The sequence below is a fragment of the Siphateles boraxobius genome, unplaced genomic scaffold (assembly GCF_051911475.1).
Source record: "Siphateles boraxobius isolate OS27281-9 unplaced genomic scaffold, OSU_SipBor_1 20, whole genome shotgun sequence".
Classification (NCBI taxonomy): Eukaryota; Metazoa; Chordata; class Actinopteri; order Cypriniformes; family Leuciscidae; genus Siphateles; species Siphateles boraxobius.
This window is the reverse complement of record NW_027508811.1, coordinates 5,717,469-5,789,557: the sequence shown is the minus strand read 5'-3', so window position 1 is coordinate 5,789,557 and position 72,089 is coordinate 5,717,469. Positions and strand designations below refer to the sequence as shown.

General features: G+C 39.5%; 1 protein-coding gene across 1 annotated transcript; it reads left to right on the top strand.

Moving 5' to 3' along the window:
• Positions 1-44,804: 44,804 nt before the first annotated feature.
• On the top strand, positions 44,805-49,288 carry LOC143744785 (G-protein coupled receptor 4). The gene has a single exon (XM_077236434.1). It carries the CDS (start codon positions 45,672-45,674, stop codon positions 46,683-46,685), a length of 1,014 nt encoding a protein of 337 aa, XP_077092549.1. The 5' UTR covers positions 44,805-45,671; the 3' UTR covers positions 46,686-49,288.
• Positions 49,289-72,089: the final 22,801 nt, after the last annotated feature.

Sequence of the window (72,089 nt, the reverse complement as noted above, 5' to 3'; positions counted from 1 at the left end):
GGTAGATTTAAACAGTGAGAGATCTTGAGGCAGGCGCGACTCTAGGTTGTGGCTGGTGCGACGCTTAGTACCTAGGTGTCAAGACTCGCGCTCCAGATTAAAACGGCGAAAAAAATATAAAGTGGCCAATATGTAGGCTAAATAAGAGTGGAAGTAAACGCAGGATGCATGTCTATCTGTCTATTTGAACATATGTATCAGTCAGAGTGTCTTGTAGCTGTAAGGCAGGTAAAATGTGTTTAGTTAATGGTGAATACTGACCAATTGTGCGTTCTTGCCCACAAGCTACAGGGGATACGCGCAGCATTTCATTTAAAAAACACCTAATATATTGTGTAAGGTCCCGAGGCAGGCGCATATATCGGTGGCGGGTCCTCGAGTGGCCGGCGCATATATCCGTGACTGGTCGAGTGGCAATGCCCCTGCCAACCAGAGATTTTACCCCCTCTCACACAAAAGAAGATATTCTGAAGAATGTTGGTAACCAAACAGTTTATGGGCCCCACTGACTTCCATAGTATTTATTTGACATACTATGGAAGTCAATGGGGCCCACAACTTTTTAGTTACCCATATTGTTCAAAACATTTTATTTTGTGTTCAGCAGAACAAAGACTTTCATACAGGTTTGGAACAACCCGAGGGTGAGTAAATCATGACAGAAGTTTCATTTTTGGTGGGACTAACACTTTAACTAAATGTATTTGCCACTGAATCATTCATTCAAGAGATTCATTAAAATCATGATTTATATTAATTAATTCAGTAAATACTCATTAAATTACACGTGTCAGGAATCAGTCAGACTCATTTCCATCCACCACTCAGAGATCACTCTCCCCGGAGTATTAACCACACACACCTGTACATCATCAATTACCTCATCACCCAGCTCAATAAAACACTCACAGATACTTCAGTCTTTGTCAAGCCTCCAACAGGAATAGACCATAACCCATTGCCTCCCGAAGTCTCTGAGTCATCCAGAAACCACCAAGTAACGTATACTCACCTGTGAAATACTAACCTCTGTGTCCTTGTCCCGCTGTCTCCAGAAGTCCTGTCTGATTCCATGTTTCCCGAGATCTGGTATTCATCTGAGTGTCCGGTATTTCCGCTGAGTTCTACTTTACATTTATTCATTTAGCTGACGCTTTTATCCAAAGCGACTTACAATTGCTATATATGTCAGAGGTCGCACGCCTCTGGAACAACTAGGGGTTAAGTGTCTTGCTCAGGGACACATTGGTGTCTCACAGTGGATTCAAACCCGGGTCTCTCACACCAAAGGCATGTGTCTTATCCACTGCGCCATCACCACCCCGTGGTACTTGCCCGTGGTTTCGTCTGAAAGAGAAAAAGACGAGTATTAATGAACTGTGATTGCTTGAATTCAACTAACTTAAGGAGGATCTGCTCACCTGGAATCTGCCCTAAACGTAGCGATCGTCACCGAATCTTCACCTGAACTTTGCTTACTTACCTTTACTGGTCATGAATAAGAGTGTTAAAGCTTGTCAGAAAACTAGAAAATTCTATTTCATTAATTTATGAGGAGACAGAGACAGACTACATTTCCCATCGTACTCTATTTTTATGGAATCACAGAAATTCTAAAATAGATAAACATCAGTTTCACCCTAAATGTGCATATTTTGCTCTTCATGTTGCATGAGTGTTTTAGAAGTGAAAAAAGTATTTTAGAGAGAAATATAAAATTGTCTAGCAAGTCCATTTTATTCAGACCAAATTCAATTTGACTTGAAGGCATCATGTGTCATTTTTACTGAGGGGTTGAGTGTATATTGTTTGGATGTGGCATTACATAGCATGTGTATATATAATTTTATTACATAAGATATAATTAATACCGTACATGTATAATTAAAGGACTGAATTAATTAATATGGTCATACCGGTCTCTCGTTATTGATGTAATTCATCTCTTAAAACGTCAGGAACATAAAAATACCCCAGGAAATTAAAAAGAAAGATGTTTTTTTTATTGGATTCTTTTTTTCTCTAAACAATATGGGACACTGTTCTACAAACATTCTTCAAAATGTCAAGTCAAGTCAAGTCAAGTCACCTTTATTTATATAGCGATTTTTACAATACAGATTGTATCAAAGCAGCTTCACAGTGATAACATGAAAATAATATAACAGAGTTTGTTTCTAAAAGAAAATTGAGTCAACGTCCACCTTAAGTAAGGCAGATCAATAATATTATTGAATAGTAAATGTCCCCAACTAAGCAAGCCAAAAGACAAAGCAACAGTGGCAAGGAACCAAAACTCCATCAGGTGACAGAATGGAGAAAAAAACCTTGGGAGAAACCAGAATCAGTCGGAGGGCCAGTTCTCCTCTGGCCAACGAAGGAACAGTGCATGATTTATGATTCGGGCAGCATTACAAGGCAGATTGGATCGGAACCTTTAGAAATTTATCCATTTCCATCTTTTAGAAGTCCAAGTAATCACTCCGGTGTTGAGACGAGTTGTTGAGGATCAGTGCCGTCCACCATAGAGGGTCCATATCGCCGGTGTTGAGTCGTCTCTTCACAGGCTTTGTGATTGGGGTATCTGAAGTCTCCGTGAAAGGCTGGATACAAACTGGAGCTGACGAACGCCGTTTTTGTCGGGACTCGCGTCCCGAGATAACAGCAGAAAAGCAAAAAGGGAAAATAATTAGCGTAGCTGCTGTTCATAATGATTTCCATAACATGGGCGTAAATGATAAAAAACATGAAGACAGTGATTCTTGCGTCCCAGAGTCACCCCCCTCCGTCCCCCACTCAACTCAGCCCTGCTTACTGACCTCTACATCCCTCCTGCTGCTGAGACCTAACCACAATCTCACAATCTCTCCACAGCCCAACCATACGCGCCGACCCGTTTGACTAAGGCTGTCGAGCCCCACTGTCGTCGTTAAAGCAGGGTCAGTGGCAACGGTTCCGTATGGCATACCACCTACCGCAAAACACAATATCTACCCAACCACCCGTCATTCACGCAATATACACAGGAACGTAATGACTGTAAATACTATGCAACCTAACAAATACCCTACAGACTCTTCAAGTTTTATAATATTAAATGCATTTGATCTGATTCAGCAGTGGTATAAAAGGTAAGCATTATGTAAATGCTTGGCTAAAGAGATGCGTCTTTAATCTAGTTTTAAACTGGGACAGCGAGTCAGAGCCTCGAACAATATCAGGAAGACTATTCCAGAGTTTTGGAGCTAAATGTGAGAACGCCCTTCCTCCTTTAATGGACTTAGATATCCTAGGAATGACCAGAAGCCTCGAGTTTAGTGATCTTAAAGAACGCGATGGATTGTAGGGCGATAGAAGGTCCATTAAATACACAGGAGCTAAACCATTTAGGGCTTTATAGGTCAGTAATAGTACTTTGTAATTGATACGGAATTTGATAGGTAACCAGTGTAGAGATGATAAAATTGGTGTAATATGATCATATTTTCTTGACCTAGTAAGAACTCTAGCAGCTGCATTTTGCACTAACTGTAGCTTGTTTATTGAGTAATAAAATAAAATGTCTTTTATTTTTCCCCATGAAAAAGGCATACAGGATATGAATGACATGAGGGTGGGTGAGTAAATAAATGATGACTTAATTTTCATTTTTGGATAAACCTTATGGGTTAAACTGAATATGATGCCATGCAGCAGTACGAGATCCACCAACTGTAATTTTACTCCGAAAATTGGCAAAAAGGTCAAAATTCATAATGATGGCGTACCAGGCAGAACAACGACAAAGCTTTACAGTATTCGAAAAGGTCAAAATAAATGAGAAGCGTAATGAAATATAGAGATTCCTTTTCAGTCTCAAAGGAATTGTCTGCCCAAAACTGCAAAAATTACCCCTTACCCTTTTTTTCACTTTCGATCTTGTGAGGACGTTGTATATCCCAACACTCCTTCCTGCCCCCTTCTCCTTGTCTGAGAAGCATTCTCTTTAGATCAATTACCAGCTGGATCTATCTAGGTTGTTTCAGCATCATGGTAAACATGGGATTAATTATTGAGGACACACCAGCACCGCGGTACAAGGGCGCCTCACCAAAAGAGGGCTTCCAACCTCTCTGTGTGGGCCGGAGCTTGTTTGTCAAAAGAGGAAAATGAAATCCAGCCGAACCCCTTGTGTCATTAATTACACCGTTTCCGTCATCCAGAGCAGCATCTCATGAGTAGCGTGCCATACCCCTATTGCTCCCAATTTCGCCCTCTGGTGGGTGTCAAGCTTGTGTAAGTTTATATACTAGGACAGGCTTACTTTTCAAGCTTCACACGCAAGTTTTAAAACGGTTTCCGCGCTTCTGCTCACAACAAAGGCGTGTTGTGTCTTATTCAAGACACAATATTGAGGGTGACTTCCCTTGCATGATTATAGAGTGCCCATTATTTGGAGGTTAAGTTTAATTGTTATCCTCGTGGTGCCCGGGGTTGTCTAATTACATGGATTTGTTAGTGGCATTTGCGTGGCCAAAAGGTCATTCGTTTCTCATTTTTCAAAAGTAATTTTCCTTGCAGTTATTTATCAGCATTGTGAGGAGGGTAGCGATTTGCAAATGATGAAGGAGCTCTGGAGATCTGGCGAAGGGTCAAAATCTTCAGGGCTGCCGTCAGCTGCAATTTGTGCATCTGGTGTTAACTGTAATGGTGGAACTTAAATTACCTGTGTCTGAATGTGTTTCAGAGTTATGACATAAGCTTAAATCATTATTTGTTTTTAAATGTTATTTGCTCTGCTTTTTTCACCTGAACACCTTGAATATTCCATTTCCTTCACAACGACATACTTCCTTATCCGAGATCCGGGAGGTATCTCGGATTTTCAGGTAAAGTAATACATTTCTGCTTTCAGCAGGCAGCAGGCTGTTGGGATGTGACCTCACTCGTTCCTGGCACACCTTCATTCTGCCTTTATGAAAGTCTTAATCTAGTTGGGTGCCAGCATGCGGTCTCTCTATCTCTCTCTTGTTCTGTTTAAAAGACTGAATTAACGTGTGTTTTCACACATTGACAGCAAAGCTTACTTGATAAAAGCATAATCAGTAAACTGTATCTGCATCATAATGAGTGACATGACACTGACAAATATCTGGTTGGTTCTTGAGCTCTATATATATATATATATATATATATATATATATATATTAAAACTCAGATAATTCCATGTCCATATATATAAATATAGAGCCTATGGACATGCAATGATTGAGTTTTAATAATTATTTTACTTTTGTGAAAAGAAAGACACTGATACAAGTCTCAAATTTCCACCCTATTGGCCAAATGTTTTACTTGAATTGAGCCTACAAATCAATTGATAATTTTTGCATTTTAATGCCTTTTTTAATTGTATAACTTAATTCAAGTTTACAGTAGGGTTTGCACAAAATATTGATTATTATCAGTCGAATATTGGATAGTTAATTGTGAATAATTATTTCTTTTATTTTTACTTTTAGATTATTTTTGTTGTGATCAAAAACTCCCATAAAGTTTAAAAAACACTAATAATTTAAAAACACGATAATTCTTTAGCAGATCTCTAATTTAATATTAATTTTCATACTGCATGTATATTATAATGTTTTGATGTCTAAATTCACATTTCAAGCGTCAATTATTCACAAATGATTGATTATAGTATTTAGTGTATTATTTTTTTTTTTTATCTTGTTGATTTACTTCTATTTATTACCCATAATACTGTAAAATATAAAAATGTTCATATTTGTAAATACGCCTATTCTAACTCTGTCTTTATACTTCTTCATGTTTTTATTCTGTAATTTGTTTTATTGTCTGTCTGTCTATGTGTTTATATGTGTGCAGGGGAAGCTTCATTCAAAAAGAAAAAAATCTGATTCTAATTCTGATTTTGTTGAGTTTGAGACTGCTGTTTGACAGGGGCAAATACTTTAGTGTAGTGTTCATAGCAGAAAAATATTTGAATGCAGAATGACATGACTGTCAGAAAGAGTTAATATATTCAGTACATAATTCATTCCAGAGTTGATATACAGTATGTACAGAAAGGAGGTGTTGGAAGGAGCTAACCATGGCATTACTGGCATACTGGTTGTGCCAATGTTCTATTTGAAGATGGATGTGGTGGAGGTGTCTTATAAGAAATTGAACATACAATGGCCAATTTGGGAAATTATTGCAACAGCTGCTCCTGGGTGGGGTGAAAATGAGGAGAAATATGAGGGAATCTTTCTCAGCCAGAATCGTAAATATCTTCTTCATTAGTATGCATCTCTATGCTCTACCAGTGGGCAGCAATTTGTGTGTTTCCAGCCAAAACACCGTGGAAAAAAAATATGAAGGTATTGGTTGTTGATTGGCTGCTGTGGGGTCCGAGTAGAATTGTGCATGAAGATCTCATAAAGCCTCCATACCATGAAACATCAGCTGTTCTTCTACATATTACCAACATACTGAAGATAAACACTACCACAAATGAGATATGACAAAACATGTCACAAGGTGTTACCAAAAAGGTCATGCCATTAAGAGTTCATGGGGATAAAACTGATAGTTTGCATTTTTGGCCTTTGCATGACCTTTTAGTGACCGTATATGTGTTTAGAGTCAGTGTCTCGTTATCTCTGTTCTCCGTGGGATTCTGTTAATTAAATTTGGCAGTGAATAGGTACCATACTTGCCACCAAATAATACAGCATTACAAAAATAATTTTTTTTTTTAAATAGAATAATAGTAAAATGTGAATGGCAGGTTGGTGCATCTTGGACCTTAAATGTAAAATAATATTCAACAACAGGAAGTACTCTTTGTGTAATTGTGCTGCTGTAAGCCAAACTACCAACAAGCATTGATTTAATTTATGCAAAAATGTTTGGCACAACATACTGCATTTTTTTCTTAATTAGCATTTTTGTCTTTTTTCCCAGTATTTAAGTCTTCTAAACAAGATTCCTTGAGATGCAAATTTACTTGAGAAGCAAAAAACAGATATTAAGAGTTGTTTTCACGAAATAAGTTTATTTTTCTTAAACAAGAAAGAAAGGGGTATTGAAATAAACTTAATTCAAAATTCAAGATCTTACACAATTTAGATTTTTAATTACATGTATGTACAATATGTAATTTTTTGTAATAAAATATTTAAAAAAACATGCAGTTGTGTACATTATCCCGAAAGTTTCCAATGATTTGTGAATTCTCATCCCTTGTCATTGTCACATATCAATGATATAATATCCGCGCTATCCTCGGTTTCTGCTTGTAGAAACCATATATATAGATTCCTCATTAGCGGCCGTTTCGATGGTCCGCTATACGTAAGCCGCTAGTGAGGATCTATGTATATCTTTTATACAGTATCTCGCACGTCGCTGTTGTGTCGTTCAGTCATCATGGATCACGATTATTGATTGTTAGTACAGAAAAATAAAATAAAATAAAAAACGTAAAAGTAGATCAACTGAGGCAAGCAGGCTTTGGGAAAAACGGAAATAAAACAAGGATCAATATCGGTGTGGCGTTTTCAGGATGGAGAGAGCTTTGCGACAAACTTGGACTTGGCTGATCTGCTCTTGTATGTATTTTAATAGACAGGTAAGCAAATATATATTTTACACATACAGTTATATTGCCCTTTGTTTGTACTTCAGGAACGCTTCTTATCAAGTCTGGTGACCAAGTCTAAGGCAGATAAATTATTACAGTGCAGGACTTTTTTCCACTGAACTGGCTGCATACTATGTACCTGTTCAAGACCACCCAGGTATGTTACAAGTGTTTATTTAATTACAGTCTGCATTAATATATAAATAATTTAAATATTTATATTATACTACAAAATTGAAATTGGCCAGTTAACCTGACAAATGTGGCCAAGATTTGCGTGTGTTATTTTTTGGTGTGAATTGTGTTAAGAGGATGCATTAAGCTTCATGTGCAAACTCCATATTTACAGTCAATATTAGAGAGGACTCACTGAGCACTCAACATCCTTTCTGTAACATCACAATCTATATAAATATCACACAGCTTTTTTGTCCTTTTGAAAATCTGCCATTATTATTATCATTACATTATTATGTTATAACATTACATTGTATTACATCTATTTCATTAATATTACATTATTATGTTGTTCCATGTTATTCATTTTTTCATAGTGCACAATTAATATTGTTCCATACACCTGATAGAATGTCCATGTCTCCAAAGCTTCAAAAAGGTTAGAGTCCAGTTTGTCAAAGCTACTGTATGTATTCAGAAGACTTGGAATATAACACATAAGTTTCTAATAATAAAATCATCTGCTAAATTGAATGGAGGGAACTGAGATATTATGTCGAAGACTGACAAATGGAGTCCTTATGGAAAGAGCCACAGCCACTGAACTGTGTTACGACTGTGGAGACGCAGATGCTGGAAAGCTGCAGCGTGCCCTTTTGGCAACTGCTCCTGCTAAGTCGTAATCTACTCAGCGTACCACGTAAACCCAAATGATAGTCCTCCATGCCAATGGGATGGAAGGTTACAGAGTGTACCATGGAGAAGGTCGTAGCTGCTGTTCTTAATATATTATTTCATGGGAAGAGTGCTTCTGCTCTCTTCCTATTTTTCCTTACAGCCATGACTAGAGTTGTTAACACTGAGGAAGCGAACCTAGTCCAGGTGGAGAGGGACACTACGGATGCCACATCCTACCAATGGGGAGGAACTTGTGAAATACACATATGGACTGGCCCTAGGGGCAGTGCTACATATGGAAGATCTCTGCAGTAGGTACTGGCTAGACAGGGATGGAACTTTTACAGATGTTAAGACAGGGCAGAGCAGAATATGCCCAGGGAAAGACACAGGTTTACCGAACCTAAGGGAAATCGTACTGTGGAAGAATACACATTGGTATGGGGTGAGAATTGTAAAATTATTCCAAATAAATAGATTAAGATCCACAAATAAATGTAAAGAGTTGCGAAAAAAAAACTAAAAAACTAAAATGAGATTTGCAAATAAAAACATATATTTACAAATGTATTTTATGCCACAAACACAACTCTGCCTGGCATTTATTTGTGAACCGCTTTCTGTGCATTTGTAAATCCCCTCACGCATGTGTGAATCGGTTCCTGTGCAGTTGTAAATCCCCTCACGCATTTGTGAATCAGTTCCTGTGTATTTGTAAATCCCCTCATGCATTTGTGGATTTTGAAACACTTCTAGCGTTGACGTGCAGACAAATCCACAAATAGGTGGACTCCACCCACCGTTTACCTAAGCCAATCAGATAATGGCCACATTGAGCTGACCAATCGCAGCACGTTCTCACTAAAACCAATCATGTTAGGCTTTACACTCGCACGGGGTAGACACGATGTAATAAATTACAAAATGGATGATTTTGTCTTTTAAAACACAATCGTTGTGACAAATAGCTAGCTATAGGACATCATTGAAGATGTAACAGCGTGTAGGCTACTGGGGTTTTGAGTGGATAATGCAATGCTGAAAAAATACATCTTTGCATTTATTTTGGATGCTGTAAGTAACTTTTACAATACAATATTATTAAGTCTGATTCATATGAAATATTATTTGTGTGATCAAGTGTTTTAACGGATAAATTCAAATCGCTTGTCTGCTGGGCATTTCACTTTTAAATACATGAAACTTATTTAATCGTTAGATCCACGGACCTGCTATTTAAAACTTGACTGAAGAAGTGGGAAAAAGCTGTTGTGACAGTAATTTCCCCTATATTACACAAACTTGTGTATTTATCAGTGAGGTTGAATCCAGTAATTCATTAGTCAGCAATGTATTAATGCTTTTCTGTTTTATCATGAATAACGTGACACTTCCATAACGCATTGTTCCCATGATGTAAGTGCTGTTTCTCTGGCATTTTCAAAGACTCATAAAAATGTGTCTTGGCTTGATACACAGTCTACTGGTCTAACTCTAACGAAATCCAAATTTTAAACATATTTTACTGAAGCAATATTATGGGCCTTAGCCTTACACTTCCTATTTGAGCCAATGCAGATGAATGAGCAAAGTACAGTAATTTCAGGGCAAGACCACCCTGATTGTAAAGCCTAACGTGATTGGTAGTAGCGAGAATGTGCTACGATTGATCAGCTCAATGTTGTCGTTATCTGATTGGCTTGAGTAAACGGTGGGTGGAGTCCACTTATTTGTGGATTTGTTTGCACGTCAACGCTAGAAGTGTTTCAAAATCCACAAATGCGTGAGGGGATTTACAAATGCACAGGAACCGATTCACAAATGCGTGAGGGGATTTACAAATGCACAGAAAGCGGTTCACAAATAAATGCCAGGCAGAGTTGTGTTTGTGGCATAAAACACATTTGTAAATATATATTTTTATTTGGAAATCTCATTTTATTTATTTGTGAGTTTTATAACTTTTTGTGAAACTCTTTACATTTATTTGTGCATCTAAATCTATTTATTTGCGAATTTGATATATTTTTGTGAATCTCTTTACAGTCATTTGTGGATTAAAATCTATTTATTTGGAATAATGCAACAATTCTCACCCCATACGGGATTACCAAGGGGGTATCATATGGGGCATCAAGCCCAGTACAAGGGCTGACCAACCAGGCATGCATCTCAAGTACGGGGCCTGGCTTTGGATGCCACAAAAGTTTCAGCTTCAGCAGTCTAACTGAGGAAACTCAATCCAGGGTTTGCCAATTAGGGAACTCATCTGAAGAGCAAAGAAGCAACAGAGCCAGCCTTCTTACACATTAACTGTTTGTACCCAACACACGGGAAGAAACCGGCTCCACCCGGAGACTGTAGAATCTCACAAAGATATGTAGCGTTATAATCAATAATTAATAATTCACAATCAATAACTGACTATACGGGTTATGAGTTCTCAGTGAATCAACTACAGTTTATAAAAATCACCCTTAACGGGAATATTTCGCCAACGGGTCTGTATGGACATTTCAATACAACGAATGTAACTGTCCGCTTGGAGTCATTTAAAAGGTCTTGATTTAATGAGTGTAAATGTATATTTGTGTATTTATAAAGGACGTTTATTTGGATTGTGGTGTAGATATGAGCACATCACTCTGCGCAGGCACCATTGACTTCCACCAGTGGGCAGTATAGTTTCAGCCACTAAGCCAAACTAACCCCTGTAGACCCTAGATAAACCCCGTGCTTATGAGTACAGCGATCGCAAACTTATAAGCAAAGTAAGAGCGAACTGACTGGAACACACAGTAAAGACGCCAAACTTAGGACGATTAGGACGATAAGGTAAATGCCAGGTTTTGGTTAACGCCCTTGGGAAGTGGAACGAGGTACGTTTAGTTGTTTATATGTGGGTGCTGCGGGAGTGAAGTGTTCATGTTTATTGGTGTAAGTTGTTTAAGCTATGTATTGACAAAGAGCCATTTTGCTTTGATATGTAAATTAGTGTGTGATTTAAAGGTTATGGTGTGGTGTATATAGATCTTAGTAGAAAGTGATGATTGTTTTAGTGGTATATTTAACTAGGTTTGTTGCTTGAGTATGTTTGATTTAGCTAAGGAAATGTGTACGAAAGTACTTATGTTTGTATCGATTTGTATATTTTTATAGTTTTCACGATGCATTGCGGATAAGGAAAGGAAATAAAGAAACCGTAAAGACATCAGTCGAGACTCTCTCCATCTTGCTTAAATAACACCGAGGGCCGTTACAGTGGAAACTCACCGCGACGCCAGAGAGTGAAACTACGCCGCATCCAAATGAGACTCGCAGCCTCCGCTGAGGTCCGCATCGAAGAAATCGACTAAAACGGACCACAGTCAGGCAAGAGGAAGATAACACACGTAAGAAGGTGTATAACGGGTGCAACAAAGGACATTTTATAAGAAAGTACTAATAAGACTGTGTTCATACTCTCATGAAAGTGGCTTAATCGCAGTAATATAAACTGTGCTTGAAAGCTGAAAGACCCAATTGTTAAAGAGTGTTTTGACTATCCTTAGATAAAGGTTTTACGGTGTGGAGACTATTGTGAAGATGTGGTCAGGGGTTTATAAACGGCAATTTTAAAGCTGTCATTAAATAGAGGTTCCAAAGTGTGGAAATGACCTACGTTAAAGCACGAAACTGTCCAGAATTTTAATATTTGGATTTGCCAAAATTCATAATTTGAGGGTCAAATTGATGTTGTTGACGTGGTTTAAAGGGGTAATACTAAAATAGGGTATCATAACTACTGCTTGCAGAAATAAATCCCAAACGTCTTACATAACATTAAAATTAGCGTCTATTAAAACTTGCAAATGAAAATGGCACTCCACACAGCAGAAACAAGTAAACCCTTAGACCTACCTTCTGGCAGAGCAAGCTCTCGTCAGAGAATTGTAACAGAGAAAATGCAAGAGGTAAATGAACAAAACGCCATTAAACATAAAAAGCCCTTTTACAAGGCTTATGACGCTTGGAAACAGACGGCAAAAGAAAGCAGGGCAACAATGAAATGTTTTTGCTCTATGGACGATCTTGACAACATTGAGCAAAATATTAAAACAAAACGTGATGGGCTTCAATGCCAATACGATCCCATCCTGCGTAACCAAACCAATACTCCAGAGATAGTGGGGAAAATGGATACCTGTGCCCTTCTCACTGATGAAATGCTTGCTCTGGTGAGTAAAAGAAGATACGCTATGGATGAAGACTACCATGAGCGAGTAGAGAAAGCAAGAGTGAGGATTGTCTTAAATAAAAAAGAAAATGAATCTGTGTTCGGTGGTACAAAAACTGACACTGTAGTTTCTCAGCATACTGACTGTTCCAGTGCAAGTTCCAGCAAACGACAGGACGCAGAAGCAGAGCTTGCAGCCAAAAGAGAGCAAGCAAAGGCATGAAAGACATTCATGCCCGTCAGGCACACATTAACAAACTTGAAAATGAATGGAAACTCGAAGAACAGAAAATAGTGGCTGATTTGGAGTGCAAAAGGGAAGAGCGACGGCTAAAACTGAGAGAAGAACAAACGAAGCTGACACAGTTAAAGGCTGAAAAGGAGGTCCAGATAGCAGCTGCTCGAGTGAGAGCGTACGACAGCTCTGGAAGCGACTATGAAGAGGAGAGAAATCTAGTAACAGATAATGACAACTTGGAACCGGAACCTGCTGCTCACATTTACACAAACACTGCATCGCTTCTAACCCAACAAACATTTATAGGAACAACTATAAATGAGGACACTGTTGGCTTAGTCCAAGCAATAACCAGTTCATTGAGCTTAAATCGCCTGCCTGTGCCTGAGCCAACAACATTTGATGGTGATCCCATGAAATATGTTGACTGGAAAATGTCTTTCACAACTCTCATTTACCGAAAGCCCCTCTCATCAAATGAAAAAATTTTTTATTTGACAACTTATCTCACTGGAGATGCACGTAAAGCAGTGGAAGGTTTATTTTATAGAAATTCAGAAAATGCGTATACAGGTGCCTGGAAGGTCCTACAAGAGAGGTATGGCAACCCATTCATAATACAAAAGGCGTTTAGGGATAAGCTCTCTAGGTGGCCTAAAATCAGCTGACCCTCTGGCTTTAAGAGAGTTTGCAGACTTTCTGCAAGGATGTGCAGAAGCAATTCCACATGTCAAGGGACTAGCCATCTTGCATGACTCCGAAGAAAATCATAAATATTTTTTAAAAAGTTTAAAAGTTTCAGCACATTTCTAAACAAGGAGGTCCAGATAGCCTGCCACCCCATTGTCTCACCTTTCCTATCGAACTTTAAGACGGAAGATATAACACCAAAACGAGCTAAAGCCTTTATTACTAGTGCTCAAATGAATAGTTCCCCACAAGGTAGACAAGAAGCATCAAATTACAGGAGGCCACCATGCCCAGTCTGCAAGGAAGAAACGCATGGTATCGCTACCTGCTCCATCTTTGCTGCAAAGGCCATGGACGAAAAGAAACGGTTCATCAATGAAATCCATCTCTGTTTTGGATGTTTAAAGAAGGGACACGTAAGCAAGGATTGCAAAAGGCGACACACTTGTGGCACCTGCAGTCGTAGTCATCCAACATGCCTTAATGAGGAGTGGAGACGAAGACCAACGGAAATCTCTACAAATATTCCAATTTCTGCGAGTAACCACACGACGGAAGAAGTCCACAGAGTCCACATCTACTCGATATGCCTCGGCTACCGCCAGCATAGTTCCAGTCCTGGTATCCACAAAGCAAGAACCACAAAGGGAGGTTCTTACTTATGCCCTACTTGACACACAAAGTGATACTACATTTATTCTTGAAGATCTGCTTGAGCATCTGAGTGTGACATCATGACCAGTGACGCTAAAGTTGAGTACAATGACTGCTGTTGACACGGTTTTTATGACTAAAGGTATCAGAGACCTTAAAGTTCGAGGGCTTCATTATGACAACCTACACCAGATAAACCAAGCCTACAAACGTAGTTTTATCCCAGTGGATAAATCATACATCCCGACTCGAGAAACTGCACAAAGTTGGCCTCATCTTAAACACTTAACAGACAGATTGCCACCGCTCCAAGACTGTGATATGGGACTACTAATAGGATATAATTGTCCATCAGCATTAGCTCCCCTTGAAGTAGTCATAGGCGAAGAGAATGAACCCTTCGCTCAACGTACTGAGCTCGGGTGGAGCATAATAGGCTCCTCAAACCCTCATTTAGGCAAGGAAACGTCTACGGATACGTATGTAACCCTCGTTCCCTGAGTAGGGAACGGAGACGTTACGTCGGATGACGACGAATGGGGTTTCGCTTAGAAAGCCTATCAACTTCGAGTATTACAAAACGAGCCAATGGCAAAGAAATGCCATGGGTCTGCGGAATTTGCATGGCGTAACTCCGCCCCACCTCGTGGGTATAAAAGGAGGAAGCCGGCAGCAAGCAGATATGTTTCTTCGCTGAGGAGCCAAGACTGAGCTCAGGCGATCCCCGCGGTACAGCGGAAAGTGGCAGGCAGACGTAACGTCTCCGTTCCCTACTCAGGGAACGAGGGTTACATACGTAACCGTAGACGTTCCCTTTCGTTGTCACTCCGAGTTACGTCGGATGACGACGAATGGGGTTACCAGTCTAATCACGCCACCTTCTCAGCTGTCTTCCAGTGCCCTGCGTAAATCGAGATCCCTGTCAGCCTGGACAAAGGACTCCATATAACACAGGAATACCAAGGTACACTGGGAAGCATATCCCAAGCTAGGGGAAGTATGCAATTAATGCCAGCCCAGAGGGGGGGGACTTAGAGAATACACATATGACCCGAAGGAAGCATATGGGAAACACTGGGGTGTCCAGCCGCAGGTGGAATATTTCAACCCCAGGGGTGGCAAGGTGGCTTGCCAAGGGAAAGACACACGCTCAGAGAGGCTTACAGTGGAAATACACATGTGGGGGTCGCTCAGAGGAGGGACCATGCACACGGGAGGCACCTAGCCGACGCACAGGCAATAGACACTGGCGCCGACGTCAGGAGTGCTGGAGGAGCTCAGGGCTTTCGGAGAAGCTCACCTGAGAAAAATATCGCACGTATCCAGTCCGTGGAGTGGAATGGCGAGCAAGCGAAGACACCTGAGCGGGTCCGGTACTAGCTGGTTGAAGCGAGTACACGAGAGGACACAGGCTCCACTCGGAGATTATAGAATCTGGCGAATGTGTTAGGTGTCGCCCAGCCTGCAGCTCTGCAGATGTCTGTTAGCGAGGCGCCATGCGCTAGAGCCCAAGAGGACGCCACACTCCGGGTGGAGTGGGCAGTCACACCAAGGGGGCACGGTCGACCTTGCTGCTGGTAAGCCAAGGCAATGGTGTCCACTATCCAGTGAGACAACCTTTGCTTGGAGAGAGCCTTTCCCTTCAGCTTCCCACCATAACAGACAAAGAGCTGGTCTGAGGTCCTGAAACACTGCGTTCTGTCTACATAGGCGCGGAGAGCGCGTACTGGACAGAGCAGTGCCAAGGCTGGGTCTGCCTCCTCCGAGGGCAGCGCTTGCAGGTTCACCACCTGGTCCCGGAAGGGAGTGGTAGGAACCTTGGGCACATATCCAGGCCGGGGTCTCAGGATCACGTGAGAGTAAGCCGGCCCAAATTCCAGGCACGCTTCGTCAACGGAGAATGCGTGCAGGTCCCCAACCCTCTTGATGGAGGCCAGTGCAACCAGGAGCGCTGTCTTCATAGACAGGAACTTAAGCTCAACTGATTGCAAGGGCTCAAAGGGAGCACTCTTCAGGGCAGTTAGAACCACTGAGAGGTCCCAAGAGGGAACGAGAGGAGGACGAGGAGGATTCAGTCTCCTCGCTCCTCTCAGGAACCTGATGATCAGGTCGTGCTTCCCCACCGACTTACCTTCGATGAGGTCATGATGTGCAGCAATGGCGGCAACATAGACCTTCAGGGTGGAGGGAGACAGCCTTCGCTCCAGCCCCTGTTGAAGGAAGGAAAGCAAAACACTGATCGAGCATCTCCGGGGGTCTTCTCGGAGAGAAGAGCACCAGTTGACGAAGAGGTTCCACTTCAACGCATAGACGTGTCTCGTGGACGACGCTCTAGCGGAAGTGATGGTAGCCACCACCGCTGGTGGTAGGGTACTCAAACCTGCCTCGTCCCATCCAGGAGCCACACGTGGAGGTTCCAAAGATCGGGACGAGGGTGCCATAGGGTGCCCCGTCCCTGAGAAAGAAGGTTCTTCCTCAGAGGGATCGGCCAGGGAGGTGCTGTCGCGAGGAGTACTAGTTCGGGGAACCAGGTCCGGTTGGGCCAGTAAGGGGCAACCAGAATGACCTGCTCCTCGTCCTCCCTGACCTTGCGCAAAGTGTGCGCAAGAAGGCTCACTGGGGGAAACGCATACTTGCGGCCCTGCGGCCAGCTGTGCGCCAGAGCATCCGTGCCGAGCGTGCCCTCGGTCAGGGAATAGAACTGGGCGCAATGGGTCGAGTCGTGAGAGGCAAACAGATCTATCTGCGCGTCCCCGAACTGGTCCCAAATCAGCTGAACCGACTGGGGATGGAGTCGCCATTCTCCAGGGAGGGGCTGAAGCCGTGAGAGCTCGTCGGCTGCACAGTTCAGCGCTCCGGGAATGAAGATGGCTCGAAGCGACCTCAGATGCTTCTGACTCCATAGGAGGAGGTGGCGAGCGAGTTGTGACATACGGCGGGAGCGTAGACCACCTTGATGGTTGATGTACGCTACAGTGGCGGTATTGTCTGAGCGGACTAGTACGTGTTGACCCCTGAGCAACGCCCGGAAGCGGTGCAGGGCAAGGCGTACTGCCAACAACTCGAGGCAATTGACATGCCACAGCCGCTGGGGTCCTGTCCAGGAGCCCGCAGCAGCATGTCCATTGCACATGGCGCCCCAGCCCGTGGTGGAGGCATCTGTTGAGACAACAACATGCCGGGAAGCTCGAGCCAGGGGGACACCGGCCCTGAGAAAATCGAGGTTCGACCACGGGGTGAAGAACTGACGGCAGGTCGGAGTAACTGGTACTCGGAACGTGCCGTGTTGCCATGCCCACCTCGGGACTCGGTCGCGAAGCCAAAGCTGAAGCGGTCTCATATGAAGCAATCCGAGCGGCGTGACCGCGGCTGCAGATGCCATATGCCCCAGGAGCCTCTGAAAAAGTTTCAGTGGAACCGCACTCTTGCCCTCGAATTGTCTTAGGCAAGTCAGCAGTGACTGCGCGCGCTCGCTCGTAAGCTGCGCGGACATGGCGACCGAGTCGATGTCCATACCGAGAAAAGAGATCCTCTGCACGGGGCAAAGTTTGCTCTTCTCCCAGTTGACCCGAAGGCCCAGACGGGCTAGGTGCCGGAGCACTAGGTCCCTGTGTTCGCAAACCTGATCTCGAGAGTGAGCTAGGATCAGCCAGTCGTCGATATAACTCAGGATGCGAACCCCTTGCTCTCGAAGGGGAACAAGGGCCGCCTCGACGACCTTCGTGAAGATGCGAGGAGACAGGGCTAGCCCGAAAGGGAGAACCGCGTACTGGTATGCCTGCCCCTCGAAAGCAAACCGGAGGAACGGTCTGTGTCGAGGAAGAATGGAGACATGAAAGTAGGCGTCCTTCAGGTCGATCGCTGCAAACCAATCCTGGGGCCGTATGCATTCGAAAACGCGTTTGGCGGTGAGCATCTTGAACGGCATCCGGTGAAGGGAGCGGTTCAGCACGCGCAAGTCCAGGATTGGCCGTAACCCACTGGTTTTCTTGGGGACAATGAAGTAGGGGCTGTAGAAGCCGGACCTCATCTCGGCTGGAGGGACAGTCTCGATTGCACCCTTCGCCAGCAGGGTGGCAATCTCTGCTCTCATGATAGGGGCATTGCCACCGACCAAAGTGGAGCGGACTCCCCTGAAGCGGGGAGGAGACCGTGCGAACTGAATCGCATAGCCGAGCCTGACGGTACGCGCGATCCAGTGGGACAGACGGGGAAGCTCTAGCCAGGCTCCCAGGAACTGAACCAACGGGATCATGCGAGCCACAGGCGTCCCCCCGGAGGGGCAGCGAGGCGGAGTAACTGGCCCAGAAGTGGACGGCATAGCGGCCCGGAGAGGGGGCACAGTTAGCAACCGCACCCTGGCAGAGGGGGCCAGGGGAGGACCAGGCTGGTCGTCCCGCGGGGGCCTGCTCTGCCAGGGGTCTGGCGACAGAGGGGGACAGGGACGAAGCGGTCCGTGGACGGCACGCCGTGTCAACCGCCTCTGGGACAGAGGGGGGCGAGGAGAGCACGGCTTGTGGGCGGCGCTCTGTGTCGCCCGAGAACTCTGTGAGCTCAGGGTAGAGGGGATTGTTTCTGTCTTTAACCACATTAGGGTGCTGCCCACCCGTGGGTGAGCAGCGGGGAGTGGAGAACAAAAGATTCTCCCCCGGCCCTCCACCGGGGGAAGGAGTGGTCCTGCTACCACCTCCTGAGAAACAATCATCATCCCTGAGCAGCCCGTCTCAGGAGCGCCGCTTGGCCCGGCGTTTAGCGGGGGGCGGGGCAGGAGAGGGCTGTGGCGCCTTCTTACGGCTTCCTCCGCGACCGGCCCTGGGTGGAGGCTGCTGCGTGGTCCGGGCGGGAGGGGCGGGAGCCGCAGGAGGGCGCCCTCGGCGGGAAACAGGTCGAGGCGTCTGCCCGGCCGGCAAGGTGGAGGCAGCAGCGGGCCGGCGGGGCAGAATGTGTTTGATGGCCTCGGTCTGTTTCTGGGCAGTTGAAAACTGTTGGGCAAAGTCTTCAACTGCACCGCCGAAGAGGCCGGCCTGGGACAAGGGGGCGTTAAGCAGACGGGTCCGCTCAGCGTCCCGCATGTCAGCCAGGTTCAGCCACAGATGTCGCTCCTGGACCACAGCTGTGGACATCACCAAACCCAGGGAGCGCGCGGTAACCTTCGACGCCCGGAGAGCAAGGTCGGTCGCGGCGCGCAGCTCATCAAAGAGCCCTGGGTTTGTCCTACCCTCGTGCATGTCTCTGAGCATCTGGGCCTGGTAGACCTGCAGAGTGGCCATAGCATGCAGTGAAGCAGCCGCCTGTCCCGCCGCTCTGTAAGACTTCGCCACCAGGGTCGACGAAAATCTACAGGCTTTGGATGGGTGCTTAGGCTCGCCCCGAGAAGAAGCACTCTGCGGACATAGTTGCATGGCAACAGAGCGTTCAACCGGGGGAAGCCCAGTGTACCCACGGGCAGCTGCCTCATCGAGGGGAGGAAAGGCGGATGAGACCAGCGAGCGGTCCCGAGAAGACAGGGGGGTCTTCCAGGACTTCGAGATCTCATCATGCACATCCGGGAAGAAAGGTATTGGGGTTTGCCGAGGACGAGGGTCGGCGGCCTTACCCAAAAACCAATCGTCCAGCCGCGAGCGCTCAGGACAGGGTGGAGGCCTCCACTCAAGTCCGATGCTCGCGGCTGCCCGGGAAAGCATGGCCGTCATCTCCGGATCAGACTCGAGCACAGCCGTATGCACACCGGAAGGTGGCAGCTGTGACGAGCCCTCACTTCCAGAAGAGTCAAACCCGCCTAGTGATGCTGCAACAGACATGGCATCTTCCTCTGTAGCTTCAACTGAAGCCCGCGGGCCACCAGAGGGTAGACCCGCGGGAATCAGCAGTTCACTAGCGGGCACCGTCATTGAAGAGGGGGGCTGGGGTCGCGGACACATAGTCGGCGCCTTGTTCCAGACCGTAACCCTCAGATCACCCTGGCCACCAGCCGCAGGACGGGGGGTGGATGAGGGGACTCTCACTCTTGCGAGTTCACGGAGTCTCGACCGTAATGACGCGATGGTCATGTTCCCACAGAGAGAACATGAGTCATCCACGAGCGCTGCTCTAGCATGATCAATGCCCAAACATACTATGCAACGCTCGTGCCCATCAGAGTCCGATACCAATCTGCCGCAACCAGAAGTACACGGGCGAGACATCTTTAAAAAGACGTGCCACGTGTAAGCTCTTTTAGTGAGAGAAAACTCAAGTGTTGAAGCACCCGGGGAGAAACGCACCGACTGGCAGACCACTGCAACAGATCAGCAGGAAGCACGCTCTCGCCGTAGATCGCCGTCACACCAACACTCGAGGTACTCGTTTGTAAAGCTGACAATTCAGAGATGGCTTGTGGAGAGAAGAATACACTTGGCTCCGAAGCGAAAACATATCTGCTTGCTGCCGGCTTCCTCCTTTTATACCCACGAGGTGGGGCGGAGTTACGCCATGCAAATTCCGCAGACCCATGGCATTTCTTTGCCATTGGCTCGTTTTGTAATACTCGAAGTTGATAGGCTTTCTAAGCGAAACCCCATTCGTCGTCATCCGACGTAACTCGGAGTGACAACGAAAGGGAACCAAAGTTTTGTGCACCGGGTTACAGTGAAAGAGATACCTGCTCCAACAGTCACTGATGTCTTGAAAGTCCTGGAAGCAGATTTTAATGAACGCATCTATGAGGACAAATATGTGTCTCAAAATGATGTCCAGTTTATTCAGTTCCTTAGCAGTAACATCAGACAGAAAGATGATGGACACCTCGAGATGCCCCTTCCTTTTCAGAGTAGCAGCCCACCTGTACTACCAAATAATCGGAAGCTCGCTGTGATTCGGCTGGAGAACTTGAAAAGAAAGTTGACAGCAGACAAACGCTATCATGACCACTACAGAACCTTCATGGAAGAGACAGTGAGTAGAGGGGATGCGGAGTTGGTAACTACACCAATAAATGGTGAGAGTATTTGGTACCTTCCCCACCATGGCATTTATCACCCTAAGAAGCCAGACAAACTAAGAGTCGTTTTCGACTGTTCGGCTAAGTTCAGAGGCATTTCTCTAAATGATACTCTACTGACGGGACCTGACTTGATTAACTCCCTACTAGGAGTTCTGTGTCGGTTTAGGAAGGAAGCGGTGGCCTTAATATGTGACGTCGAAAGAATGTTCCATCAGTTCAGTGTTAGTCCAGAATGCAGAAATTATTTGAGATTCTTATGGTGGGAGCACGGAGAGTTGGAAAAGGAACCAAAGGAATATAGGATGAGCGTCCACCTCTTCGGAGCTGCCTCTTCTCCTGGGTGTGCCAACTTTGGGCTGAAGTATTTAGCACGGCAATACGCTCTTGACTATCCGCCGGCATCAGTCTTTCTGGAGAAAAACTTCTACGTCGATGACGGATTGACTAGTGTCAAGTCTGTGGAAGAGGCCAAGAAACTGATCTTGGAGGCTCAGAGGTTGTGTAAGGAAGGAGGATTAAGGCTTCATAAATTTAACTCAAATCAAAGGGAAGTTCTGTGTTGTGTGGATTCTTCAGAAAGAGCAATCATTGAACCTATGAAACTAAGAAAGGAAGTGAGTCAGCGGGGACATGTGCTGGGCCTTCAGTGGTCAAGAGACGATGACATCTTTAGTTTTAATACTACATGGAAAGACTAGCCGGAAAGCCGTAGAGGCATTTTGTCCGTTGTGGCCTCCCTGTATGATCCACTTGGATTCCTCACGCCATTCACCTTGATGGGAAAATGTATATTGCAGGAGACGTGCCGCAGAAGCGTCAAATGGGATGACCCTTTGCCAGAAGATCTAATCGCACGGTGGGAGGAGTGGAAATGGGAGCTACAGAACCTAAAAGATGTCACTATCGCAAGGTGCTACCAACCAAGGGGATTCGGCAATGTGATTAGAGTGGAGTTACATCACTTCTCAGATGCCAGCAGTAAAGGATATGGAGCATGTTCATACCTCAGATACAAGGACGACAAAAATGTGGTTCACTGCAGTTTGGTGATAGCAAAGGCAAGAGTCGCCCCGACTAAAGTGACAAGTATTCCAAGACTTGAGCTCTCCGCTGCTGTAGTGGCTACTAGACTAAGTGGGATGTTGAAGTGCGAACTTGATATGAGGATTGATGAATAGTTATTTTGGACAGATTCCAGAGTGGTTCTGGGTTACATCAGCAACGAGGCAAGAAGGTTCCACGTGTTTGTGGCAAACCGGGTTCAACGGATACGAGAACCACAGACCCCAGTCAGTGGTATTACGTCGACACAGCAGAAAACCCAGCGGACCATGCCTCCAGAGGCCTCTCTGTAACACGCATCTCTTCCTCAAACTGGCTTACTGGACCTAAGTTTTTGTGGGAGCAAGAAGTTCGCTCAAAGCCCTGTTCCCCTCCGGAATTGCTTGTTGGTGATCCTGAAGTTAAATCGGTTTCGGTCTTTGCAACAATAGTTAGCAACTGCAGGGATATTCTTTATCCGTTTGAGCAGGTTCTCCTCGTGGTCGAAACTTCTCAAGGTGGTTGCAAGAATTAGGAGGCTGGGTTCAAAACAAAGACCTCATCACGAGCTTACAGGTGTTGAGGAACAAAAGAGAGCGGCTCATGTGATTATCAAGCTTGTTCAACAACAGGCCTTTGCGCAGGAGTTGGAGACCCTTCAAAAGGGAAAACAGCTCCCAAATTCAAACCATCTTCACCATTTGGACCCTATACTCCATGAAGGAGTGCTCTGCGTCCGTGGCAGGCTAAAGCATCCGTTAATCCTTCCTAAGGATGGTTACATCACCGCGCTGATTCTGGCTTATTGCCTAGCCAAGATTCGGCATCAAGGCCGAAGTCAGACGCAAATGGAATTAAGAGCAAATGGATTTTGGGTCATTAGGGGAAGTAAACTAGTGGCAAAGCTCATAAACGGGTGTGTGCAGTGCAGGAAACTACGACGTCCTTCGAAATACAACAAATGGCTGTGCTCCCTGCTGTACGTGTTGAAGTTTCAGCTCCGTTCACATACAGCGGTATGGACTGCTTTGGCCCTTTCCTCATCAGAAAGAGTCAAAAAGAGTACAAAAGATATGGGTTGATTTTCACGTGCCTTTCTTCTCGAGCCATTCATATCGAGATGCTGGAAGATCTATCAACGGATGCATTTATTAATGCTCTAAGGTGCTTCATTAGCATTAGGGGAGCTGTCCGGCAACTCTACTGTGATCAAGGTACGAATTTTGTGGGAGCTAGGAACGAGCTAAGGGATGCTCTTAAACAATGTAATGCCAAGTTGTTGGAAGCATTCCTAAGTGAACAGCATTGTGAGTTTGTTTTCAATGCTCCTTTTGCAAGTCATACAGGAGGTGTCTGGGAGCGTCAGATCCGAACCGTTAGGAGTGTGATTAATGCCACTCTTGTACAGAGCCAAAGTAGACTTGATGATGCATCACTTAGAACGTTGTTCTATGAAGTAATGGCTATTTTAAACAGCCGTCCACTTTCCGTAGATGGAATCAATGACCCTCAAGCACTGGAGCCTCTCATGCCAAATCACCTTATCATGATGAAGTCCAAGGTTGCTTTACCGCCTCCGGGGACATTTGTGAAGGAGGATCTGTATGCTTCCAAGAGGTGGCGCAGAGTTCAGTACCTGGTCGAGCAGTTCTGGAGTCGATGGAAAAAGGAGTATCTTCTTAACCGTTCTATTCGACAGAAGTGGCATGTGCCTAAATGTAACCACAAGGTGGATGACGTAGTTATCGTCAAAGTCGCCAATCTTCCAAGAAATCAGTGGTTGTTAGCACAAGTAGTCGAAGCCATCCAGGACAGCGAAGGATTGGTTCGCAGAGTCAAAATTCAGATAGGAGAACGGACCGCTGTAAAGAAAGGGAACTGCCCTCGTAAACCTTCAATCATTGAGCGTCCAGTACAGAAATTGGTTCTCCTCCTTGAGAGCAAATAAGATGAACGCACTATATACACCACACATGCTACAGTATATATATATATATATATATATATATATATATATATATATATATATATATATATATATATATATATATATATATATATATATACAGTATATTATACACATGTAAGTGTTTTAGTTTAAAAGACGAGCAAATGTGATGTAGGCAATTCTGCTTAAATTTGGTTGTATATGTAGCAGAATTGGGTGGGAGTGTAACTGTCCGCTTGGAGTCATTTAAAAGGTCTTGATTTAATGAGTGTAAATGTATATTTGTGTATTTCAGTACCTGGTCGAGCAGTTCTGGAGTCGATGGAAAAAGGAGTATCTTCTTAACCGCTCTATTCGACTGCTCCAGAACTGCTGCTCCAGAACTGCTCCAGAACTGCTCCAGAACTGCTGACCAGGTAATTAAACTGTGCATTTAATGAATGAGCACTGTGCCACTGTTCGTCCGACTGTTTGTACTGTATTATATTTTATGTATTTAATTATTCTGATTTCTTTTGATTATTTCTGTATTTTATCTTTTACTCTAAACTGTTTTAATTATTCTGATTTCTTTTGATTATTTTAATTTATTCTATGTAAAGCACTTTGAATTACCATTGTGTATGAAATGTGCTATATAAATAAACTTGCCTTGCCTTGCCTATTTATAAAGGACGTTTATTAGGATTGTGGTGTAGATATGAGCACATCACTCTGCGCAGGCACCATTGACTTCCACCCGTGGGCAGTATAGTTTCAGCCACTAAGCCAAACTAACCCCTGTAGACCCTAGATAAACCCCGTGCTTACAAGTACAGCGATTGCAAACTTATAAGCAAAGTAAGAGCGAACTGACTGGAACACACAGTAAAGACGCCAAACTTAGGACGATTAGGACGTTAAGGAAATTGCCAGGTTTTGGTTAACGCCCTTGGGAAGTGGAACGAGGTACGTTTAGTTGTTTATATGTGGGTGCTGCGGGAGTGAAGTGTTCATGTTTATTGGTGTAAGTTGTTTAAGCTATGTATTGACAAAGAGCCATTTTGCTTTGATATGTAAATTTGTGTGTGATTTAAAGGTTATGGTGTGGTGTATACAGTATAGATCTTAGTAGAAAGTGATGATTGTTTTAGTGGTGTATTTAACTAGGTTTGTTTCTTGAGTATGTTTGATTTAGCTAAGGAAATGTGTACGAAAGTACTTATGTTTGTATCGATTTGTATATTTTTATAGTTTTCACGATGCATTGCGGAAAAGGAAAGGAAATAAAGAAACCGTAAAGACATCAGTCGAGACTCTCTCCATCTTGCTTAAATAACACCGGGGGCCGTTACAACGAATAATAATCTATTATCCATACAGGGAGGCAAAATTAGATCAATTTTATATCAATACTCAATCACAACGAATTATAATTCAATATTAATATGTCAATTGTCTAAAATAGATAAATTGTCAGATAATCTCTAATGGGATTAATTTATCATCGAATCATCTGCTTGTCCAGCAAAACAAATCATCCGATCTTTATCAAACCCCATGAAAGATTATCCCTTTTATAGACTTTCAGTTTATTCCTCTGGCCACGAGGATTAACGTTCCTGTTCTATAGAAAATACTGTTTAAGTATCAACAACATGTAAAGCGCGTAGCTTCGATCGGACATTAAAGGGACTTCAATATGAGCACAAACAGAATCAATAACTGAGTGTATATGGTTTTAATAAAGAAAATATTACCTATATCGGTGACTAAGATTACACGGAATAAAATGTATATACAATACAATAAAACAATGAAACAATGAAAGTTAGAGAGTGATAGAAAGAGGGAGAAGGGGTTACAGAATGACACATTACCTGGACAAAACCTTTGAGAGAACCAACAAGGAAAACACAATCTCCCTATAAACAGGGGGTTAAAAAATCTTAATGCTTTGAAAACTCAATAAACGAATACTTGCAAATATAACTCTCTTGTGCTGTTGATAAAGCATGCCTGTGTGTGTGGCCTCGGTGGTTGAGCACGCGTTCTTTCGGAGTCCCTCGGAGCTGTTCACGTGAGAGTTCCGTGTTGCAGGTAAAGTTGCCAGATGATTCAGGCTAAGTTTTTTTCATTCGTTGGTGGAAATGAACAAAGGAGAAAACGAAAATGTAAAATAAAAACTTGAAGAAAGAAACAAACAAAAGAAAACGAGGAGAAGACTTGAAGAGCCTTGGAGAGGTTGGAGGGAAGACGTAAGAGAGGAAGAGTATACTTGAAGAGACTATGAAGAAGCTGGTCAAGACTTTAAAGAGAGTTTGAGTTTCCGCCCTTAGGGTTGAACTGGCCAATCGACTTGGAGTTCTGTGAGCGTGAAAACTGTTCTTTGTCTTGTCGACGCATCTCATTTGTATAATTTACGATGGGTGTTAAAAGATGCATTTCCTAAGCAGAAAGCTGTTGCACATAGAATAATACATTTTACGGTATGTTCATATACATATATGGCTTGGTCAGCCCCGGGGCATTCTGTAGGTATCAAAAACTGCACAAAAAGTCTTAAAAATACAGAGATACATCTTAATGCATAATTACAAGCACTTATAGTTCATTTAATGCTATGATAACATCATGGTCATCCCAATATGACGTGAGAAAAAGGCAAGCGTAAAAACATATTGAATATATCTTGGTAAAGTCTATATAAAAGGAGATTAATGAAAGGTTCGTGTGTGTGTGTGTATGTGTGTGTGTGTGTGTGTGTGTGTGTGTGTGTGTGTGTGTGTGTGTGTGTGTGTGTGTGTGTGTGTGTGTGTGTGTGTGTGTGTGTGTGTGGTAGAAGGAGCTTTATTGCGGCCGCCTGGTATTCCTTTCACCGCAGAAAGGAGGTGTCAAGAGATACCGATTTCTCTGAGGCTCGGGGTCCGAGTTTATGGCTGTTGGTTTTTTTCTCTCTCGTATGCAATAAAGTGTCAGTGGGGCAATTAGGGCCCAGACTCTGTGGTGCCAGGCCGGAGTCATGGACCAGAGTCAGAGAGGTTAGAAGCATTTTAACATTTGTAAGTGAATGACTCATCTTGACACAGCCCAGATACGCTACAGATATAAGGTGTCGCCCAGCCTGCAGCTCTGCAGATGTCTGCCAAAGAGGTGCTGTGTGCCAACACCCAGAAAGAGGTAATACTCCAAGTGGAGTGAGCCCCCACTCCGAGGGGACAACGACACGGATCTTCGGATTGGCATGACAAGGCGATTGCATCCACCATCCAGTAGGACAACCTCAGTTTGTTCTTAACTTAACTCATGTAGTTACCTTACACTAAACATTACATTTGTGGTAAGAACACTGTAAGTACACTGAAAGTGCGCGTACTGTAGTGTTACCAGCTGAATTTTCTCAACGCCCACTTTTGCTGTCTAAAGGGCCGTTACTATATTTTATTACAACACAGTGTGAGTGTGTGTGCCCTCAACTTTCTGTGGTATCTCCTGTAGGTCTTACGACTGCCTGCCGAAAGCAAACCAATGTTGATTCTCGTTATATTACAAGCTCTGTCACATTCTTTTTTTTTTTTTTGCCAGCAGACTCTCCTCTGTTCGTCATTTTTTTTAAATGGGTGGTTCCACGGAGATTCAATATTTAGTATGCTCCATATATTTAGTCAACCTTTCTCTCTCATTGTGAAACTCACCTTTGCCATTCCCACACCATACACGTGTCAAAGTAGCCTGAGCAACTTTCCTCTATTTATGTATATGACGAGACACGCACGGGCCAGTGATGTATACGCAATTCCCTGTGAAAACCATCCCGACAGGTCTAAAATATAAACACTTATAATAGGCTTACCATATAGAATGACTGTATTAAGTTATTTAAATAAAATGTATTATTTTTATTTGTATAATATAATATATTATTAATATAATATAATATATCATATTTATTTGTAAGAGTGTAGTGTAAAGAGCTGCATAAATATTTTTTAAATTCCTCCTTTTGTGTTCACTGGAAAACAACAGCAGACAGGATTGGAAGGACACGAGGGTAAGCAAATAACATTCTCTTCATGTTTGTGTGAAATATCCATTCAACAGCATAAATGTTGCACTGTATATTTTTTTCTATTTCAGTATATGTTCATGAGAGCTGGAGAGACGAAACAGTGGCTTTGAGGCTGTGAATGCCACCACTGCTCTGTGCTGCTTTGATAGTAACACACTAACCAGTGAGAAGAAACATGGCAGAGTCTCCAATGCACCAAGAGGGAAAAAAGAGCCCCTGACCTCCGCCACCCCTCCATACACATTGTCAAATTTTGATTAATCGCCGCTTGCCATCATTTATAGATGAGTCGGTTTACATTAAGATTCAAGTTCCCCCCGGTGCTCAGAGGTTCTCACCTTGGTTCAGGTAGCTGGCTGCGCAGCGGCCTGGGGGAAAGGCTTTCGGCCAGCTGGAGGAAATCTACTGTCCTAGATCCTGGTATAGTGCCACCACACCTGCTGCGATTCACCTCCTGTCCTTGGGTTTGTGAACCCACTGGCCATATCAACTTCAGCCACAATAATAAAAAAAGCTGGTAATGTACTGTAATTCATGGTAAATTGTTCAGTGTTTTACGATGAGCATCACCAAATGTAAAAGTTCACAGTTCACTAACAGTGCATAATTCACAAAGGCGCAGCAGACCCTCGCAAAGGTCTTATGTGTTAATTATAGTCTGTGCGGCAAATGGATGATGAGTTACCACAGCTTACAACATATTCCGTGGATGTTGCTGGTTGCTTAACTGTTTTTTGGAGTCATAATGGCTGTCACAATTTTTTTGACAGAAAATTAACCATTTTGATAAATGAGGAGTCAATTAAATGTAATTAGTTATAATTAGACAATGCTCAGAATTATGTTGCATGCAATTTTCCAGTGATGGAGGACTAGGCCAGTTTGTAGTGATACACTCAAGCTGGATTGATCTTACTTCAATGTTTTATTCCATGTGGCAAAGCCTCCAATAATGATTACACATTGATTTGATGTCCAGATAAAATTAGATGAGGGCTGCACTGCAGAACATCTGTTTTGACAACGCCTCTTGTCAATAAGATTTGCGAGAAAAAGAATAAAGGTATGAAATCATAAAATAAGCATAAAGCTTTTCTCTATTGATGCCTCAAAAACAGTTTGCCAGAGGTGTTGACCACGCCAGGCCTGCACATGAAAATATTTGCAACATGTTTACTATGTAATCAGTTTCAGAATCTGTTCTCTTCTTGAATGTAAATAAGAACCAGTGTTTGCAGTACAAACATTGAACATAATATAAAATTAATATACAAGTGTGGGGTGGAGACTAAAAATAAAACTTAAATAATATAAACAAAAAACAAAAATGTCTAAACCAAAAGGTGGTCTATAGTACCTGGAGAAAGCTATCTGTTAGCATTTCCATTTATCGTAATTGCTCGAATTACTGAAATGGCAAATGCTAGCAAGGTAGCTAACTGGGCAAAATACAATTATGTGAAAAAGAAAGGACACACTATTGAATTCTATGATTTTAGACATCAGGGCAAAATAAAAAAAATCATGTGGTCCTGGGTAGGTCTTAAAATTAGGTAATTCAACCTCAGATGAACAAAAACACATGACATATTACACTGTGTCATTATTTATTTAGCAAAAACTAGGCCAAAATGGAGAAGCCATGGGTGACAAACTAAGTACACCCTTCCTGCTTCCATTAAGAGGGTAAGTAGCAGTCATGCCCTGCTAAACAAATGTCTTTGATTAATTGCTCATCAGCAAGCGTGACCAGAAGTTTTGGCAGTTTGCTGGTCTGGAGCATTCAGGTGTGTGTTAACAATGTCATGGAGGAAAGATATCAGCAATGATCTTAGAGAAGCAATTGTTGCTGCAATTAATATAGGAAGGGTGATACGGCCATTTCCACACAATTTGAAGTCCATCATTCTACAGTGAGGAAGATTATTCACAAGTGGAAAACATTCAAGGCAGTTGCCGATCTTCCCAGGAGTGGACGTCCCGGCAAATTCACCCCAAGGTCAGACCATGCAATGCTCAGAGAAACTGAAAAAACAACAACTAACAAAACAAAAGCTACATCTCAGACTCTGCAGGCCTCAGTTAACATGTTAAATGTTAAAGTTAATGACAGTATAATTAGAAAAAGATGGGACGAGTATGGCATGTTTGGAAGGGTTGCCAGGAGACAGGTTCTTCTCTCTGGAGAAAGAAGATGGCAGCACGGCTTGGGTTTTCAAAGTTGCATATGAAAAAACCTCAAGACTTCTGGAACAATGTCCTCTGGACAGATAAGACCAAAGTGGAGATTTTTGGCCATACTGCACAGTGCCACATTTGGCAAAAACCAAACACAGCAAATTAGCACAAACACCTCAACTGTCAGGTTGAGTGGTTGAGGTTGTGTAGTGGTGATGATTTGGGGTTTTTTTGCACCCTGGACATGAACTCTTCTGCATACCAAAGTATTCTAGAGTCAAGTGTGAGGGAATTTGTTCGACAGCTAAAGCTGAAATTGGGTCATACAACAGGACAATGATCTCAAGAACACCAGCATATCTACAGCAGAATGGCTGAAAACGAAAAGAATCAAGGTGTTGCACTGACCCAGTCAAAGTCCAGACCTCAACCGACTGAAATGTTGCAGCGGGACCTTCCGAGAGCTGTGCATAAACAGATGCCCACAAACCTCAATGAACTGAAGCAACAATGTTAAGAAGAGCGGGCCAAAATTCCTCCAGAACAATGTGAAAGACTGATAAAGTTTTATAGCAAACGATTACTTCCAGTTATTGCTGCTAAAAGTGGCTCTACAAGCAACTGAATCATATGGTGTACTTAGTTTGTCACACATAGCTTCTTCATTTTGGTTTTATTATGGTTAAATAAATAATGACACAGTGTAATATGCAAGTGTTGTTGTTCAGCTGAGGTTGAATTTACCTAATATTAAGACCTTCTAATGAGCAGATTTTTTATTATGTCCTGACAGAGGTGGGTAGAGTATCCAAAAACTCTACTCAAGTAAAAGTAGAAGTACTTATAGAAATATTTACTCAAAGTAAATAAACACATGATATTACTTAGATATTTTTAATTTTATTATTATTATCATAATTAGATAGGCTATCTTTGCAACAAAAACAGAAGAGGCAAGCATTATTTCTGCCATCTGTAGCCCAAAAACCATTGCCTATCCTTGGGTTTGTATAATAGTAACTTATACAACTACATTTGGATTATTAGACAATGTCGAACTAAAGTGACTCTGCAGAGTTTTGCATTCAAAGGCATTTAAAGGGAACCATTGACACAGAGAAGAAACTCTTGACATGTGCTCGCGCTCATGACCGCTACTGAACATCTGAACAGAAACAATGATCTTAATGCACATCGACGGATCTTCTTCTGTCTGTTCTCTAAAATGTAATCAAATGTATATTTCTGCAAGCATGTTTAAAACTGGTTAACTGTGTCTAAGGCAGGCTAAGGTATTTTTCAAGTCGAGTTCGCAGGCCACTGCGCAATACACACACATTACCGCGGGATGGCGGCCGGGTGTTCATTTCATAAACTGTGGACAATGGTGGCTTATTTAATGTAGCCTATAAATTAAAGGGGTGGTAATACACGATTTCACTTTTCTAACTTTAGTTAGTGTGATGTTGCTGTTTGAGCATAAACAACATCTGCAAAGTTACAGCGCTCAAAGTTCAAAGCAAACAGAGATATTTGCTTTTAAAGAAATCAATTTCTAAGGACTACAGCAAACAGCCGGTAGGGACTACACAACATTCCTCTAGGGTTGCTGACATCAGTAACCCCAATAAACCCCTCCTCCGAGAATACGAAATAAGGGGGGCGAGGCCATTTTATATTGCGTTGGAGAAGAGTTATTGTGGTATAGGAGTGTTGTTGCCGCCGCAATGTCGTCGAAAGGCTTTTATTTTCATCAGTGCCCGGATTGCAGGTCCACTTTGTTCAGCCTTCCTAGGGTCGCGGGAGTTAGGGATCATTGGTTAATTATTACCCAAATCTCGCTCTCTGTGCTGCACATTTTACGGAGGAAAGCTTCTACAATCTTGGCGAGTTCAATGCATTATTCGCACGACGGCTTGTGCTGAAAGATGGAGCAGTTCCAACTTTAAGAACAGAAGCTGTTGTTTACGGGCCACAATCTGTGAGTATGATTTATTTTTCGTCGATGTGTTTTCCTGTAATAGTTCGTATTGTTAATTGTACGTTGTAGCAAGGAAGTAAACAAATGACAACGCTGTTTGGCTCTGCAAACCAGCTTGTTAAATGCTCATTCATACTTAACATTATCCGACAAACACCTAACGTTACAAACTTTTTTTAAATCTCAACAGCGAACTTGGAATTAGTGTAAATTATTCTTTGATTAGAGCTTTTATGTATTGTTTATCGCTTGTTTATCTACAGGCATGCTAAACATGGTTCTGTGTTTGATTTGGCTACTGCAGTAAAGCCAATGTTTAGTGTTCGTTTTGGGTTAATAGTTCTGTCGACAGATATTTGGCTACAATCGTTCTAAAAATACAAAAGTAACCGTGCCATACAGTCAGTAACGATCACTATAGATCCACAGTCTTTACTAAAAAAAAATCCCTTTGAGTACTGTAGTATAATTTGTTAGAACGATTATATGAAATTCTTGTTTATGAAGCTTATTTTTTTGTAATACTATAATAATTAGTACAATTAAATAACAGCGTATCTAAAAGGTAATGAGACAACAAAAAACAAACCTTTCTGAAACGTCGTTTAACAGCCGTTCTTGAACAGGTTCTGCTCGATCCAGAGGTGGGAGTAAGTCACACATGTTCAAGTCACAAGCAAGTCTCAAGTCCCTACCATCAAGTCTCAAGCAAGTCAACAAGTCGCAGTACACACAACCAGGTCAAGTCAAGTCAAGTCAATGGTTCACTTCAAGCAAGTCAAGTTGAGTCCTGCTAAGGGTCTAGTCAAGTCCAAGTCAAGTTACAATACCAAACAGATTTTTTTTTTATATATTTGCCTCAACCTTATTTATTTTTGATTACCTTGATTACCTTTCTTATTAATTTATATCGTAATATTAATAATATTCATATAATTTATTACAGCATGTATTTATGATTATCAAAATTTGGAATTATTATTATTATAACAATTATATGAAAAATGTTGAAGATAATATATTTGAAGGTAAATTCACAAGTGTGTGATGCATTAATTATATTGGTTTTATAGTAAATGTCATATGTTTAACTTTTCTTATATATTTTTATTATGCAATATCACCGGCATACATTAACTTTCCCATTAATAGCCCATATTTGACCCCTTAAATTGATTTCCAGGGGCATTTTTTTCTATGTTCTAACCATTTTTTTTCTAACCATGCATTTACACTGCCATTACAACACCATAAATAATGTCGAGATTAATGATAAATAAATAAATATTATATTAAATATAATCATTTTAATATAGAAAAAAATTAGATGCAAAAAAATAATAAATTATATTTTTTTAATTATGAAATTAAAACCGCCAATGGGTGGCGCCAAATCACCGTCTTAATGAGCGAGTCATAGAAGCATTCATTCAACTGATTCGTTCAAAGCTAGGTCACTGAATCACAAAAACCTCAGATTTGTTTGGATACATACAACTCTTTTTCTGTGGCTTGTTTGGAACTACTGTCATTGCATGGAGAAATAGAGCAAAACCAGAGAATATTTACAATATTACGTCTAAAATTTCACACAACAATATTCACTCTTTGTTTACTGAACTGTTGTATAAAATCATTATTAGATTTGCAATCGCACCAATATTCTGGAAATATTTTGTAATATCATATGTTATAAATATAAAAATAACTCATACTAGGGACATTTTTTCCACATCTTAATTTTTGGGTGCATATTAATTCCACTCACATTTTGCCCCCCGATCCTACAGGCCTAACATCTGAACCTGCTTCAAGAGAAACATAAAACACAACAATACATCATTAACAGCTTTCTATGCTGTTTTTCGTCATTGGAAAGAGCGACATATTTGGCTTTAAAGCGTGATTTGAAAGAAACTGTGGCAAATGTCTGTGTGAATTTATGCACGTTATAGGCCACAAAACATATGCCACCATAAATTATCATTTGAATCTATTGACAGCCTTAAGCTATATTTGAAAACATAATATTGTATAAAGAGGTATGCTGTTTTGACCACCATTCTCTCTAGATGTAATGTTAGTCAAGTTATCTATAACAAACAGGTTAAACAAGCCATAGCTTACTTTTAGACGTGGTGAATGAAGTTCGAGGTTGTGATGGTCGTGTCCGATATCCCTTGCCAGTTATTATGCGTACAGCAAATCTTCCTTGTATGAATATGGTCAATTTCTAGTGTTTATATCCAAAAAGAAACGAAGCTGGGAGATGTTTTTGTATTTAGTGCATTTTGTATTTAGTTTGTATTTACCGCGATGTATGTTTTTTCTGTTTCTCTGTGTGTCACGCAATCGCGCAGAATCTGATGACTGGCATCAATGGTTCCGTTGCTTTCACTTTGTTCATCAATTGATGTTGCGATGATTTATATAAAAATGTATATGAAGTAATTTTTGAGTCTTACAGTACAAGTCAAGTCAAGACGCGAGTCATTGGATCTCAAGTCAAAGTCAAGTCATTTTCTTAATTTAGTCAAGCAAGTCTCAAGTCCTTAAATTTGCGACTCGAGTCAGACTCGAGTCAAGTCATGTGACTCGAGTCCCCCCATCTCTGGCTCGATCATCTTCACTAACATTCTCTGGGTCTGATTCGGGCTCAAATTGGTATGGTTTTATTGACGCCATCGTTTATAATACACCAAAGCACAAACTAGGCTACCAGTAAAGGTACGGGGCGTGACGTTTCCGGAAAACGTGCACTAGTCGGTTAACGAATCACAACACACTGGGCCAGCTAACCAATCTGAGCCCATTGCGTAGTTTTGAGGGACTGGCTTCATAGAACCCGTAAACCATCAGACCGTTTTTCCAAGGATGGACAGAGCAGTGTAGAATAAAGGTAAAATATATGAAAAATAACGATTTTTTTTAAAAACTAAACATGAACATGTTACAGTGCACCCCATAAACACAATCAAGCCTTTGAAAAAATGTCTTTTACCACCCCTTTAATGTATGTCCAAAAAACGGATAATGTCATACTTTGTAGTGGTGCTATTGTGGAGTAAAAATCTGTTTGGTTGTAAAATGTATTACCTGAATGAAATGAAATCGAATGTATCGTCCTGTGGAATCATTCATTCACAGACAGCATACGAAGATGTTCAACTAAAGATCTTCATCGCAGGCAAAAATATGATGCATTTGCAGATTTGCTTTCACTAGACTGTACTGTAGGTCCACGGCCACTTCATCCACGCTCTTGATGTTCTTAAATCTTCCTGTTACGACTCCGAGTCGAGTGTGAATTGAAAGCGCTTCAGACGATTCAGTGCGTGCAGGAAACTGAACAGATCATTCAAACTGATTCGCGAACCGATTTAGACAGATCTGCAAACTTGTTTGATGAAAGGCTTGTTCGACTTGAACCAGCGCTGCACAGACTGATCAGTTGATGACATCAAAGTACCGTGAGAGCGATTCAAAAGCATAACTGTACATAGAAACCGCCGCCGACTTGAGCGGCAAAGAAGCTTTTGCCGCCCTGTCAAGGACGCTTGTCAAAAAGTACGGGGAAGCTTGTTGAAGCTTTGGCCGCTCTGACGTAGCAGCATTCTATGTTCGAGAGAAATGTAAGCAGAAAAAACAAGTAATACATTGACACTAGCAAACCTTTTATAATGACAGCCTTTTTATAACCGTTTTGGTCACATTTGGTCGGGAAAAAAATAAAAAAGAATTAATATTATTTTTTGCATCTAGTGCAATCGGTCACATCGGTATTACCGTGAGAAAATTAATTGCATTCCCGCTTAAAACGAACGTTCGTAAATATTTGCAGTAAAAGTTGGGCTGATTCTTAAATGTGTATCAGTGGATCATCATGGATCATCGCGAAGTTGTTGTGTTTGGTGCTGCTGTATTGTATTTGCGGAGAAGACGTCAGACTCTGAGATTTTGGGTTCATGACACCCTCCAGGACCGTTATCTATATGCAAACAACGTCATATCATAAATGATAGGAAACCCAGCAACGGTGATGATTAGCTTCTCCTCCATTTTCTCGGAACTAATGTTTTGGTCAGAACAAAAGTGTACCTCGTATGTTTCTCCGGAATCAGCCAGCGCGAAGGACGTCTATATTCCGATTGGTTGCTGCCGTTTTGCCGCTGCTTGCCGCTGAACCGCGTCATAGTTCATTACCATAAAGTTGAGCTACTTTCAACTTTCTGATTGGCGCTCAAAATGCCCAAAACGCGACGCCGATGGATTTGACGCTCCTTGCAGCTGAGAGAAGCCAGCTTCCATTGAAAATAAATGACTTCCGGTAGCTTTGGAAGTTCAAGTCGGCGGCGGTGTGAACGTACAGTAAGGAGCTGTCTGCTCTCTCGCGGTACTTTGATGTCATGAACCGATCGGTCTGTGCAGCGCCTGTTCAAGTCGAACAAGCCTAACGTCTTTGTACAGAATCGACTCAAAAGAGTGATTCATTTGTGAATTGAGCATCGCTCATGCCCATAAAAAAGATACAGCGCGCTTGGAATAAACTACGTATTTAACAACATGTATTGCATTAAAAATAAAGTAACGAGAGGAACGTCGCCCAAAGTAACGAAGTAAAAGTACATTTTTTTCATTAGAAATGTACTTGAGTTAAAGTAAAAGTACCCACATTTAAATCTACTCTTAAAAGTACAATTTCTCCAAAAAAAATACTCAAGTAAATGTAACGAAGTAAATGTACTTCATTACTACCCACCTCTGTGTCCTGATACGCAAAACCATAGAATTCAAATTCCTTTTCACATGTACTTGCAATCATATATAGATGATATGTATATGATATACAGTACATATTATGATTAATCAGTAAATTAAATTATTTCATCAGTGATTTTTTAAAGACTTCGTTAGGATTTTTGATTATTATTTTCTTGATATTTGTGTCTCAATTACTGGAACTACTGGTAATTGTTTGTTCGAATCTATTGTGGTTTTGTGGAAGATAGTTGTCACAAGGGCTGCATTTCAGCAATTACGAAAGTTTGGGTAAAATTTTCACAATAACTTTTTTTTCTATAATCATTTTTGTGAATTCTGTCCTCTAGACTAAATTTGTTTAAACATTTTTGCTATAGTTGTGTAGAAAAGTGAACACAACGTATACTATTGCTGAATGAAGTTCATTTACACACGTTTATGTTAATATTATATAAATATTTGATTACAGTTTCTGCCAAAACAATGATTTGATATTTTTGCATTTTCCGTTTAGCATAAATTTTTCTGTTTCATTAAGATTTTTGCAGAAAAGGCGATTTTGTGGCCGTTTCCCAACTTTCTCCATTATTATCTGTTGCTGCCTCATGGATGACCATGATTTACATGTATCATATGTTCACCACAAACATCACACTGTTACTTGTATTTAATAGAGATGACCAGGTGAACAAGCATGGTTGATTTAAACATTTGTAATTATTTTATCATCAGACAGCCATATGTTAATTTATGTTTCCAAGTTGGCTCATCCAAAGAGTCCAGGAGATATTTTAAACACATAATGCAGACTATACCAGTTTATTATACCAGTAAAATCTGTCTCTGTGTGTGTGTGTGTGTGTGTGTGTGTGTGTGTGTGTGTGTGTGTGTGTGTGTGTGTGTGTGTGTGTGTGTGTGTGTGTGTGTGTGTGTGTGTGTGTGTCGCTTGTATGAATATATGACTCATTGCATTAAATAAAATGTCAAACTGAGTGGAATCTACAAACAAATTAGTATTATAGAAAAGGTTTTGTTAAGAGAAACTAATGAGAGAATTAACCACTTTAAAAGTGTTTTCTTTCTCATTTGCTTGGAATTACCGTGCTCTGAATAGAATCTTTGATTTTTAAAAAATCACAACTGCTTCCTTAAATCTAACTGTAGGCAGTAAAATGAAGCACATGGTTGCCAAGACAATAGTCTCCAGTGTTATACTTCAGTTACATTTTTGTATTCTATTTTCAGTACAGAACGAGCAAATCTCTTTGAAGAGGACATGTAAGAATTTCAGGATTGTTTTTCTCTGCGTCACAGGGTATTCTGTCCTAGCACAATGCTTTCTTTCATACTCATTATTAGATTAAGGTCTATTATTTTGGAAAGTACAATCAATTCAGTCTGATCAGCTGTAGTTCTATCTTCCAGTTGGCATTCGCATGGATAATGAAAAAGGTTCTGCTGCTGTCATTTGTCAGTCTGTCAGTATAAACGCACGGCCTATAACTCATTCAAATGGGTCAAGGTTTCCCCTGTGAGTGTACATGTTTAATGTGTATAGCTATACATTTCTACATAGTAGACAGCATCTTTAGTAGACAGGAAGGACTATTTTCTCCTAAAGGTTGACAATGGTGCTGTAGACACAGCATACAAAAGAGTTACATGGGTTAATCCAACTATAGTGCACATATTTTAAAATGTTTTTGCTGCTTTTGTTTGAGTCACGGTGTGGGTTTTGTGTCTTGTTCCTTGTACTTGACTGTCATGTGATTCCCTGATTGTCATGTGATCCTGCCATATGTCTTGTCATTTTTTAATCGGCTGATCATTGTTCACAGGTGTTCCTTGTCTTGTAATTAGTCTTTGTATTTAAGCCCTCATGTTTGCCGTGTCTTTGTCTAGTATTGAATGTTTGTCCAGGTTCTTGTTCCGAGTTCCGAGTCTTTGTTTAATGTTTGATTATGTTTTGAATTAAAGTTGCATTTGGGTTCTCATCTCATCTCAAACACAGTTTGAGTAATGACATAATTATCCAAGGAGTGACATTGTGGCTCTAAAACATGAAAAAAATACTGATACAATTACAGAAATCAGTATGATCATTTCCAAATTGCAGAGTTATGGCTAACTCTAGTTCTCTGTTTTCATATAGGTCCAATCCTGTTTAGCATCCTGGTAAGTGGATTTTCTAGACGGTGTGTAAACAAATCAAGTTATCAAATTTAAATGTCTGAGCTTGACCAGAGCACATTTTTGAAAGTATTGTATATCATATAAACATTGCTTTAAATTACAACACATGCATATTATTATTTTTATGTTACAAAGTACAAAAGGTACTGTGTAGGAAGTTTTAAGTAACACTTTAGAGTAAGGTTTAATTTGTTAACAAAACAATACCTCTACAACATTATTAATCTTGTTATTTTCAATATTTACTAATACAGATTTTTAAAACCAAAGTTTGTTGACATTAGTTAATGCACTAATGCTGTGAACTAACATGAACAAACAATGAACAATTGAATTTTTTATTAACATTACTAAGGATTAATACATTCTGTAAAAATACATGGTTAGTTTGTTAGCTATGCATTAACAAATTACATTTTTTTAAGTTTTACCAAATTTTGTCCACACCTGCTTCCTTTTTCTCTTTCTTTCTATCTTTTGCAACAGAATATTGCAGACGACTATATATTGCTATCAGATGACACCATGAAAAATGTCATAAAGCAGAAGTTCTGATGGTTTGGAATTTCTCTATTTAATCTATTCTCCAAGCTAAGATAGTTTGGCTAACAACATAATATTTTTAGAAAGTGAAACATCATTTCTACATCAGTTAGAGGAAAAAGTAGGTTCCTTTTTTCATGCTATCTTTATGAGGTTATTAAAATGTCCTTCCCTGAATTCAATGTTACGATTTTTTATGTTGTGTTTTAATGTGTAATATGACTTGCAATTTAATTTTAAGTTGCTATTATTATGCTATTATTTAAGTTGCTATAATGATTATTTATAGTATTTTTCCCATTTACTTGCAGAGAGGACAGTCTATGTTACATCCTCATGGAAAGAAAACAAACACAGCACTCTGAGTTCCCTAAAAATATTTGGTGAAGTTGTAAATATCAAATATGTAGTCTTCCACAACCCATTAATGCATGCCGAAGGATTTGTAAATATTAATAAGGACATTTACAAAGAAAATGAGGTTTGAGAGTAATTCCAGTGAGATTATTGAGTCTGAACAGGCAGCGTAATATAAAGAGTCAACGAACAAAAGCCATAACAACTTTCCTCTCTTTTTAGAATATAGCATTTGTATTCACTGATATATAAATTAAAGGGATAGTTTACCTCAAAATGATTATTTGCCCAATTTGATGTCGTTTTCAAACCCTTTTCCTTTTATAAAACGCAAAATGAGTTATCTTGCAGAATGTCCAAATTGATCTGTTCCAATCAAATGAAGGTGAATAGGGACCAGGGATAACCATGAAACATCTCTTTTTGTTTTCCATGCAAGGAAAGTCCTTTGTCTTAAGTAATGTAAGAATACAATGGCGATGCAGGTTGATGTTAAAGTTCTAGTTTTTAGATTGTTGTATACCGATGACTCTATATGAAGATTGACATTACCGCATGTTCATAATTCAATGAAAACTTCAATGATTCAATACATTTCCATGTTCAGTCTAGGCTTTTAAAGTAAAATGATCTTACCACCCCCACTTTTAACAAAACAGAAACCAAATAAAATGGGTCACCTAAGAAGTCCCAGCAAAGCATACCTATGATATCACTATGTCAAAGTCACCGTGAACAAGCCTTTCTTCTGCCAGCCTTTTCATTTACGTCTTGCAAGCAGCCTTGTAACAAATGTGGAGGCAGAATTCTCTGCAAGTGCATTTTGTCATGCTGTTTTCTTTAGGCCAAATCCCATTGGTTCACTGAGTGCTCATGCATCAACTACAATTTCACCCCTTATGTATTGCATGCAAGCAACCCCTGCAGATGGGACCTCCGGAGGTAGAGCGCTTACAGTTTGGTCATGAATCACCAGGGCCATTGTGTCACAGATCACCTGCAATGGGTTTATTTAACAGGTCTGGCCACAGATGAAAGCTAAACTTCTTCAAAATTTCTTTAATCCATGTAAATTCAATTATTCAGCCTACAAAGACACACCGATGACCTTTTCACTACAACAGCAGAAAGCAGTCACCGTATTGATTTGTTAATTAAAGAGAAAATTCAGTTACCTGTGTACTAAATCATTGATGTATGTTAATAGCATGAGTGCATCTGTTGGGCTGAGAAAAGAAAGACCCACCATATTATGATATTGCATTATCTCCAGACATCAATGGCTTTTTATAAAGTCTCTGAATGCTCTAGTATTGATTGAGCGAGCGACACAATTGTGACAGAAGGATGCTGTGCACTTGTTTGTTCCTCGCAGGGAGCATTGAAGATTGCTTTGCTATTTTACTCAAACTGCATTTGGCCAGTCCTGACACTTAAACCAAGCTGTGTACATCGGCAAAGCTGCGCCTTGACATATTGTAAGTCTTTTCACTGTAGAAATCAATAGTTTTATTGAAAGTTCACTCCTCTTAGGCTTATTTTCTGTTGTCTATTGATCTGCAGGTGAATGAACTCATAACAAACAGCTAAATGCTTTTAGGTCTCACATTGGCTGTGCCATTTCTGAAAATTATACACTTGTGTGACGTCATGTTGGCAAAATTACTTGGAAGTCTGTGGTGAGCAAATTCCATTATTTTACATTTACTTCACATTATGCATTTGACAGACACTTTTATCTGATGTGATAGGTACAGTGCAGGTATTTGTACCAGTACATGTTTTTAAATATGTTCAATGCAATAATTTGAGCACATTTTTTGCTTTGGAACAATCTTTACTGTGCATCAAAAGCACTTTACATATACATTTGAAGTGAATTGAAAATGTTTCTCTTCAGGTTTATACATCAAACATTAAAGGTAAGGTAGGCAATTTCAGAGAGGCTAGCTATAGCAAGCTAGCTTTGAACGCAGAAAGGAATCTGCAGCAATCAGGTGGTACAAGTAAGATCTCTGCAAGTTGTTTACGTTCATTATTATTGCAATGTTATGTGCTTTAAGACATGAGGTAATTTAACGCTATCTCTCATGACACTTTGCATACTCTGCTGTGCAAACAGCCTCTTAAACGTCTACAAACACTGAAGTCTCAGTTAAGCTCAAGTGCTCAAAAAGTGGATGAGCAAATCAATATCCTTCAAAAAGATCTCTTCAATGTATTGGATAAATAAAATAATGTTTAGCAAAATTAGATATTCAAAACCTACTCATACTGTACGTGCTGGTTTCGGCCTCATTACTGGCTGCAGCCACGTCCTCATCTCATATATGAAACACCTGTGATTCAGCAACGACCTGCTATTGCAGTCGCATTTAAGTAAATTAGCCTTGTTGACAAGTTTGGGTGAGTAAGGGCAAAACGCACAAGAAGATATAGTACCTTCAATGCACTGTAGATAGCAATATCGCTTCTTTTGGGGCAGAAATTAACTGCTGCAGAAAAAGTTAGGTGCCAAGCAAAATGTAACAAGTAATTGCATTATCATCACAAATGAGTAAAGAGTAAATGTTCTTCTTTAAAAATGTAGTCAAGTGGAGAGTAAAAGTTGCTATTATCTTTGATACTCAATAAACCACCAAGTAGCCAAAAAGATAATTAAAGGGATTAGTCACCAGAAATTGAAAATGTTCTCATTTTCTCACCCTCATGGTTCCAAACCTGTATGAGTTTCTTTCTTCTGATGAACACAAACAAAGATAGTTTAAAGAATGCTGGTAACCAACTGATGGTAGCCATTGACTTCCATAGTATTTTAAGTGTCTTCAACTGTCTGGTTACAATTTTTTATTTTATTTTTTATATCTTCTTTAGTGTTCCACAGAAGAAAGAAACTCATACAGGTTTAAGTACAGTAGAATTTAATCAAATACTTTACACCACTGACGTGTTATGCATTAGTAAAGAAGACTCAATTCATATGACAAAAAATGGTAAATTGATGTCAAAGACACGTGCAATGGTCCTGAGATTTCCACAGAAAATATATATACATACAAATATTGTGTGTGTGTGTGTGTGTGTGTGTGTGTGTGTGTGTGTGTGTGTGTGTGTGTGTGTGTGTGTGTGTGTGTGTGTATATAGAGACTACATCTATTATTGATTGCAATGATCCAGGATATGAAGAGAGTTTCAACCTGTAGGCCTATAAAAAAAGTGTTTATTAAAAACATTGGCTACCTTCAATAGTGGGCAGAAAAAAAGTCAATAAATATTGTAAATAATTTTAATAGTTGGCATTTGGTGCAAAACCATTTTAAAAGAGAACCTCAGTAAGAAAACCTCTGTTATAGTGCATTTATACATTTTAAATCTAGTATTTAGTAAAATAGCATGTTCTCTTGAGATTGATGGTCTTTACCAGGTGATGTCCCTCCTTTCAAAGGACCAGGGGACTTTCTTCTAAGACCTTCACAAGAAATCAGTATGAAATTTACTATAATTGAAAAATGTATTCATCCTCTCTGAAGGATGAGGCAAACATCTGCTTCAACTCTTGAGGCTGCTGGAGGAGCTCCCTCAGGCTGGAGGAGCCAAAAACCTGAAGAAATGCCACTTCAGACTGCTTGAAAAGTGTTACTAGATCAACGGGGACTGATAAAACCTTCAAAAACAGATACTGTAGAAGCTGTGCTTTTTTATACTTCCTGGCCTGCGAGTATGAAATATGTATGCACTCAGCCTTAAAAAAAAAGTTCTTACATGCTCAAAGCTTTAATCTACCCTTCACTCTCCAGGTTCATGCCAAGCTGCATTCTATGAAGCTGATGCAATTCAATGTCTGACACCAGAATTGTACGTGTCTTTGACATCACTTTAACCAGTTCTTTGACACATAAACAGACAGTCTTCTTCCCCATGTGTAACACGTCTTTAAATAAATCGTGCAGCTTTTCAAATGCCAGTGCACACAAATAATTATAGTCATGTTTAGATCTTGTTAGTGCTTCAAAATGTCACTACCTTTATGAGGATTTGATGGATGAATTAAAACAATTACTAATTTAAATCCAGTTTTGTTGGCAAAAAGTTAATTTGGCAGCTCTATTTTTATTAGACAGGTCTAAAATATTAATAAGTGTGGCTGAAAGAGCATTTCTATAATGCCACGGGTAAACATGTTTCTTTACAAACACAAATTACTGAGTGCATTTTTATTTTTTGGAAAGTTTTTAAATTTAAAATAAGTTAAGTTAAATTAAGTTAAGTTAAGTTAAGTTAAATATTTATGTATGCATGTATATGTGTATGTTTCATATGGATGTATGGCTCAGATTTGGTTTTGTTATTTTTTTTTATTGGTTAGACATGTTTGTATTTGTAGTTGGTTAAATGTCGGTAAAGCCTTTGCAATAAGTAACATCACATCCTCCTGACACATTTCCTCATGTATACGTGAGTCGAGGTTAGTCATGTGCTAATGTGCATCTGTGGCTGAGCTCATTCACACTGAATGAGTGTGCAGTCATCAGTTTTTTTATTTCCCTGAATTATATGATATCATTTTCCTGTGGCAAATGTGGTGAATTGGGTTGTCTCTGAAGTCAGCAGCAGTTAAGTTTTCTATCAGAACCTTTAAGGTAAGGAAATTTTTTTTGAAAATTCACTAAACAGTTTTGCCAGTTGTGTAAATATTTTTATTTCCCCACACACCACCAACAATCTAGTTTAACCTGTAACTAAATGTGCTGAAATAGTGGTTTACCACATTAAATTAAATCACTGATAGATCTTTCTTTTGATAAAACCTGCCTTCTTTCTATATAAATGATGTTCTTTATATTGATAGAGCGATGCTATATAGTTCCAGTCCAGTTTCTCTACGTTGAAAATGGTGCTTGCTATGCCAAATGGGTTCGATTGAAGTAAATAAGTATGCTTCTCTAAAAATGTATAGTTTGGATGACTTGGAAGTCACTTTAGATAAAAACAACTGTTAAGTGGATAAATGTAAGTTGTGCTATGCAAATTGCATTCAAACTCATTGAGTTTGTGGACATATTTGTGCCATTACCTGATTTACTGTATATAATTCCTCATGTGAAGTGGGAACTAAAACTCTGCAATTCATTCTTAGTGAATTCCCCCTACAGGAGTTTGAAATACTTGTTCTGTAAATGTTTATTCCCCATGCATAATGCTGCATAAATTTAGTTTATACTACAGATGAAACTGTTACATAAATGCTTGTAAGTAGCAAAAAAACTACTTTTATTTGTTTTGTGAATATGCTTCAAAACCTAAATAACAGTAAATAACAGAATACCACTTTTGGCACTATCATAGCCAAAAGATGGAGAACCACTTCGATGTAAGTGCCCTCACCAACCTGAGTGTCCCATCAGCTGTGGGAAATGCTTGCGGAATCGACTTCAGTCAAGACGGCATCTTCCTTCCTGTCCTGTATGGAATCTTTTTCATCATTGGCACCCCTTTGAACCTGTTGGCGCTTTTTGGGCTCTACAAACTAATCCAATCAGAGAACGTTCTACCCGTGTACGTCATTAACCTGCTGATCGCGGATCTAATTCAACTCCTGAGTTTGCCTTTATGGATAGACTACTATGCCAATGGACACTACTGGCGCTTCGGAACCCGAAGTTGTCAGTTTATGGGTCTGATTTTTTACATAAGCATTTACGCGGGCATCTTCTTCATGTGTATCATCGCTCTAGAGCGTCACCAGGCCATCGCCAGACCTCTCAGCTTCAAGCATCTGCGTAACTTGAGGTTTTCCCGCTGGATAGCACTCGCCATTTGGATACTAATTGCGGTGCCACCTACCATCGCGTTTGACAAGCTCTTTCCCAAGCAGGAAAATTACACTCTTTGTATCGAGAAGTATCCCTCAGAGGGTAGTTTCATCACCTACAGACTGATTACTCTGCTTGTGTCCTTCATCATACCCCTGAGCTTCATTGTTGGTCTCCACAGAGAGACCGTCCGCTCACTGATGGCAATCAACTCGTTTTTATCCGAGGAGAAGAGGAGTATCAGGGGTCTGCTCACCCTTCTGGTGGCTGTATTTGTCACGGTGATGGGGCCCTATCATTTCATCGGCTGTGTGAAGTACGTCGGACTGCTGATACACAGCAATGCATGCGTTTGGGAGAAGGCTGTGTTTGTGCCCTATCAGTTAACACGAGCCTTTCTGAGTCTTAACAGCTTGCTGGATCCTGTGTTTTACATCTTTCTCCGCAGAGACTTCCGTGACACCGCTGGGAACTACTTGCCTTGCCTGAGGAGATTGAGGACCAAATCATGTCGGACAGAGAAACCGACATGCTCCAGTCAAGACTGTGATTAAAGATTTACTCCTGGTTATATATTTGAAATACAATTTGGACAAAGAACTATAAAACTATTACAAACTCATGAGGCCATATAATAGGATCTATGGTGGAGCCATCATTTAACTCTTTCCCCACCAGCGTTAAAAAAAAAGAAATGTTGCCAGTCACTGCCAGCTTTTTTGATCATTTACACAAATATTTCATGGCTCCCAGAATATTTTGTTGTATGAATGTTGGAACATGTAATGTATCTAAAGAAAGAATAGACCCTCAGCTTAAAAAAAAACAAAACGTTTTATTCTAAAGCTTAATGCATTTTTTTTTATCAACACTTGAATGTGGGTAAGTTTAATTAAAAAAACAACATTAAAAAAAAAAGTTAAAAAAAAGTAAAGAAAATCGAGAAAAACATTTTTTTTTAAATCTAAAGGCTACATCCAGATCGGATTCAGAACTTTGATCACCACATAGATGGAGTAGATCGAGTCCATCAACTCCTCCAAAGCTTCACATTCCTATATCTCAGTCCTATAAATATTTTATTTAATAACATTTTATTCGGTAACATTAGGCAGTTTTGCCTAATCTCTCTCTCTCTCTCTCTCTCTCTCTCTCTCTCTCTCTCTCTCTCTCTCTCTCTCTCTCTCTCTCTCTCTCTCTCTCTCTCTCTCTCAAATAAATTAAATCTTACCGCGCTAGGCTACTAAAATAACAAACGAAAAATTACCGTTATTTTCCGTGCAATATTATACAATTTTGTACAACTTTGTACAACTTATAACTTTTCCATGCTGGCAAATAATTATTGCCACCCAACGTGAATGGTGTATTTGTGCTATTTGTGCTATTGTGTCATCACTGTCTTAATGATATTATATTATTTTAGTTTATTTGTCTGTCGATCATTTCCATGTCTGCACTGTTGGAACTGAATTAATGGTTCTATTCATTATGGTTTTAGCAATAAACACCGGCTAATTTGTGTAGTTAGTCATTTTGTACAGGCCTAGTGTAAAAATATATTTTAAGCGAACAAGTTTCACCCCAGCAGCTAAATAAGTCTTCTTTCCTGTTTATATTTTCTCTGTCAAAATAAATTATTTTGATTATATTTTAATAACCACCCAACTGGCACAATAATGTTTGCAAGCAACTTACACAAAGATTATTATTTAATTTTACTGCTGAAGAGTTGGGACTGTGTGTCTAGTGGTGTCATCAGGCCAGTTAGCACTTTCATGACATAATTTTCTTTTGATTTGAATCCTTTCTCCGAGCATTTAATACCACATAATGTAGCTTCTGAGAAAATAATAATAATTGCATCATCGTGACTCATGTTCACAGGAAGCTGAGGTTTGACCAGAGAAATAAGGTCCCACATGATCAGTATCCGAAAGCTATTCCTATGTGAAATGGCAACATGTCACTTTCCAGCAATGTCTTTTTGGGAAAAATCAAGTTGGCAGAATTTAGATCTCCAAGTGCAGTATGTCTCACTTTGAGATTTTTGTGCCAGAATTAATTATTACTCCCACTGCCATCCACTGCAAAAGCAAGACAGAGACGTGGCTTGCCAAGGGTCGCAGCTTGCTTTGAGACCATTAGAGAAGAAAATGTCTTCTTTTCTTTTAGTGCAATGAACTGAACCTGAGGATAAAGCCCACTATGACAGATTGTTTTTGGCTGCAAATTCCCACAAATGTAATAACTCCAGAGGAAGGCATTGACCACACTCAGAAATGTCACAGTTCAGCACATTGCAGGGTGAACTTTAGAAACTTTATTATATTTGTGACATTGTTTTGTGTCTTTACTGTGTCTGAGTTGCAAAGTTAATTTTATATGTCTGTTTTATATTGTTTATTCTGTCTAATATGTCCTATGTTTGACTGTTATCAAGGTTTTAGCAGCAAACACAATTTGTATAGTGGATTTTTATTTTATTTTTCTATTTTGCATTACCTGTATGTGATAAATTTACTGTGGATGCTTCCAGAGATAATATTTTTGTACTTCTAACAAGAACCACAATTAGCTTTACAGAAATATTATGACCATCTGGTTCATTTCATCTTTATTCCTGCCATGAAAGCTTTTATCCAAGTTCCTCAGCAATACATGAACCTTTGAGAAATTCTGTGTTATATCATTGGTTGATACCCTCGCGGTCTCCTCAAAAATCTGAAAACCTTTGAAAAAGCATTGCATTTCAAAGCAACAATATGTGTTCACGCCAGCTGTGTTGTTAATGTGCTGATTCTTTGACTATATCTTCAAAAGTTGTCAAAGTTTTCCTTCTACTGAAATCTGTATTTGATCATATTTTATGAAAGAGTGTAGGTAGACCAACTATAACATATGACTACCCACATGCTATTCTCTCTGGAAAAGAAGAAAAAAACTCTGTATCAGTATTACACAGATCCAATCTTATAGCTTTATTTGTGCTTTATATGATCAGAGAATTAAAAGAACAAATTGAATAAATGCCTATTATTTGAACTTTTTCAAAATCATGAGCTGTCAGAGTTTTACTAAACTTTTTGACTCTTTATACTTCTGTATTTCACTGTAGTATGCTGTAGAAGAAATAAATTGCATATTGCAAAAAAAATCTTCCTGTTTATGGTTAATCATAATAATCAAACATATTTCTTGTTTATTGATTTTTTTCAAATCAATATCTATAACATATCTATATCTTAGATAACCTTGGTTCTGAAGACATGATACAACTTGTTTCCAGTAACTGCTGAAACAAGCTGTTAACCACATGCTTTTTACATGATATATTTGAGTGCCATGTCAACAGTGTTTAAAATGATATCTCACTTCAGCTGTTACTTGCATGAGTTGACATTGTTTCTTTGAATTGAAGTACCAAATGTTCACAGCGTCATACTTGTTTGTTCTTTTGCTCTGAAGGTGTCAAGACCACCACAGCTGTCTAATTTTGCAGCTGTGGTACCAATAAGTCACATATACCCTATTTACACTCAGTAGGAACTTGCCCTTGGTTAACTGATTCTGACAGGGGTATAAGAGGTGTACAAAGTTTCCTGCATTTAGACTCTTTCTGACTCTTACCCCCCTCCCCCCCCCCCTCCCTCTCTCTCTCTCTCTCTCTCTCTCTCTCTCTCTCTCTCTCTCTCACTATCTATTACTCACTGCAAGAGGGTCCTTTGTTAACTAAACTATTCAATTTTAAGTTCACTAATAAAGTAATCCATGTGACTCCATTTTATGAAGCGACGCAAGTACTTTGTTTGCCCAAAAAAAGATGATTCCACTTTATTTACAAAATATAATTCTATAGGACCAAAGCACTATACACTTTAGGAACAAAATGGTTTGATCTATCTATCTATCTATCTATCTATCTATCTATCTATCTATCTATCTATCTATCTATCTATCTATCTATCTATCTATCTATCTATCTATCTATCTATCTATCTATCTATCCATCCATCCATCCATCCATCCATCCATCCATCCATCCATCCATCCATCCATCCATCCATCCATCCATCCATCCATCCATCCATCCATCCATCCATCCATCCATCCATCTAGTGTACTCTATCAAGTTTCCAATGAGCCTGGTTTGCACATTAAACCACATTGTGGTTGTGCTTTAGTGAGTGTATCAAACTCTATAGTATTGATTTTGGTAGGTATGTAGTAGATTGTCTCTGGGAGAAATGGCATCATTTTGATTTTAGATTAGCACTTGTCTGTTCCTTTAACCTGCCCTGTCACTCACTGGGTCACGCAGACCTAATTTGTCAATGGGTTCATTGTACAAGCCCTCAGTAATGACGTGAGTGGGTATGATGGGTCTGTGCGGGCCCAGCATCAGAGCTTATTGATCCCCACTTCTGAAATGCTCCTCAGATATGTATCACTTCAGGTGGTCTCTTATCAGTGACTTGCAGGCCCATGCACGACATTAATGGAAAATTTAAGTCAAAACTTTAAAAAGACTAGAGAGACCTTTATACTTCAGTGAGCATGCAGGTGCTGGCGGATAACCAAGCTAACAAGTCACCTTTGAATGCAAACCAAATATATCCCTCCTGTTTTTTATTTTATTTTATTGTAGCATTAAAAGTTTAGCCTTGCATAACAAATAAAAAATTATAGTGAATAAAACAATATTTTAAAAAGAGTTGACTGGTCTTTTTTTATTAACTTTTTACTTTATTTTATAACAGATAAATTGGTAAGCTAGTCTTTCACACTAAAGCTAAAATATTAAGTATGAATTATGTCCCTTTTACAAGTCACTTTACTCTGTGGCCTTCTTTAAAATACAGCTCCTTCTACTTCTCCAATCTACTTGAAAGGAGAAAGCCTAAAATCTTTGAAAAGGTCAATGTTTAAATAACGTTGAAATAACATCTCAACGTCTAATCTTTCCACACAATTTACATTTTCCAATAAAAGTGATAGATTTTGGAAAGGTATTACGTTAAGTTGCAAGAATATTTATTTATTTTACTTTTATTTATTCATTTTTATGATAATTTCCAAATGCGTTATTGCAATATTGTGGTAATAATTAAATTCTCAGTGACTTTATATATAACACAAAATCCGCCTAAAAAAATGGAATCGTCAGGAGTCAATCCGAACCAATGTTTTGCAAAAGGTAAACGCCTTTGAATGTAGTGAAAATTACTTCCGATAAATAGTAGCCTGTTAATATTAGGCAACTGTAATATTGTTCATGCAAAGTTTGTCTTGTACAGTATATTGTAATGGACTCTGTAGGGTTCCCTGTCAGGGTTTATTCTGCAATAGCAGGTGGTTGACTGTACACTATCACGATTTATTCATCATTTAAACCCACTTTGTATTGTTACAATGTTGATAGTGTAGGCTAAATGAACAATCTTTACTCGTTCCTCGTGTAACATGTACAAGGCTTTTAGCACATGTGGGTGTACACCCCAAGTACACTACACAGTACCCCAAGTACACTACACTACAAACAGCAACAACGCATAAAAACCATGCTCTATTCCCAAAACTATCCCTACTTGTCCTGAATTGTATAAATACTTTAATCAAAACTTTGACTTTGATGGTCAAATGTATTCTGAAGCAGCACTATTTAGCAACCCCTTATGAGGAAGGTCATAGAGGGGCGTGAAAAACACATCTTATGCCATGTACTGGAAACTTTTCACTTTCAACATAAGTGAAAATTTCAACATCACAAGGGCTCGGGGTGTCAGGCAAAATGTTGCCATTTTATGGAAATGAAAAAAAAAAAAAAAAGCATCGAATATATTTGATATTGCTGTGTGACATCCTTTCTCACTTCCAGTTTAATTCATGTACTTAGTTTCAGAAGATGATGTCTGACTAACGACTAAAAACAAACTGCATTATGTTTTTATTAAGTGTCTAGGCCCAAAGCCTTTGTCATTGACAAGTGATTTGCCATTATTTTTTGTTTTATTTTTTCCCTCCAGACTTGTGTTTGTCTGTCTGGATTTTTTTTTTCTTCTGTTCTCTCTTTGTATAATTATTACATTCTTTATACTCAGTTAAGCCAACAACCTTATGTTTAATTCATTACCCACAAAGCCGTAAGTAATGACTGAAATATAAATATAAAATATTTATATGTTTTCACAGTTAAATTCATTATATTTTGATATGTGTATTGTGTGAAATAACTATGTGTTTGATAACAATTATCTGACCTCCTACGAGGAGAAAAATGAATTGAGCATGTTGCAAAATGTGTTTAACACAATGTTGTAATTGTTAATATAATTTAGTGTACATACTAGATGAATGATCATGGCCCTAACCAATGGAAATAGTCAGTTATTATGTCTGAGAAGAACAACTTTTATTTTCAGCATCAGAGACTGTAATGTTTTTTGTAATTCTGTACCGTTTGTTGTAATTCTGTACCAAACTGTTCTTGGTCCATTGAATGGTGTAATATGTTGGTTTCTGCAAAGAGAGTTACTGTGTTGACCACTGCAGCCAAAAAGTGATGAAATAGCAGGATACCCCCCCCCCCCCCCCCCCCCCACACACACACACACACACACACAAACACACACACACTTTAAAGAATAGATATAATTAATCTATATCCATTTAAAGGTGCAATGTGTAAAAATTTTGAGCATCTATTAACAGAAATGCAATATGACATCCATAACTATGTGTTCAGTGGTGTATAAAGAACTTACTTAATAAACCGTAATATTTTTATGATCTTATAATGAGGCATTTATATCTAAATAGGCGCGGGAATCCCCTTCTATGAAGGTCGACATATTGTGACGTCATGTTTCTACCGTAGCCGTCAGCGAACAAACAGCGTTACAGAGCGCGTTTCGTCACTACCTTGAAAGAGAAGGCGCAGAAAGCTAGAAGCTAGCCATAAACACCTTGAGTAGTGACTTTTCCCTTGTCAGTGGTGTAAAATATGTAGTTGGATTGTTTCATGTAACTTAATTCTTCTCCCTCGCTGTGTTATGGCTTTGCTATGTGGGGATAAATGTGCTGGTTACGTTCGTGAGACAGCTGATTAGTACTCTTGTCATTGACCGTAAAACAGTTACAGGAATCACCAACCCGTCGATCTTGGAAGCATTTTAAGTCAATCGAGTTTCCAAAATCAGATAAAAAAAGCCTATCGTGTGTAGTAAATGGTGTCTAGGGGATGGGGAGGTGCGCGCGCTGTTACAATCACGTTATTTTTGCCGCACGCATCTTTGGGCTCATGCGGACGTATCCAGTATAAACAAGGCTTAACGCTTTAACCAGCTCAGCCGCAGTAACAGCTCATATTAGCCAGCTAAACTTTTACTACCCTGTTAGAAAAAATATATAGTTGCATAGTTTCATGTGGTTCTTCTCCCTCGCTGTATTATGGGTTTGCTATGTGGGGAGAAATGTGCTGGTTACGTTCGTGAGACAATCAACTAATTACTATTATTATATTACGTATTAAGACCCTTGATCCTCACCTGACTATGGCTTTGTAAACTTTATCCATGATGTGGTTTATAATGGACTGTGGTACAGAAACTTGGTTTACTCTGCCTATTCTCTGCCGTCTCAGACGACGATGTTTGTCCCGTTTTAGCCACCGTAGCTTCTTCGAAAGGGAGGGAGGGGTGAGCGGTGGGCTGAGCCCTTGGTGTAAACTCACAACCGAACCGCTAGATGTCGCTAAAAGTCACACACTGCACCTTTAAAATTCACTTTGTCAATCGATCTGAGAGTGACTCATTTTTTATTTTTATTTTAATTGCGTCTGCTGTTATTGCACATGTACAGTAGGATGTCACTACATCACATCTCGCTGGTTTTCAGCATGTTGCACCACATTTCTGTATAACTTTTAAATTCTTTATTTCAAGTATATATTCGGTTTCACTTTATTTTGAAGGTCCCTTTAACACATTCTGTTGTCTATAAGTAACATTGCACCTACATGTCTACTAACTCTCATTAGAGTATTATAGAGTATTAGTAGACTGGTAGGGTTAGGGTTAAAATAAATTGACATGTAGTTGCGAAGTTGCTTATAGTCATTAGAGTGTTTGTTGGAGGAGCATCACGATAAAGAGTTTGCAGATATTATGCAGACAGTCTACTGATACTCTAATGAGAGTTAGTTGACATGTAGTTGCAAAGTTGCTTATAGTCAACAGAATGTTCAAAAGGGACCATCAAAAAAAGTGTTACGATATATTCCATATACCCTTAAAGGGTTCTGTCAGGCACTTCATATAATTTAAGGGGTTCCTATAACTAGAAAATAAATTAAATTACTTGTTAAAGATGAAAGTGTATTATGCAAAAATGTAAGGGTACGTTTTCAAAAACTTGCACTTTGAAACCCGTTTCCAAAACGCCGTTGTCGTGTAAACGAAAAGCCAAAATGCATAAAAAGTTTTACTTTTTTAGTTGAAAACAGTGTAGTGTAAACATGGCTTAAGACATTTCTTCTTTTATACAAATTGCCATATAATACAAATAATAATACAAATTATTCCTTTGGCATTAAGTTTTTGTTATTTTTTTTATTGAGTCAAGAACCCTAGAGTTCTATATACAACCCCCATTGAACCCTTTTTTTAAATAAAAATTCACAAATAAATTTAAAAATGCAATCAACTTTGCATTAGGCAATATGTTAAACCCTTAGTAAGAAAGAAAAACAGGAGAATCTACAGTAGCATTAGGTTTGGCTTTTGCATTATCCTTTCTGTGAGGATGTCTGAGAACAACAGATTCAGCTGTGTAGTAAACCACAGCTTTGATGAACACCGAGGAATAATAAAGAAAGCTGTTCAGCACTGTCTAGCTATTGGCAGGTTTTTTAAATGTATCACCAGCCAAACAGCTCAAAGCTAAGAATGTCCTGAAAAATGAATTCAGAAATTATTAGGAAATGTAAATAAAATAAAGAAATAAAGAGGGAGAACAGGAAAGGCAAATGGGCTCAGTTTAAGCTGTGCTAGCCATGGTCATACTATTTTTTACAGATTGTCAGTGGGTAAAATATATTCAACAGCAATGTTCAATACATTTTAATATTATAGTCTTCAACACATTAATATTCAATACCCTGGTCAATATAAGAAAAGGAGCCATTGCTTATGGTGGGTGTTTACATGTTGATTGAGGGTGGAAGTGTGGCTGGTATGATGATGGAAGTGCCAGCATGAGTAATGAATTCACACTGTTGTCAGTGGAAATATGGGTGACTGCCTAAATCCATTAGGAAAATGATGATGGATGAATCAACAGACCCGCATGTGCTTGCTTTTGTTGTACATACAGCTGTTGTTTAATAACCTTTGTAACCTTATCAATGATCTTATGAACCTTTCTAAGATGTGTCTAAGATGTGAAAATATAAGCATGTACTGTACTTTGAACTAAACACATTTTTTTTTGCTTGCTCCCTTTCTTTACTCAAGTAAAATGAGAAAATGCAACCCAATTAATTTCACAATAAAAGACTTGTTAGTGCTTAAGGTATTTAAAATGTAGATTTTTAGCAAAGCTGCTTTGAAACAATGTGTTTAGTGAAAAGCGCTATACAAATAAAATTGACTTAACATAAAAAAACTGTTCAAGCGGCTAAACAACTTAATAAGCTAAGTGACCTTGGTTTAGTCAAATCCTCTCTGTTATGCCAACGCATTCTCATCCTTTGGCGTCATATAGGTGACGCCATATGATATTTCGTCGAAATCTTACGCACATGGCATCCTTTAGCGTCAATATAACGCGCACTGTTATGGGTAGGTTTAGGTCTGGGGTAGGGTACGGTTATGACGCCTTGGGATCTGCGTCTCATATTCACGCTAAACGATGCCATGTGCGTCGGATTTAGACGAGCGTCACCTGTATGACGCCTTGGGTTCTGCGTCTCATATTGATGCTAAAGGATGCCATATGCGTAAGATTTCAACGAAATGTACAAAGCGTCACATGTATGACGCCGAAGGATGAGAACGGGCTGGTTATGCTGATCACAAAAAGCTATAGCTGTACTTTAAAACATCGGATTCAACCACACTAAACAGCAGTGCGAAAACACAGCTAATGCCTTCATGTACTATCGGATAAGCGTAAATTCGAGTTTCCAAGTAAAAATCAATAGAGAACACAGAATTCCTTGGTTGGTTCAATTTTATCACTTATCACTATATATTGTTTCAAGCAGCTTTAAAAAAAAGAGTCATGATGTTAATGTTTAAAATACCAGAGCAGATTTGACTTGCTAAACCAAGGTCACTTATACTTTTAAGTTTCTTTGTAGTTTCTATCTATTTATATGAGTATGTGATTAGGTAAAGTTGGATATACCTATATTTTTGTGGTCACCGTGATTTTGCCAAGTAAGACATGTTCCTGAATCAACATATTTTGTTGATCCTGGAATAACATTCCTGTCCCAAAATGTAGTCCTTAGCCTATCCCTACCCCTAAACCTAACCCTAAACCTAACCCATAACTTTCCCCTAAAATCAGAGGGAAATTGGTGAATAACACTGATGTTGAAGCACCCTCACCCTGGTTCTAAGCCTAAACGTGACATAAACTGTAATGATATACATATACTGTATGATTATTATGCTCAATGATGGTAATTTTCCTAATGTGTGGAACCACAAATGAATTAAGTTTAACCTAATATTTGTAATATTTTGTTTTATTAGCAAATTAGTATTGATTAAGGACTAGAATCTTTTGCAAAGCATAACAATATGCAAGTGGTAGAATGAGATTATATCATCTGATGAACCTCTGCCTTTTTTGGATTATATAAAATATGATCCTACCCGTCCTTTATCTGCAGAGTTAATTTAGGGTTTGGCTGAAAACGTCTGCTGATCTATTCCACCATTATGGCAATACATTCTCATTCAGACACGCACCATGGTTCCCATGGCAATGTCAGCTTTCATTTTCTCTTAACTTATGCATGTTTGCATGCATTCTGGCTCAATTTCTTCTCCCTGGGCAGCTTTCACTTTTATGACTGATTAGCCAAACTGATTTCCTATTCTGTCTTGTGTCTGAGACGTTCAGACATCCCATCAACTGCAATCAAACAGAGAGGTAGAATTGATGGACAGAAAAGAGACGCAGAGACCCTAAGGATTTGAATGTTCTGCCCTCCTCTAAACTGATCAGATGCTTGTGGATAGGCAAATGTATTCATTGTCATCTATATTTCAGCATCATACAGATATTCTGGAAGTCCTCTTAGGAAACCTAGAAATCTGGTCAATTACATTTGAGGTCATGCCTTTCAACTTTACTACCATCTACTTACTGTATGAGCTTCTGTGAGGGAAACCGCATCTCATCTCCAATAAAGGAACGGTGTAGGTCTAGTTATTAAATTTCCTTTTTCTGTAAACTGCGTGTTTGTTATTTTCCATTCTCACTGCAAAGGTCAACCTATTCCCATGTGCTTTCTATGCGTTATCTATTCCCATAGTGTTCTCATTTATGTTTCGATTAAATTGACTCTATTTGACATGATGTATATTGTATAATCAATACTGCACAAACTGCAAGCATGCAGCTGTGAGATTCATTGCTAATGGTTACTCTTAAGGGTGCACATTTCATCAGTGTCGGACACAGAGCTTATGATGGAGGAATAAATCATTTGAGAATGTTTTAAAGGGATATCTCATCCTAAAACAAGAATTTGTGCAAGTCCAATCCCAAATATTTCTGCTCTTTTTTCTGTGAAGCACAAAAGTGGATATGTTTAAAGAATTGGTGAATTGCCCCTTGTGTACTTTGCCGTTTTGTGTTTGTAACAGACCAAAATTTAAGTTATTATTCATTGATAAAATCCCTTTTAGAATCATTGATACTGACGGGCCATTTTTTAATCTGGGTCTAAGGACTTTGGGTCTGTCTGTTCATCACACAAATCTATGGCTTTAGATTTGTTATATACTGTAGCACATGGATTTTCAAACTGGGGTCTCATATGATATTCAAAATCAAATCCTTCCCTAACATATAGTATGCAGAGAAACGGCAAGTACACCAAAAGATAGTATGTCTGAAAACATAGTATTCGAAACACATTAGGTGAAAAGTCCCCGGATGACCTACTTGTGCCGAGATTCTGAAGTGCACCTTTAATGGACACTTTACTATATCACATGAGGCCATGGGAGAGGATTTAGGAGTTGGGAGTGCTGGTTTAGCTTTTGGTTCTGATAAGACGGCGGAAAGAGGAGGGACTGAGGAGAAAGTAGAGATAAGGTATCAGTAGGTATCCAATGTATCATTAGATGGCAGTAATGCACTGTTAAGTGTGATTTGCCAATAAATAAAGAAGAATGGAGACCATTAATTTATGAATGGAATTTAAGCAATGTACATCGCGGATGTAGTAGCCTTTGTCCAAATTTCATTCATGCTACCCATATTCATACTATATAGTGTCCTTTTTTCACATTCGCTAAGTAAATTCAAATTCAAATGTAGCACCTACTCAGTACTGTAAGCGATTTCATATGCAGCGGGGGTCTCGACGTAATCCTAACGGTGGTCCTAGGATCCTAATCCTAAGTGGTCAAAGGAGACGGATTTGAAACGTGTTTGTCAGGTGTAAATGGTAATTCGTCTTGCTGACCACACAGACCACAAAAAAATAATACTAGGTGGAATATCTTAATATCAGGGCTTATCTCATGCTCACTGGATTTCCAGTATATTGTGCATAATTTACAGGCGTCAAGGAGCCGATATCAATTCACGGGAGACTCCCAGAACTTCCGGTGGAGATGGGATGTTAATGTGTTGATGTCTGCATTTATCATTGTTTAAAGCAGCTGTATCCAATTATAATCATACCCAGATCAACCTAGTAAAGCTTAAAACAAACAATCTTTAGTCTTTTCAGTGTTTTAAAACAAAATGCATTTTCTGATTAGTCATTGTCACTAAATATTTTTTAGTGCAATCCTATTTGAAAAATTGATTCCATACATAAAATATAAATAATATTATATGAAAACCATAATTTAGGCTTAAATCTCATCCAATCTGCCAACTCTAACCCAAAGAGTCAGATGTGACACTTTCTGCAGCGGTTATATTGTGAGCGTAACAGTTTAGCACAGATGACATGGCCTATAAGAAACTGGTTCAGTGCACAGAAACATTGACCTCGTCCCCACCAGTTAATCTGACGATTGCACTTGTGTAGCATGCTAGCCTCCATGGGACCATATCTATTTTCTCTCAGCACTTTGAAACCAATCTGGAGCGAGGGATATCGAAAACATTGGCCCTGCCACGTACCCTGGGGAGACCTGGCAAGCATGTTCTCCTCAGACTGACAGCCAAAAAGTAAATTTAGCTTTCTTTGATGTTAGACTTGTTGCCACTGTATGCTAGTACCCTCAAGATGTGCCCCGAATTGAATAGAAGTGTTTCTTTTGATGTTGTTGATGACAATAAGTCAATTGGTGAATAGAGAAATTTAGTAAAGTGAACCTATTAGATGCATTATTTAGACATGTAATGATCTTTCTGTAAGCTGACCATCTTTACTTTGCGGAACAACAAGAACATAACAGATCCATGTAGGGTATAAACAAAGTAAGTCCAAGCATTGCTATAGCCAAATCTCCCCGTACACTGACTATTTAGTAATGCCACATTAATTTGACTTGTTCCACAGGACCAAACGCTGCAATCGGTTTTTGCTTGGAGCCTGGTATGTAATACTGAATGTGTCTTCACTGGCTTTCAGGTCCAGCCAGCTTTGCTCTCACCTTAAACCCCATATCAAACAGCCACAGCTGTAGCTGAGCCCCAAGTCACATCTTCCTAATTCAATTCAACGGCTTGTCACTGTGGGCAATGCTAGATAGAACATTATGTGAAAGGATAAACCTTTTCACTCTGCATTAGAAGAAAGGTTTTATCATTTATTTTTGACTTTGCCAGGGAAATAAATTAATCAAACTCTCCCAGCATCATTTCCACAACCGTTGGGGCTTTCCACTTATCCAATTAATAATCCAGTAATGTTTCTTCAGACGCAGACAAGGCAATTATTATTAAAAAAGGAAATGGAAGGGCCACACAGTTATAGCATTCTTCTAAAGCAAATATTGGATATATTATAACTAACTTTATCCACCTACAAAAAGTACACTACTTAAAGCATATGGATTATATAATGAATATTATTATAATTCCATCGCAAAATGTAACTATACAATCGGCCAGCTCTTTATATAAAGTTGGATGTAAGTAGTAAACTAGTAAGACAAAATATAGCATATCTGTATGCTCTATGCTTGTATCATTGCTAAATGTAAACAATATTATCGGCAATATCATTATAAAAACATATTTATTTATATAATACTTATAATTCATATATAAAGTTTTTTTAATGTTGCTAAGTTAAGGCTAATATATTTGATATATTTTTATCTCACCTCATCTGCCATCTTGGATTAAGTGCTCATGTAGTCATTACTATATATTTTGGAATGTTGCTAAGTTAATGCTGTTATACTCTGAAAATGATATAATATTACAAACAGCATATATAAATATGTGATGAGCACTGTTTGTAGGATGCGGTTCATGTAGTCAGTAAAAAAAGATTACATTTGGAGTATTTTTTTAAAATTATTATTATTTTACCAATAATTACATGAGATCAGTCTGCTCTAACTTCTCACTCTGTCATTAAGAGATCCTATTCAGGCTAATGTGAATAATTTTATTCACTTATGTCACGTGGTGCATCACAAGCTGCATATGGTTGTGGGAGCATTCAATCTTGTGTGGTAATGGGGCTCTTCAGCCAGGGAGGAGGCTCAAATCATGGTTTGGCAAATCCATGCCAGCATATCAGACATCTGTCACTCCTAGCGGCCGCCTGCCGTGCTGGGAGCCGTTCCTGGCAGCATCTCTAGCAGATATCCCAAAATGTCTTCGACATGCACGACTTAGCCACAGAATTTATCCTCCACCTCCTGTGGCCAACCATAGATCAGCCAGAACTTTTATTAAGTTTAGCTAGCAAACATATTGGCTTGCAACACTCACTGTGAGATGTGGCGACAGACCGGGGCAACACTGTTAATCATTGTGTGGGGGGAAAAAAAATACATGTAATTTATGATGGGGACATTTAGGATAATTGTGTCCCCACCGCTTTAAGAAATAGCTTGTGGCAAGAACGTATAGTATCTAATACAGAGAAAGCATCTCCACTTGTTGAGCAGAAGTTTTAATTTCGGCAGTGGGTATATTATAATGAGGAAACAAGAGTTTTACTGAATGGTCATTGTGGTTGTCATCAGTTGTGGAAAGCAACAGTGTGTGTCTCTTCCACACACAGCTCTTTCCATGGATTGCTATCTGTTTCTGTGAAATCCAGCTTGATCTCATTAGTATTCTTATGTATCAGCCAATCAGAATCCACCTGACTTTATAGAGCTCAAGCATTTAAAGCAGCAGAGTCACGCTTATAATAAACAGAACATTATCATCCATTGGTGTGTATGCTAACATAATTGTTGTAAGCGATAGTTATCTTTACAGCTAACGTTAATTTTGTGAACTGGCCTTTACACATAAATGTTTGTATTGGATATACCCTAAAATGTATAATATGGACATACGATACTTACAGCATCTATTAAAAATGCATTTGTATAGTTACATTGTGCTATATTATATTGATGTTTGATGGCACAGAATTTTATAAAGAAATAATGATCAAAAAGTTGTTTCTACACTAAATCCTTATTTTAGATGCTGTCAATATACTAATAATGTACTTTTTAGTATCTGTGGCAATATTTCTAAAACCATGTGTGCTAGAACCACACTTTACGTATGAAACCATACCAATGAGATAATGTAATGTCATTGTCTACCAAAAGATTGCATTAATTACCAGTGGACCATCAGACCCAAAGTATTGACCTTAGAATATATTCAGTCATAGTAAATATGTCGTGGTGTCTTGATGGGTGTCTCAAATTGACAATCCCAAGTTGTTTCAACACAGTCAGTTCACTTTCCTTATCTGAATACCTCCACACACTTCCATTCTTTTCACTGCTGTCAGCGTTTCAACCACACCTCCAAACTCCCAAAGGATTTTGGCAGCTGGAGGGATGCACAAACGCCACATCCCAAACCTTTGTTGTGATTACTAATAGAGTTTATTATTGCCGATTTGGCAGATCATTCAAGTGTTGGGGCACATTTCCAGTACAATGCCCAGTGTTGCGGTACGGATGGTCACTGTGGTGAAATGTCAGCTGCAATATCTCTGGACACTCATGAGCAAAAAAAGCCTATCACTCAGAGAGTTGGCCTCACACAGACTACCTGCTGCTTTTAAATTCCAGCCAAAAAATCCTTTGAACAGTTCTGTTTTGACAGTTGAATGTGGCCAAGCTTCTTAGCAGCTTCCTGCGTTTATTTCTCTGAGGTGGCAGCGAGAGAATAATGCAGATATTTTCAAGTTGTGTGATCTATTGAAAGGGCTATTAACCCTTTTTTATATATCTATATAAAATGCAATAAAGGGGGAGGGGAGGATAGGTTAAAAACATAAGTGATTTGATATGTAGGAACACAAAAAGCTTTGGCACCCTCTGGTGTTAACTTTATTTTCTATGTTGATCCTGTTTTAGCACAGCCCTGCATGGCAAACAAAGACGCCCTGGTGTTGTATAGCTATTACTTGATTAAAAGCCCAACATGGTAATTCCCAGAAGCCCAGATCCAAGTCTCAGACTTCACAGAGAATATGAAGACATTCTGCAGATATGAGCATGAATGAAAGGCTTTGAGAAAATACAAGGGTTTTGTATCATGCCCTGAAATGGTTTAGAAATTTTTGTAGGGTTATAAAAAAAAGAAAGTGAAATCTATATTTAGAGCATTTTTCACCAGCCACCCACAATCCATTTTAATCTAGTGCTACAGTAAATATGATGCAATGGACCCTTTTCACAAACTATGATGATTGTTATTAACATCGTAAACCTGGTAAAGTTTATATGGTAACACTTTACAATAAGGTCTCATTTGTTAACATTAGTTAATGTATTTTAAGGGGATTTACAGTCAAAGACCCAGACCCAGATATGATGAATAAAGACCCCGAGTCGGAATTATAATAAATTGAAGAAATTTTTTACTTTTTTCCACACAAATACAGATAGACTGAAGCATATCTCCATCGATTATGCAGACACTCTGACCCTGGAGTTAGGGACGTCGTGACCTTCCAGGTCAATCTCCAATAATGACACTTGTTCTTATACCCAGTAGTAACCAAAAAACTAACACACACAGCGACACACAGCTTCAAGGTTGGATTTGGCCAGGCTCTAACTATAAACAGTAGAGTCGTATCAAAACATCAAGATAATGCTTTCTTTCTCTCAAGGAGAGGACACTTTAAAATAACAGTAAAGTGGTAACAGTAAAACTACGAAATGGTCCCTCAAACTATTAGTTCCAATGACCCTTGTGACCTAGTTGTCAGGGTATCCTAGAAAAGCAGATGGATATTGACACATGTTGAAGACCTTTCTCAAAAAAAACATCTTTCCATATTACATTTCTGGAAGCTGGATTATAACCGCAACTTTTATCTGTGCGCTGCACATTTGATGGATAATAGCTTGTTTTCTGTTGTTTTTGTAAGCTGTTGCTTTTGTAAGGCTGTTCACCACTGCTCAGGAAAATTAACCATGTGTTGCATCCCAATTCACCTACTTATACTATGCCCTAAAAGTATGTACTCTTTTTGTGAAGAAAAAGTACATACTTTTGAGTGTGTAGCAAAGGAGTAGGCAAGCTTTGGGACATACTATCACGTTGCATGCGTCCTGTCACCGTAAACTGCCCTGTCAATCATATTGTTACAGTTAAAATCCTTGATTCAATCTAATTTGATTTCCTACCGTTTCGGACAGTACGTTCATCTGCCAATTGTGGGTCTTCGCATAGACAGTAAAAGAAATGGACACAGCAACCCCATTGATTTCAACGGAGAAGACTGAAGCCCGATTATTGCACTTCCTGCCTGATAGCTGAGCGACTGCGCAGGCTCAAACTGATCTTGACGACGGTCTGACAGTTGTAAATCTTCTAGTAGCTGTGCCAAGACATATCTGAATCACCTAATTCCTCAAAAACGTTGTTGAAATATTTTGTCCCGTTGCTTTTATGGACTCTCTATCTATGGGCTTCTCCCTTGCCTTTATGCCTCTATGTCCCCACGATTGCCCCATAGACAGTCAAATATTGCCTTCGAGCTTCTCCTCCTGTCTATACGGTAATGTCTCTATTGTGCGACAGAAAGTAGCATGGTTATGACGCAATCGTTAGCCTATTTTTACAAAAACGGCTTCTACGGGGCCATAACGTAAGATACAAAGTAATGGAGCCTTTTATACATTGTCGTGTTTCTTTAGAAATAAATAATGGACAAATTAAGTCTTTGGACGCCTCAGATGTAAAGTTATTCGCTGTCAAAGTGACGCCAAAATGAATGGCAGTAAAATGGAATGCTAACAGCAGGTGAAGTTCTGCTACAATGGCGGCTCCCGCGAGGCTTCAGTTTCCGGCTGATGGATTACCCCCTTGGTCTTTCATGCGGGGACTCTCCTCATGTGTTTGTAGTTTTAATATAATGATGCATTTAAAAGGTAATGGCTAAACGTATCTTTACAAAAGTTCACAATGCTGCTGCAGATGCAATATAATGTAAACAACGTTGAATAAATACATTTTGTCACTTTTCACTCGTGTTTGTAGTTCTAATTGAAACCTCGTCCAACGCGCGATGGGTTGTGGGCAATATTAGCCGTTAGAGTGTGCATCGATCTGCACTTCGGATTCTAACCGGAAATAGTAGGCCATCCGGGTTACTTTGGAATAGTCATTTCAACATACTACGATTTGGGACGTACTAATTCTATTTTCGAATACTATTTAGAACGGATAGAATGCGAATTTGACGCACCCATGGTTTGTGATCAATTACTGTTTGTATTACTTTCGTTCTGCCAATCACAATACACTAGGCCAGCAAACCAATCACAGCACATTTCGTATTCCGGAAGGAGGGGCTTTATCGAAATCAGCATGTTCGAGTCAGACTGGAGAGAGAGGTGGTGAAATAATGTAAATTATGTACAAAATAATGCATTCTTTTTTGAAGAATCAAGCAAGAAAACATATTCTACACCCCAAAAACAAAATCAAGACTTGATAAAAAGGCATAATAGGACCATTTTTTAATTTTGGTTAATAAAAATGTAATCGTTCATTGTTTGTTCATGTTCGTTCACAGTGCATTAACTAATCTTAAGAAATACATCCTTTGAGTTTAATACTGTATTTGTAACGGGTGCCTGCAGACACGAAGACTTAGACACAGAACATGAAGATTCAAATGGGTAACTTTTATAATAATCCAACAGGTAGTGATCCATACAAAGAACACAAACACACCATAGTGTTAACGATACCGGGCAAAGAGTGCAGGAAACTAATTAATGCTGCTAATTTAAATTATATTAGTTGTAGTTTCCATTCACCAATAGATGTTTCCCCAGCTATGATAACTTCCGCTTCTTAGACCCCCAGAAATGTGACAGGGGTCCATAGCTTTGCATCATGAACATTTAAATGAATTTACTATCATTATTTTCAGGGCAGCCCCTTTCTGTGTAAGTTAGGCTTATTAGAGGCAATCGGGAATTTAATTATAATAAGCCTGATGAGATCGATGTTAAAATAATTCAGATATAGCGTGTTCAGTTCAAAACGCCATCAGCAGGCATGATTTCTTGAATTCGAGCTTTTAAAGTGCATGTAAACGCACTTGAGTATAGCAGTGTGCTTGTAGATTGCTTACATCTGTTCTCCTCTGTCTCATGCTCTCGTAGACCGAGGCTAATTATTATTTGTCAGAACACAGCACGCTTGTACAGACCACTGCCCTGTGCCCATCCAAGGTGATCGCAGGCTGCATTTAATTGGTGGTGGTGAGCATGTCTCTGGACCGGCTGCTGAGAGCAGCATGTGATATGGCTCTGCCACGTTTGCCCTGTCAACCGCGCCATTCAAAATGTTCCCCAAGTTTTCATCTTTCAGTTCCTGGGTGGCATTCATCAACCTCTAAACGAGAGGACGCGACACGCCGCTGACTGATGTGATATTTCATGCTGCGACTGTGGGCTGGATGCGACTCTGCACCACCAGCAACCAGCGCCAGACATGTGGAGATCCCAAATTCTCCAGCTTAGTGGCTGTAATTTCAACATTTAATGAGTCCAGTTTTAGTCCAGCTGCATAAGTTCCTCCAAAAGTGAGGAATGAATCCTCCTGGAGTTCTCCCATGAAGCTCCCCGGGAGATGCACAGCACAAATTACCCCATTAATATCTCCAAACTATACGCATAGGGATCGGAATGAAATAATCCTTTAGAGAGTATAAATTCACCCCCAGGTGAGCAGCATTGGGCATTTATATGTTCCTCCATCTGGTTCTATTACCTCTCGTGTGCAGCCACTGTAGGCTGTATGTGGGGAGGGAGAACAGTGTCATTTTGTCAATGAAGACCGGGCAATTGATCTGCCCTCTCCAGGGGATGCGGTCTGACGTGCTTTGACAGAACACTGTAAAGGGAGAGAAAAAGAAACATGCCAATGTTACCTTGGCTCATTTAATGAGTATTGATCATAAATAAATAAATAAACTAAATTCTGTGAAAACCATTAATATTCATAGAACTACCATCATTATGCTGCCAACAGTTGACACTTGACTCTGTACGCTGGTCTCCTGGTGATCATTAGATAGTTACTGTTGAACAGTTGACAGGAACAACAACATTGTGAGTTTTTATTCACAAGTCTAGCCTTTTTTGTGACTCCCTTGTTTTCATCTCAAAGATGCATAGTGCCAAATCTCTGCTGGTAGAGGGAACTTACAAATGGAAAACAAATGAGAAAGAAAGCCTACAAGCCCATTTGCCCTTTTGGTTTATGCAATTTATGATGACGCTATCTTTTGGCTGAAGAGCTGAGTTGAAAACAGTGTTATTCTGCTAGGACGGTGCTCAATGAATGAGTCAAAATGTGGGATCATGCAGGGAAAGAAGTCTTCTGGATCTACTGAATAATGGCAGACAGTGGCGTCTGGGCTGGAATGTTCTAGTGGCACTGATGTTAACTGGTCTACAATACAACTGCATTTTACTGCCAAAGAAAATGCAAGATTTACAGAATAAGTTGTATCATTACAAGATTAAATTCGAAAACTTAGAAAATGGCATTATGAGTCATAATATTATGATAATAATGTCATACAATAAAATTGGAGTATCTGGGCCATGCACTACACGGCATAGTTTTTGTTTTGATTTTTTAAAAGAGATTAATACTTTTTATTCAGCAAGGATGTTCTTTTAATATTTCTGTTCATCAAAGAATCCTGAAACAAAGCAGCACAACAGTATTCAACATTGATAATAATTAGAAATTTGAATAAAAGCCGAAAGTCAGTCTGTTCATCATATAAAGTGATCGTGCCTCTTCAGAAAATGTTGGACTAAACCGCTCAATTCATATGGATTAGTTTTATGATCTCTTTTTGAACTTTTTGAAGCATCAAAGTGGTAGTTGCGTAAATTGTCAATGGAGGGACAGAAATCTCGGGTTTCATGAAAAATATCTTTGTTTGTGTTCCTAACATGAACAAAAGTCTTACAGGTTTTGGAATGACATGAGGGTAAGTAATTAATGATAGAATTTTCATTTTTGGATGAACTATCCGTCATTTAGACTTCTTAGTGGGGATGTAGAGACATGTCTCCAATTGTCAAGCAGCAGTTTTCATTTTGTATATATATATATTTATACTACCAGCTGACTTTTAGCAAGGTGACTTGTATTATTGTCAGTGTGGATCCACTTGTTAATGGATGATAATTCACACAGAAACAATAATGGCTAATAAAAATGTGAATGTAAATTCTGACATTAATCATAAGACAAGTGTCTATTTTTATGTTGATACGTATAATACAAACAACATTAATTAAATACTATTATCATTAACTATCATAGGATGAAAGACCAAATTAAAAGGGTTTTGAATTATTTGCACAGACAATGCATACAAAAGTTATTCCATTGTAGAGAATTTAGCTCTAGGAGATATTAATAATCAATAATAACTTGTTATGATTAATTATGAATATTTGGGTCAGTTAATTGGATTAACTTGACATGGCTAAATTAATATTACAATCAATTACTCAGTTCGTCCAACAAACTCTTTTGTTTATTAATTTATTCTAGGAAAAGGGTATCTTCCATGGCCACAGAAGAATAATTATTTCTTAGCATGTAGAGCGCTCTGAGCATGTAGCAAGATCAAGATCGTAAAAGAGACTTTGCGGCAAGCAGTAAATCAGAACCAAATACATAAAGTGCATAAGTTTTAACTAAATCATAAACATGAATAAACTAAACAAACATACATAAATACATAAATACAGGTGTCGGAAAAAGGAGTGAGAGATGGAATGATGTAACGATGGAGAAGATCCATCTAACTATGAGAAGAACCAACAGCATTTCATTTTCACATTTCATTGAATTGAATACTTGCATTTGTAGTGGGAACAATTCTTGAAGTTGTGGAAAATTGAAGTCGTTGAGGGTTCCGGCAGTGGCAAGTGGAAGTTGTTTGAAAGTTATCTGTCTGCAGTAGCACATGGTTGGTTTGGTCAAGGCCTGGGGCCCTATTGAGGCCACGCCGAGCATCCAGGAGAAGTGAGGAAATCGGAAGAGTGGATGATTGGAGTCATTGTTGGTTGGAGTCGTTGTTCCAAAACTCCTGAGATTGTCCTTGGTTCTTTGTGAGAGAGTCTCCTCTCTCCTGCATGATACCCTATCTGGTTGGATCAAGGCCTGCTGAGCCCTGGGGCCCCCGTGGAGGGGGAGGGGGTTCCCCAGTATCACCAGAAACAGTGTTGCAGCTGGATGAAAAACTAAGAGAGGGAAGTCACATGTGGACTGTCTCTAATAAAGCCTGAGAAAGATCCAACCCCTAAGAGTTGACTGGACCAAATAAGCAAGGTGAAATGTCCGAGTGGGAAGGTTGCTCTAGTTAATTTACGAGTCTTTGTCCCAAGCGTGGTTATACCTTCATTAATGCTCAGATAGATATAACACATCCACACTGCATTCTAGAAGAAGGTGATGTACATCAAAGTGTGAGTCATTAAATGAGGATTAATTAGGTAGGAGGCATGATACAGGTGAGGTTACATTGCTCGTCAGTTGGTTGTATACCAAGGTACATACCATAATCTATACATAATAGTACACAAGACAGTAAACCATTTACACTGTTTCTTTCACAGTTTTATGCATGTTCATTTATAGATCAGTTAGTCTATGATTAATGCAGCAAAGTCTGTTTTAAAGAGGGTTTCTGTCTTCCATTGTCTCTCTCTTGTGCACGTGGCCACATTCCTGTGGAGGTCGTAAAATCTCCTTATCAGCCCTGTAACATGACACTGTTTCTGCCCTTATGTTCCTGTCATTTTGGACATTAGTTTTGGGGTTTCATAAACCTTTGTATATAATGAATAATAAGTGTGTGTCTGATGGGTCCAGACCCTACACCATTTACAGAATATATACTGGGCAATGAAGCGCAGTCTAATAAATAATGATACTATTAGGCACAGCCTATTTTTCAGGAGGCACATTTGATTTCTAAACTGTGTTTATTGTCTGCACTATAATAAAAGGCTCATACAACTAGATATGTAGAAGGCAGCATCCTGAGTGTCTAACCTCGCTCTATTTATTTTGTTATTTATTATTCAGCTAGGAGTCCCTAAATAGCCATTGTTCAAAATGGGACCTGGATGTGTTCACATGCATTTTTTGACACACTAATTAGTCCTGGTTGTGCACTGGGTGCTGAATTCAATGGCATCAGTAAACAGACATTAAGCTGAGCTAAAACAAAATTTCCTTGCTAAGGATGAAACTGGTTAAGGTCTTAATCGTATCAAAATATGAATGATTATTTTAAAATGTCACAGTATTAATTAGTGATGATTAATAATTTACAGAGGGACTTTTCACCCAGGCTGCGTTTCTTTGGTCAAACACTGTAAAAACAATAATATTGTGAAATATTATTACAACTCAAGATAATTGTTTTCTATTTTAACATTTTAAAAATGTAATGCATTTCTGTGATGACAAAAGCTGAAATTTCAGCATAATTTATCCAGTCTTCAATGTCACGTGATCCTTCAGAATTCTTTCTAATATGCTGATTTGCTGCTCAAGAAACATTTTCTGGTGATTATCAATGATGAAAACGGTGCTTAATATTTTTATGGAAACTTGTTTTTTTCAGGATTCTTTGATGACTAGAAAGGTCAAAAGAACAGAATTCATTTGAAATACACATATTTTGTAAGATAAATTACTTTACTGTCACTTTTGATGGTTTTATTGCACATTTGCTGAATAAAAGTATTCATTTAAAAAAATCACTGACCCCACACCTTTTAAGGGTAGTGTAGGCTATATGTTGTGTAAGTTTATAGTGTGCACTGGGAGTTAAATGAGAAACAGTAAAAGATGACTTGGTTTCATTTTATCAGGAGCACACAATATTTCAATATGAGATTCAATGAGACATACTATTGAATTTGCACTGGGCTGAATTTGATTTCTTGGAAAACATTTGTACATCTGTGCTGGGAATAAATAATAAAAAAATGTTTTTTTACGTATTGAGATATGAGCAGGAAAATGAAAGAATGACTTAATATTTTTGCTAATGACACTACATGTTATAATATAGGCAAGGCAAGTTTATTTATATAGCACATTTCATACACTATTGCAATTCAAAGTGCTTTACAGAAAGGAATACAGAATATAAACTCAATAGAGTCAGCAACTTTAGCGTAACACTGTGAATTTGAGTATGTCTCGGTTTATCTGTTTGACCAAAGGCAGACGAGCAGAATGTTTTGGAAACTTGTTAGAGAATGTGTGCCTTTAGAGGTCAGTAAATGGTCATTTCACCTTTATGAATTTTTATGATTTTTTTTATTCCAATATAAATGCTGGTTATCAAAATTTGACATCTTCGCCTTTAATCATTTATTATTAAAAATGTGTTATCTTGTAAGTGTAACCGGCCCTACTGACCAACTCCGAGCGGGATTCAAACTGTGGTCTCCGGCGTCGAGAGTGAGGTTAACATGCGAAGTTCTTACTTTTCCTCATATTTTGATGGTATAATCGAACTTGCAGGGCCATTAAAAACAAATATCACCTCCGGACATATTTAGTTCTTAATCTATAGTGTATAACTTTATAATTGTGATTGTACATGTGTATATTATAAATGTGTACATTTAGTGAGCTCTCAACTTCTCGTATACCATGATCTGTCACCGCTCTATATTAATGTGCTGTTTTCATTAAAGCACACACACACACGTCACTCCAACACAGAGAGAAGTGATCACGCTGCAAACACACAGAAACAGGAGCACAGAGACCTCTGCCCCGCAACTTTTAGTAATAAAATAGCTTCACTACTGAATCGCTACATTATATTTCTCAGCAATGAGGGCTTTACATCGTTTTTTTACATCCGTAACTGATGAAAATAACCGTCAATTTTTTTCCCACATTAATTTCCCACATGTCTAGTACAATTATGTGGATTTATTAATAGGCCTACAGTGTATACTTTTTTCTTGATTTACCCCAAAAGAATGGAAGTGAAATGTGACAACATGCCCCATTGGTGGGGTACATTG

What these genes read in the sequence shown, in the direction of transcription:
- LOC143744785 (XM_077236434.1), top strand. Translation starts at nt 45,672, where the DNA reads ATGGAGAACCACTTCGATGTAAGTGCCCTCACCAACCTGAGTGTCCCA.